Here is a 72089-nt window from a genome sequence, read left to right as displayed (position 1 = left end):
TGAAAAATCAGGGTTTCATAAAATGTTGCATAGGTTGTGTTTTCATCACAGTACCAAGTTTGCAGTAAAATATTTTGGCACAGCCTATCTTGATGAATTAATTCAATTAATTAGCTTGATGAATCAGCTGGACCTACAATTTCTATCTCTAATCAAGCAGTTAACCTGCAAGACAGACAAAATAATTTGAGAGTTCTTAACTCTGAACTGATGTCACATCTCCAACGGCAGCCAAACAAGGCTGTATGAAGTGGAGGTGTTAAACTCATTAATAGCGAAAAATTGTTGGGGAAGTGAGGATGCAGAGTCTTCTTTTAGCTCTCAGCAGCATGCAAGGGTGAATATGAGACATTTTTCAGTGTGATTCAGAAGGCACAGCCCCGGAGTCCACAGAAATCCAGGCTGGCAAAGTGCATCAGACCCTCAGGATGCTGCCTGGGAAGAGGCTGCTCCAGGGACTTCCAGGGCTTGAGCCAAAAGCAAAGATGTTACCTGAACTCCTCCTCTCTTATATGACACATGAGAAGGAGAAGGTAGATGTGAGAAGGACTGGTTATACCCTACTCCTCAAATATGGCATTTTATTTCCTTCCTAAAATGGGAAGTAAGGAAGTACGATATCAACTAACTGCAAAACAAATGACTCAAACAAAGCAACTTTAACTGGGGAAATAAAACCTAAACCCTCAGCAAACAAAATGTTTTACTGCTTAACCATCTTTCCTAGACTTGGTCTGTGGTTCAGGTGAACATCTGCCAATCCCAAATTAATCCACTCCCAACACTGCATGTTTGGGAATGGGGAAGAACAGCTCTGCCAGGCACAACCCTGACAACTGTGGTGACTGGACATAAGAATGGTGTCAAGGAATGCCCACAAACATAGTCAGTCTAACAAAAGTACTCACTAGAACTTTCTTTCTCATTTTCATCCCCCAGATAGTGCTAATAATTGTGGAGGTACAAAAATAAACTTGAGATGCTTTCCATCCATCAGGAGATCATAATTTAGAGGCTTTGGGCACATAATAAACAAATGGTGGCAGGACAAAAGTTGTCAGTTCTGTCACTTTTTCTGGGAAGAGAGGAATCATCCAGTGTGGGGGAAAAAACAATAAAGCTGTCAGAGATGGCTCTGTGCAGCCAGAAATCCTGCTGCACAGGTTTAACAGCCCTGATAGTCCTGGAAAAATCACAGAGCAATATTAACAGTAGCCCAAGGGGTAGCACTCAACAGTGTCATTCTGCCAGATGCAAGGACTTCTGCCAAGATAAAGTTTCAGAGAAGTGATATAAACAAAAAAAGACAGTTGTGATAACATCCACAATGCATAAATAAAAATAATTCCCTTTCCTTCTTGATATGAAGGGAACAAATCTTCATCTCACAGGAACTGATGTGGTTTGTCTACTCCAAAGCCACCCCAGCAGAGCAGAAATTGAGGTAAACAACCTTCCCAACAAGCACCTAACCATCAAATGGGCTTGTGAGGCTCAAATCTTCACTCTGGCCCCAGCAGTATCTTTGGCACACAACTAAGCATTGACTTGGATGGGAAAACAGTCTATTCTGACACCCTGTTTATTTGACAACCTGTTCTGCCTTATTCCAGGTCAGGAGATTTCTGTGTGCAAAAGACCAGATGGTACATCTAGAAACTGTCCTCCATAAGAATTTTCCTCCTCCAGAGAGAGGAAGAAAGAGTGATTACATCACCTCTGCTGTATCCCAAGCCCCAGAACAGCTTGATTGGTTTACCTTCTGTTTCCTGATTGGAGAGACAACATGCAGTAATAAGTTTTTAGTTGCAAATACCTGTAGGAAGCAATTAAAGCACTATAATTCATACATTTACCCAGAGAACAGAAAGGCTGACAAACAGACTCTCAGTAACACTATTAAGAAACCACAGGGAATGCCCTCATTGTGAGGACAGCCCATAGATCTGCCAGCTGAAGCTCTGCCTTGGTACCCAGAAATAATAATTCTGCTGGTCAGTACCACACACAAACCCAAGCATGTCAACAGTGTTTAATTGTGGTACACAGAGTGCAAGTAAATGAACAAACTCCCCTTTTAGAAGACCTAAAAAAAAAATCTTACAGCTTAGCTGCAAAGATAATCAATTTTTCAAATACTATCTGGTGAGCACTTTAGGTGCTGAATTGAAAAACAACATGTAATTAAGGACTTGCCTCGAAACACTGTGGCCACACACAGAGATTAGAAAAACACTAGCACACTCAAAGAATGCAACAGCTGAACTCACCCACCAAATTGACTGAAACCACCACTGTGAGAACACAGCTGGGGCAGGAAGAAAATTACATGAGGTCATCTCCTATCTGCTTTATGTTCAGGTCCAGTGGCCAGGCATGGATTCCTTGCACAGCCAGGCACGGACCCAAAAAAGCTGGCTGGACATGACAGAAAGCTGAGGAGCTGCTTCCCTAGCACTCAGCAGGCATGGATTCAGGGCTTTGCAGAGCCATCAGCTGGAACCATCTGTGACTGCCCTACTACTTCCAATTTCTGTAGGAAGCGAGCCTTGGAGAGCCTGGAAAGGAAAGATTCTCATACAGTCTCAGCTATTAGAGGTGCAATAGCACAGAAAATAACTGCTACCCTCTAAAGTTACCTGCTGAAAGACCCCATGTTCATACCAAATCCTGAATTCACATTTCCTGGGTCCTCTACCTCTCCCAGATAGAATAAGCACCAATGGCTGAGCTACTTGAAAGCAACTACTCTATTTAGGAACCAATTGTTTTGCTTGTGTGCCAAATACAGAGAGAAATATCACAGCTAATCTCAAAAAACAGAAGTTCCTTTGATGTTTCCAATCATATATAATGTGCAATAATATTTCCTTAATCCTCAGAAGATATTTTTAGCTGTGAAATTCCGTAGATGCTGGTGAAGTTTCACAAAGATGGATTCCAGCCGCTCTAGGAGATGAAAAGAAAACAAGGCAGTAATCTAAAAGCCATCAAAATCTGAAGTTATCCTGCCAATGAAGTAGCTGAATATGGGTGAAAAAACTTCACCAGAAACTTTAGGCTAGCATCATTATAAGGAAGCTTCATTTTGATATGTAGAACAAAACAAAACTCTAGTGCATTGAAAAAAAATTGATGCAGTGCTTTTCTGCAATTTATGAGTTTATAAAAGAGCTCTGTTCTGGGAACTTGGCTGAGTCCAAGGGCACAGCATTGATTTGCTTATAGTATGAGGAGAGTGTGCCTCAGGTAAACCCTTCTTGTCTATCATACAAAGGCTTGCATATAGATCTTTTGCAGACTCATTCTTAATAGATAACACACAAACACTTCTGGAACTGGAGGCAAGTCAAGAGGAATTTCATTCCCACAGCAATCCACACAAGTTGTTAGAAGAGACAGATGATACTTCAAAAAACTTTATTCTACAGGATTTAGCAGACATGAGTTTGAACTAATAACTGGTTAGCACCAGAGGAAAAGAACACATATAAAATAAGTTAAAAAAAAAAAAGGGCAGCTTCTTGACTGTAATATTTTTGCCTTCTCAAAACTTGAAAAAAAGCTTTTGAGATATTGCTTACTATTTCACAGGGCCTGAAATAGGAAGCATGCACCAAAACATCACAAGATTACAAGAAAAAGATATCTTCCATTTATGTTAATAGCAAATGTTTTTATTATAACAAAATGAAGGGACCTGCACTCCACATAATCAATTTTGAAATTGGAAGCTAAAAGGAAGCATCACAGAGGGAAGAAGGTGCATGAGGCGTTAAGGACCTGACACCTATTAATTAAAACCTTGCCTGAGTAACCAGTGCAGTATTAAGACCTCATTAGCTTCATTCAGGTAGACAAACAACATGACAGGGCTGTAGGAATCACTTTCCTTTTTGGCACTTTGAAGTGTAAGGCAAGCACAGTTCAACGACAGTGTAATTGTCACCGTTCAGCTTGAAACTCTCAGTTTCAAGCCCCACACTGTGTGTAGCCAGTTAAATTCAGTACTTCAAAATTCATACCCATCCATCAGGATTAGAGTCATTTTTTTTCCCCTGCTTGGACAGGAACCTTCCATCCCTTTGGCAGCAGATCAGCCTGTCTACCCCATGAGCATCCTAAGAAAACTGGTTAATCTCCCAGTAGATGGACACATTATTTCCTCTTTTTCTTCATACACTATCAGATGGCTAATATGGAAATAAGTCCTTTTTTTATCAAGTATAATGTTTTGATATTATGAGGCACTTGGGGGGCCTTGGGATGCTTCAATTCCATTTTCTTTTCTGATGATATTTAAAGTGATAATTGATTAAAATTCACTTCTTTTTACAATTGTCAGGGAGGTGGAGAGTCAGGAACTGCAAGAACAGAGTATGGGAAAAAAGCTACTCAGAAAACCCACAATGTTCCAGGCCAAGGTGCTTTATGCTACAGACAAAAGAAAGTGAAATTGTACCAGCTAGAGTATAATTCAACATTTCTGTGGATTCAGTAGCACATATATGCACCTCATTTTGCTATTTATAAATATCTTTCATAATTGAAGACCTTTATGTACCTATCAAAGGTCACATAATTACTAAAAGTTCATAAACTTAGACATTGCCTCTTTTTTTATACTTAGTGCCCCCTTTATTAATACACAACTTTCCTACATTAGCTGCTTTATAGCCCAAAATGTCTAAGAGACAGAAAGAATACAGAAAAAGAAGACAGAAGGAACATAAAACCCAGAAAACAGTGATGAGCAATATTCCTAACAAGTAGCTCAGTTTCTATTCACAAACCTGTCTTAAATGTTGAGCTGAAGGATATTCAGATTTAAGTTTCAGTGGCAGGTTGATGGCACATAGTGGTATTAGGATGAAAAGTGTTGCATAATTTCATTGCACCAAACCTCAAACTGACTTAAAAAAAAAAAGCCTGTGATGGTAATAAAATATTGCAAATGAACATCATTGGCACTTTTTTAACCAAAATATCAGCTAATAATTTTCTGTTTCTCAAGCTGCTAAAAATAGGAAGACCAATATCCAAGAAGCACATTTTTCTACTTACAATCATGAACAAGAAAGAAAAAAGCATTCACACTGAATGTGCCCTGGAACCAGCTCATGCTGTACTGGGAGTCCCCAAACACACCATATAAAAATCCTTGCTTTCAAAGCAAAAACACACAAAAATTTGGGGAAAAAAAGTCCATTCTGTACCATTCAAGACTCTGTAAGGCAGTCATGAGATAGCAAGAAACTACGGGAAGTGAGCCCAGAGGCACTGAATTTGGTAGGAGTTAAGACGATGACAAAAACTTTGTCATATCACATATACTTACAGTATTGTTGCTCAGACTGGAAAATCTTGGAGGATCTCAGATTGGATCTTGGAAAATCTCAGACTGGATCTTTTGGAGGATTGGCAGCTGAAGTAATATCAAGGATTTTTTTATAATTCAGAATTCCTGGGAATTTAACCCAAATATTCCCATATTTTCCCCACTAATCATACAGAAGACAGCTTCTTTTTTTTTTTTTTTTTTTTTTTTTTTTTTTGGTAATACTTCTAAAGGTTAGCAGTTTACAAAATAACTTTCTGTAGGTTTTCAGCTACACAGAATAAGGGTACATCAAAAGGCAGATTTGTGCATTGAAATTCTAAGCCTAGTTTTTCATAGTATAAAATAATATTCTTCTTTCTGGCTGCTATATTTCAATATATGACAGCACCTGACAGCCATAATGGTAATTGGTATCTGTGTCTTAGAATAGCCTGTTAATCTGGTAAGTGCTTTTGAAAATTTCCTGGCTTGTTAATGTTCTGACATCATAACATTTCGAGGTTAAACTACTCCTGCTTAAACTTAGATGAAATTACAGCTCTTGTACAAACACATAAATAAATACCTAACCAAAAGGATAATTAAATGCCACTGCTAATTAAATCAACAGCAATTTCTTCCCACTGTCCTGGCTCTTTCAGGAGCACTCTTAATGTAGGAGGACCTACCCTTCTAAGAGAGGAAAGAGACACTTTTGGTAAAATGTTTTCCTTTTGCTTCTTGTCAAGAACAGATATGAAGCTCCAAAGAGTAGAATGATATGGAAAAATACAAGTTTGGCTAGAAACAGCCTAAGGAACCTGTGTGAGCCACACCCTGCCCATGGCTTCTGTGGCATCTGACTGGAGACCGTGGAGGAAAACAGCCCAGCCTGATGAAACTGAGTCACCTGGAGTGGAATTCTGTGGAAAATGGATCACCTGCAGGAGACTCAGTGTGGGGGATTGGAAAGGTTGATGTCTGGAGACATTTTGGGTACATGAATGGTGGGGAGGGGGGAGTTTGGGCCTTGCTTTGGAGGAGCACACCACCCATCCCTAGAGCCTGTATCCCAGGCCAGCAGCAGTGCCAGTCCCTGCCACAGCAAAGGCAATGTTCCACACCTGCCTTTGGAGCCCCTAACCCAGCTCCTGAGTGGCCAAATGACCAGAAGTCCCAGCTGGTGGAATGGCCCACGAAGGCCAAGGGGTATTTAAGGCAAAATACATGGCAAGCACATCTTGACCCGACCTCCTCTTAGAGTTTCTTGGAGCTTAAAATCCTTGAAACCCAACTGTTGGTAGCTGTATGTGTCCTCTCTCTCTCCTTTGTTTTTCTTCTTCTTTTAATTCCCTCTTCTTGGAATTTTTGTGTAAATTAAAATTGAACTGATTGAGAGTTTGAAGGGGAATGGACCAAGCTAATGCTTTAAGAAGAGTTTTGTGTTGACTGAATGCTGCTCTTAACCTTCTGCCAAATTACTCTGATTTTCTAAACTTGCCAGTAAAGTTGTTTTCGTTGTTTTGACCTCTTGAAAAGATCTTGTCAATATTTCTCCCTGCCTTCTAACTGAGAGTACATGGACAACCATAAGCCCTTTTGAAAGCCTCATAGAGTGAGTTTGTTGGGGCCTTGCACTCAGCCAAGGAGAGATGAGGAAGGATTCAGAGACAGTTCCCCAACTGGCTGTGGCCATCACACCAGGGACCAGAACAGTCCCAAAACTGGTGCAAGCAGCCCACTTTTTTGGGAGGGAGATAAAAGAATAAAATGAGGTGATCCTGATTAAAATGGCGCAATGCTGTAGTCACTTTGAGGCAGTGGGAGTGACTGTGCTGGGAAGAGAAAAACCAGAAGGGTAAATCAGACATTAAATCTATAGTGGCTAACAATATAAGGAAAGAAAGAGGAAAAGACTAGGACAGTGTAAATACAGAAAAATGTGCCCATATTTTTAAGACTACAAGACAACTACTGGCAAGTGCTGCATAGTGTTTTGCTTTAAAGTAAAAAACACTTCATTTTAATTAAAATAAGTAGGCAATATTCATTGCCATCACCAAAGTAGATGCTACAGAGAGAATATTACACCGACATGTGGGGAACAAGGGAGTGATACAAGAGCCCAAACCCACCAAAATTGAGGGAGCACAATTAAGCTGTCTCTTGAGGATTACTGGCTAAAGATGGTGTGACTGAAGCTCTGCTCAAATAAGTTGGGTTTGATCCCTCCAGCTGCCTCTCTCTTGGGTCCCTTATCATCAGTAAAACTCAAAACTTGATCCATGTACAAAAGATAGGAATGTTATAGACAACAATGCTTAAGATTACTGAATAAAACAAGAGGGTGTGTTTTCTGTTTGTTGTGGGAGAAGAATACAATGTAAATTCAATTTAGCATTCAACAACAAGGGAGGAACAGACAAGCAGAAAAAACTAGAGCATTCATATTTATAAAAGCCTGACTGTAATGTAGGAGCATTAATAAGCCCTTCTGCTTCTTTTAACACTCAAAGCATGACCCTGTTCTTTAAATGAGGAGCTCACTGCAAAAGGGTCACAAATGTAACCAAATCCAAGGAGCTGGTCAGATACCAGGAAAATATGGCAGACATTTGCAGTATTAAAAAAAAGTATTAACAGAAGGTTTTGATAGCATCTTATTGTCAGACAATTGCTCTAAATTTGAGACATGCAAACCCATACAGAAAAGGATTTACTCAGGAATCCAGTGTAAGTAAACTCTCAAAGAAAGAAAACAATTTTTTCTCTTTCTTTGATGCATAATAATCATCTGACATCACTTAATCTGATTTGCTTCTTGGCTACCCAAAAATTTATCACTTCTCATTGTTCTTGATTTGTCCATGTCCACTTAAAATCTCCATACAACTCTGTTCAGCTTTATTTCTGTATCAAGCACTTTACCATCATTATGTGACATTACTCATCTTCATTTGCTTGGTAATACTTCCCTGATATTCTTGTTCAAGGATTCATCAGTTCTTTGAAATTTCCAATTTTTTCAATAGGTCAATATTCCTATCTATAAGCACTGTAAACTGATATTTTTTATTGTTCTGACACTGTTTGAAAACTGATTTTCAGTGCCAGTAAATCTCATGGAAAGCCTTTTCTCTCTGCTTCACAAGGATGAATACCAAACATTTTTACATATTTTGTCATGAGGTAAAAAGGGATATGTCTACATTTATTTAGTCATAAATATGTACATAGATATATGTACACAAGTATATAAATATATATAACACCATAATTTCCAGGATAAACAAGTACCACTTCAATAAATAATGTATTCTCTTGACCTCCCACCCTCAGAATAAAAATGTCAACCAGCAGTGTTGCATTTAGAAGTAGAACATATTTAGCTTTTCTTAAGATGAAGAGGAATATATTTCATAATTCATTATGCCCTTCTGCCTTAGTCTTTTGTGGGTAAAAAAACCTTAAATAAATAGTTAACAAATAGATCAGCAAATATGGCATCTCCTTTACTCATGAATTTTCTTCAAGTGTTTCACATTTTTAACATTAATCTCTTAAAAAATACTCAGTATTTTATCTGAAAATAACAAATAAGTTTCTCACACACTTGTAATTCCTCAGTCAAGGTGATCTAAATCTACTCAGTAAATAAAACAACCTTTTTATATTATGCAGAGTGTAGGTCTTAGCTACAAATATTTAGTGTACATCCAAAAATAAATGGAAGACTTCTCAATATGCTCTTCAATTATTTCTATGAATAGTCTGCAAATTAATTTGCTTGCTAGCATATCTGCAGAAGGTGACAATGGAAGACAAATAAATAATTTATACAATGTGAATGAAGGTATTAGAACTGCTTCATGAACTGCTCCAAACAGCACAAATCTGCCTTTCTAGCATCACTTAGTCTGGCCAAAGTACTGGTCAAAGGCTCCAGAAGTTTCACCTCAAGGTCTCCTGTGGCTATAGGTGACCCACTGTACTGAAATGAAGGAAAGCTGCAGAAGAGGGTACCATTAGGAATCTAACCTCACCTCACACACAGGGGGTTTAAGTCCTAAGAATGAGATCAACTGCAGAACCCACGACATTTTCAGCCAAATGACACCAGCCTTTAAGCAAAGATGGGCTAAACACAGGCCTCCCCCCTTGCCTGGCCTTCTGTTCTCTTCTCCTTGCAGGCAGATTTTGTCATTGCTTTTTCCTAAGTTTCCACTTGCTGTGCTGCTCAATGAGTTCAATCCTCCCACCTTGCTTCCCTGTTTTCCCCTATGCACACAATTTCCATGTTTCCTTTCCCACTTCCCATTGCAGCACAGGCCACATAAAACTCATCTTTCACCGACTATTTTGGCAGCTCTGCCTTTTATATCCCCCCTCTAGGGTACCTGTATTTCTGGTCTAATCTACAGTAAGTGTGTTGTAAAGCAAGCAAAATGATTTTTCCACTTCTGGCAGGTAAACCCAGTTGAAACATCACTTCAAGCCCTGTTTCTTTACTGTGCATTTCCCCAGTTCTTGCCCCTAATTCTTTAAAGCTGATGGGTTTGTGCCAAATACACACCAGCACAAACCTATAGAAGGTAAATGGGACACAGCTGGGGACATTGCAGCCTAAATGATACCACATTTTCAAATTTCTCATTTGAATTCAGCTCAGTCTCTTTCTTTCCAATTATGCCAACAACACATACAAACTGGCCACATAATAGCTATTAATTCATCACAGAATTAATGCTAAAAACTGTATTTTGTATAAAGCTCTTGAAAAATTATATCACTAGGGTATAATTTTGTGACCCTCTCGTGCTCTCAGCTGTCTCAGTACAATATCCCCAACATTATGAAAAGTAATGGATGAATGTGCATTTATATTTCTCTAGGGAAGGCTGGTTTTAAATAAGAATAGTCCTCTACCTCCTAAAAAAGTTAAAAGTTTCTTAAGCCAGCTCAAGCTAGCTTAAGGATGCAGAAGAATCCCCTGGAATAGCCTCAAATAACTATGTGCCTATTAGCATATATAATCTTATTAAATCCAAAGGATTTCATAAAGATTCATAGATCTCAAGAACTTGAAAGGAAGGTGTGGTTTGTTGTTTTTTTTTAAATGTGGCTAAATATCATAGCCAGTTCTGAGCAGATAAAGTATCCACTTTTAGTTGTGATCAAAAATAAGGGGAAGGTGGAGAGTATTTCTATGCCAGAAGCAGAAGTAAATTTTTCTGTCTTTTTTTTTCCCTTTAGTTGAATACATGGATAGATAATATGCATTATGTTCAGCCTTATCCTTCTATCTTCATTCGAATTTCTAAAATTACCTGTCCTCATCTTCCTGAAATTCATGCATTTCTTCTAGATGGGGCTTCATTATGGGTGCTTCAAGACAGTTATCAAAGAGTATAAATCTCACTAAAGCATTTGAAAGGTGATAAAGAGCTTTAGGAAATAAATAACAAAAAAATTCCACTCGCAAGGTCTGTTACCATGTGAAATAATCTTTCCTGCTAGGCAGTAGAAACCTCATTATTTGAGATGTTCAAAAGAAGCCTGGCACCAGCCCTAGAAAATACAGTATATTAAATAATCCTTTATAACGGAGAGAGGATCTGACCAGATGACCTTGAGGGATCCTCCCCTTGCCTGGTTTGTAACATGCAAGGGTTTAACAGATAAGAATGCAATTAAAACAGGCTGAGGTAATGTATGAAGTATTCAGATTGTGTGTGAAGATACAGCATTTATATAAATAAATATATATGTACCAGAAATGAGGCACAAAGCTCCCTGGGGAGCTTAGGTAAGCTTATGGCTGGGGCAGTAGACACGCTGTAGAAAATTAACATCAATAACTACTGGATGCTTAAAAAGGGTTCTCAAATAGCTCCCTCTATACCCACCCCCTAAAATATGGGTAGATGCTATGTTTTCATTTCTGGCTTTTTTGAAGGTGTTGGAAACATGAACAAAATGGATAATTTCATGTGTATGTGTAAATTATCCTATGGGGACTCAAAAGGAACACACACAGTTTGCTAATTTGTGCAGGACAGGATGGGTGTTTAGTGCATGCAAAAAGGGTCTGAGTTTTGGTTTTCAAATTAATTTCTCAGTAATTAGACAGTATCTCTGCCTCATATGAATTGAATCAAAGAGCTCATGGATCACAAGTGTCTCAGAGGATGAAACAACACTCTAAGAGGGATTTATCTTTCTTTTTTCTTTTTATATCAGTCTTATTTCAAGCAATAAACTTTGCATTTCAATTAAAACACCTCTGTGCTGAGGTTTTCTTTACATTTTCAGTTAGGTACCATAAATAACTTCCAGAACTACCAAAAACCCCACCTACATCCAAATTCATTGGAAAAGCTTTCCTCAAATCCAGCACAAAAACTCCATCCCTGTTCCCATTTCTTCTGGTGCTTGAGCCTTTACTTTTCAAAATGCTGTCTCCAAGGAAGTGACATAGCATGGAGAGCATCCAAAAAGCTGAGCTTCAAATTGAAGCTAACAGAGCTGCAGGTGCTGTGCACCTCCACCCACTGGGAACTTGTTAATCCAAGCTCAACTTCTTTCTAGCTCAACACCTCCCACAAGGAAATGCAAGATTCCTCCTTTCCCTCAAGCTTGCCTGCACATACATCTCTAGCAAGGGCAGTCTGCATCATCTCCCAACACTATTCCTGCACTGCTGATGTCCCACTGAAGGTTTCTGACCTGACAGTCCAGGTTTGGTATGGGTAACTCCAGATGGGGCTGGAGCAATTCAGGTTTCCTCTGCTCTTCCAGCCAGGTCTTCTCCCACGAGCTGCACCGTGAAGCTGATCAGGTACAATTGCATTTAGGCAAATTGCAGCTTATTACACATCATTGCCTCACTCACTGGAGGGCAGCTCTTTCATCTCACAGCCACCGTTCTGACACAGACTTCAAGCAGCTGAAGCAGGAGCTGAGTGCCCAGAGGGCTCCTGAAATCAGAGGGGCTGTTTAACTTGCACTGCAGGATAAGTGCACATGTAATGAGCAGCTATCCTGTAAATGCTGCTCTGTAGCAGGAAAAAAGCGTGTAAGGAAGGGACAACTGAATCCTTTTCACAGAGAACTGGAATTTTATTCAACCTTAGAAAGTGTCACTTTTCAATTTTTTATATCTCTGTAGTTGATAGAGGGTAAAATTTAATATCTGCTGTGGCAACATTCACCATAGCTTGCTGAGTCAGTTCTGGTTTAAATATTTAGCTTTGATTATACTTGAGGTAGGTGTTTGGTGGACAGATCCCTATTTAAATTGAATCCTTGAATTTTTTGCTGCAGATTTGCACCTATTTATTCCAAAACCAGCAAAAGGATGGGGTTGAGAGGGTCCCTGTAGTGGATTTCTGCTGACAAGCTGTGATTCTTTGTCCTCATCTGGCATTACCATGACTGGTGAAACCACAAGTCAGATTTGTAGAGCAGGCAGGGGACAATTTGTGAATTGCAGGGGACATCCAGAGATATCATGGACATCAAGAGGATATTCATGTTCCACCAGCATTCCTCATCTGGCCTCAACTAACCTTCACACTGACCAGGTATGATGAACCTGATGATCAGAGAGTGCATCTCTTCCAGCCCTGAAACAGGTTTTGGCCATGAGGATTGAGTTTTGACCCTCTCTCAAAAGCTATGCTTAAGATTTTTAGTTTTTTGATAATAGTCTTTTGTGAGAAAGAAGAAGACAGACATGATCCATGACTTACCAGCCTCGCTATCCCTGCAAATAGAGTGGCAAAAAGGTTTCCTCTGTCACCAAAACCCCACTGAATATGGATGCACAATTCCATATTTTCACCTTCTTCAGTCTCATGGCTCTGTTGGATTCAGACATTCATTTTGATCACTGCCTAACAGATTATTATTATTATTATTATTATTATTATTATTATTATTATTATTATTATTATTATTATTATTATTAATAATAATAATAATAATAATAATAATAATAATAGTCTACTGTGCATTTCTCAAGTAAAATTAGAGCACAGAATTTGAAAGTCTTTCAAGTAACACATTTTGTTTGCCTGTTTGTGAAGGGTTTTATTGATCACAATTAATTTGGTGGCACAGTTTGCGAGTCAGGCATAAGGGTGCTGAAGGGGAAATCAAATACATTCGTAGTTTTTATTTTGGGAAACCCTATGGAGAGCTTAGGAAAAAAAAATCACACTTGTCTCTGCATCTGTAGAGATGGAGTTGCTGCTGGAAGTAAAAGAAAAAACGTTATCTGGACATAAGAAGGAAGAATGTGTTATCCCATCATGCAGGTAAGCATGTGTTTAAATGCTATATTTTAAACAAAAACAAAGTAGCAGACTATGGAGAAGACCTTATACTACACAGAAAAAGAAAGCCACAGCCATGAGAATAAAAGGTTAAAGTTTGTTTAACATGCTGCTGCTCAGACTTTGACCATCAGCTTCCTCAATTTTCTTTTCTCCCTTGTTTAAATGCTGCTTTTACAGACTAGAGCTGCTGCAGTGAACATCAACCACCTCCTCACAACACGGCCCTCTCTGACCCCACATGGGCAGACAGCCCCTCAGCTGAATACAGCTAATTGGTATTTATCCTTTGTTATCAAGCCTCTGCCAACCAAAAGCACATTTGAAAAATGTCTGCTCACAAAATGACACTGCAGCAAAATTACATGTTGGACAGAAGGATGGATGCTACCTTTCCTGAAGGAGATCAGTGCATGCTGGCTTTAAGAGCTTTAGTTTCACATGAATTGAGCCTGATGTTGCATAAAAATTTTCCATGTTGCAGTCCAAGACAAGGCAGACTCTCATATACACCCATACCACTGCCTTAACACTTCCTAGGAAAAAATAATAAATAAATGCCGTAACCCAGGCTTTATCCATCTCCCAAGATCAGTAGTCTGCTCAGAGCATCTGCAAGAGCAGTAACTGTTGAGACATTAAAATATCCTGTGTTTGCATTGCCTACAACAACATGATGGTCATTATTAAATTTTATAGCTTGTAAACACAATAACATTTAAAGCCACAGAGCTTTTGAAAAAAAATGTTATTTTATAAAAATGACAGCTTTATGCTGCCTATTCATAGATGCAGCTTGTTTGTTCAATTTATGAATGAATAATTCTTTAGGAGGGTTAAGACTCAAGTTTTGGATATCTCTGTATATTCCCTGCATTTCATGCTACTTAGTCAGTCAGCAGCATTTTAGTCTGCCCAGAATTTTAAGCTACCTCAGGAACTGGCAGAAATCCAGCCTGTATTTTAGAAGGGCATTGATCACACTCACACCAGACATACTGGATCTGGAGGACTGGACCAGGCTCCTCTCACAACAATCTCTGCTACACCCTCAGGAGGGTCACACAGAGGGAGTCTTCAAAGCCTCACAGAACTTTTCTGGTAATGCCATCCTTGTAGGAAAAAGAAAAAAAAAGAATGTTCTTAACTTTATGAATTCATGTATTAAATTACTCAAGTGTTTTGTATTGGTTTATATTCTGTAGAATTACTGTTTCAGTAATTCCTGAGTTCACTGTTTTGGTGTCACATATCGTACAAGATGTATTTATTAACTTTAACATAAGAAAAAAAGAAATCGAGCTTTTCTTACACCAAGCAGAATAAATCCAGGATCCCTTACCCAATGTTAAAAAGTTCTGGAATCTTTACTATTGCCCTTCAGCTCATGCAGTCATTTTCACTAGATATTCAAGGAAAAAAAAACATTTGCAAAATGTCAAAGAAATGACAGTATCCCAGGTGAGAGTTTACGGGAGGCACAGTGGACTCAAACTCTTGGGTCTTATTTGCACAGGCATCAGAACACCAGCATGCCTTTGCTGTCAGCCTCCTGTGCCAACCTGGCTGTCACCTCCTTCTCTTGTCTCTCAGCTTCTCTTTTTTCTGAGGAAGTCCAAAATGTCAGGAGTTTGAATAAAAAGGCAGATGTGAATTTCACCATGTCCACCAGCTCCGCAGCCCTAATTGAGTCACAAACCCTCCCTTTAGCTGCATTTTTACACTGACAAAGGCATCCTGCACAAAGCGTGAAGCCAAGGTAGTGCAGCAATTTTTTCTCTTTTACCTCGCTTCTTTGTTTTGATACAGTGCCATGAATAATTCCCAAATGGGGAAAAAAAAATTCCTAGTTTGTAAATACTTTTAAATAGAAAATTAATGTTGATAACAGCAGGCTTCACAGAAGCTCACGGCCTCGAAAATCTTGAAAGCGTGGTGACATTTCCACCGTTCCACTTGGCTTTAGTTCGGTTTGATAGGGGCTATCTGATTCTTCCTCAGAAGCTAATGAGTGCCTGTAACAGCGAGTGAAAAAGAAACATGAAACAGGAAAAGAGCCTCTGTCTGGTTTCTTGTCCTGCCGTTGTCAGGGAAACAGCTTCCCCATCAATGGATGGCATGGGGTCGGACCAGCTGCTTCCTCCCAGGGCTGCACCGAACAGATTAGAAATAAAACTGAATAAATGCACATCTCTCTGAAAAAGACCGGTTGAAACAAAGCTCAGCAGAGTTACGGATCTTCTAATCATGTCTTTTGAGCACGAAGCCACAAGAACTGTCTCTGAGAGACATCATAAATCCGAGATACCGACAAAACATGGTCATTAAAGATCCCATGCCATCTTTTCATAAGATTAAACACATTGTTAGTCTCACTGCCTTGGCTGTGCTCCAAGCTGAATAATTGCATTCTGGATAACACACCTAAATTCCCCTGCCACTTAAACACGACAAGATAGTTTTTATCGCTTCCTTTTGTAAAGCACCAGGGGTCATTGCTGGTGCATTTTAGTGGCTTTATGCCACCAAATGCCCAGGAGAAGTGACACACTCATTCCCAGGATGACACAAACAAACAAACTCATAATTCCATGCATAGCAAATAATACAGTCTGCTACACAAAAGTCTGTTTCACATATGAACACACCAGGGTTTGCACAAAGATGATAATAATAAAGCCAGACATGATTAATGAAAGATTAAAAAATTATGGAGAAGCTGTAGGGAATATGTGCTCTCTACAATTTTTGATACACCCCAAGGATTTAGTTAGATTTCATTTCTGACATTTCTTCAGGTCTCTACATCACTCATTATTATTTGGAATATGAATTCAGTTTCTATTTCATGACAGTGTTCCAGGAACATGCGTCAAATTTTATATTAAAAAGTAATTAATTTTACATTTTGCCTTGGTCATCAAGCGTGGCCAGTGATACAAGACAAGTAAATTCCCTTCCTGACTCCCTGCTTGGGGGCTTAGGTATCACCAGAACCTGAACAAACTCCTTCTCCCATGGGAATCTCATGAGGTTTAGTAAGACCAAGAGTAGGTGCTGCACCTGGAATTGGGCAAACCCATTCCCTTCCAAGGTCCCTTCCAATCCAAAGCAATCTGTGATTCAATGAAAAGAAACCTTGACAAAGCCGAAAATTAAAATAAACTGCTACATTTTTGATTTGTTTGCAATATTTATGTTTACATATTTGCTTTTCTCCTAGTGCTTAAATCGTTTGAAATACAAGAACAGCTCTCTCATAAATTGTCCAATATGAGTATGAGAAGTTTGTTTGTTTGCTTTCTTCCCCAGTAGACCCCCTACCCTGCTTTCATTCATCCTGGGATAGGAAATGACAGTGAAGTAGTCTAGACTTCCATAATTGCCAACAGGATCACAATCTGTCCCTGGTTTTCCTTTTCTCTACTGTGACACATTCTGTTCTTTAACTAGGCTCATGATGAGATGTAATTTGAATTTACAGCATGGAAAAGAATCCCCAAGCACATTAGAAACTCATCTGCCAACTGCACACAGCGATTGTTCCTCTCATTTCTGAAACACAACCACTTCTGCTGCGAAGCAAACTGACTTTTAATGGCATTGCAACTGTTTAAGATGGAGAAGAAGATAGACACCATATCCACTGATAATTTCCAAGAGATTTTCAAGCTGATCCACACTCCTTCAGTGGCTCTCCTGGAGCTTTTCCTGATGGTCTGTGGAAAGCTGCCTCAGTGTAGTGTGCAGAATCCTTCTTCAGTTGTTTTAACCAGAATACCAGAAGGTCTTTAGAAAGTAGAAGCTGCCTGTTTTATGTTTGACCCCATGTGGAAATACTGCATCCAGACATAGGGGCAAAAAAAAAAAAAAATTTTTACAAGATGAGGAAGTAGAAAAAGTGCAAATAAAATGCATAAAGGAATATTAGAGAATGGCACAAGCTGGGGGATTATTAATGTCTGACTTTCTAGAACATGTCCATTAGGCATCCATGAAATCCTATAGTATTTTTCCCCACTTCAACAATTAACTGCAGGAAATAATTTTGAAGTCCCAAAGAAACCAATTAAAAGGTGCTCTTGAACTGAGGCTTGAGTCAAAATTAAGTTTTGTAAGACTTTCTCATACAGTAGACTGAGTTATTAAATAAAAAGAGTCACCAGGAAAGACATTTTACTCTCATTTTGGCAGCAACAAATCATTCTGGTATATGACTAGACCCAAGATCAGTGACCACAACATTTGCAGAAATTTTCTATAGCCAGAAGAGGATTTTTGCATATGTCTCACAGTGCTTTCTTTGCTTTGGTTGCATGCAGGGAGAACTTGGCTGCATGGAAGGGAGGGTTTTGCAGGCATATTTGAGAGGAATGCTAACAGAAATGCAAGATATATAATTGCACAGCAACTGAATTGTCTAGGATGCAGCTAGTTATAGAAGCAATTAAAAAAACCCAGAAAAATAAAGAGCTACATGTCACCCTTCCCCCAAGGAAGCCAAGGTTTGAATACGTGAGGATTAGCAATAAGCTGTGGAAGGAGCAATGAGGAGAAGCTACACACTGAAAAATCAGTCAAAAGAACAAATCCCTCTTTTGAAAACACAAAACCAACCACAGCTGGCAGGAAGCAGACTATCAAGGACTATGCACAAGACAACCTCTTAGTGCCAAGCAGCAAAAAGCATCCTTTCCCCATCACTGAGGACCTTTGTGCCACAAAGGGAACATCCCTGAGGGAAGCAGAGCCAACAACTTTTGGTTTCACTGAGTTGTGGCATCCAGGGAAACGCTGACTCAAAGCTAATCCCAGCCACTTGTAGGCCTGTGACTTGGCAATTGGTGATTTTGAGGGCATGCCACTCTTGACTAAGCAGAAACAAAGTCCGTCTAAAAAAAACATATCAGCTTAGGGTCCCTAACAGCTCCTCCTCACTCTGTATTCATTTTCTTAATGCTCAAAAGGACAAACATGAACTTATCCTCAGACCTGGAATCCCTTCCCAGTTGCAGCCCCCAGGGCTGCTCTCGGACCTGGCTTTCCCCCTGCACCAGAGGTGTGACAAGAGCAGCAGAGAGGTGACCAAGGCAGCAGGGTTCACTCTGTTGTTTGCTGCTGGCTCTGCCCTTTCTGTTCAGGGCTCAGGACCGGGTCTCAACCCATCAGTTTATATTTTACCATCTCTTCATAATAGTAGTGATAGAAAAAATTCAGATTTTACATTGCCCAGGGACTTAGAGCAAAATGTGATATTAGGAAATCTATCTCTCTACCCATATCTGAATCCTTCCCCATAGGGTTGGCTAATTAATTAAACAATAGGAGAAAAGGGTTATTTGGTACTTTTTAACTAAATTTGTAGCAAGATTTGACATGGAATCTGCTTGCTAGAAAAGCAAGGTTCTGCTGTGTCATCCCCCTTAAAAGAAATGAAGTCTGCAATGGTAATTTTTGTCAAGGTTTTAACAATCCATAAAGAACATTTTAGCAGTTTCAAAAATACAGCCATTGCCTTTTTACTAGGTAATTTGTGCAATTTGCAAAATTCTCATCCTTACAATCCAGAGGGAAAGTGTGCTACTCATTGACCACCTTCTAGGCCGGGAAAACAAATGGTGGAGAAAAAAAAAACTGCAATTTGTCACTTTCTTTAAAAAAAATTCTTTGATTGACTAATTATTTTAACATTCACTTTTCTACAGCTAAGTACACTGCAACAGGTATTACATATTTTCACTCGTGCTGTAAAGGTATTTATTAGCATACAGCCACATTGCTATCACAGTTAAAAACTGCACCACACATGGCCATGAAATTAACACCATAAAATAAATAATATAGTTCTAATATCACTGGGAAAACAACCTTTTTGAAAGACTTCTGAGAGAAAATATCTTCATCCTACTTTCGCTTTTACTACAAAAGTCAAATAATGAATATATGTCTGCTCATTTCTCTTCAAAGTCTAAAATGTAAAGGAAAACTGTCAGGGCCCTATTCTGACTTGTAGATTAATCCCCATTTTATGCAGCCACTTAAGAAAAAACTAAGTTTCAAACCTTCATTTTCTTAACTCCACACAAATCACCCCTGAGTAAATAAGAATGGCCATAATATACAAAATCATCTTGGGATCAAATCTGCACTGAATTTCTGCTGAGATTCAAAATATTTTTATTTCCACTTTATTTCCACTTTTCTTATGATGCGTCTCATTTTAGATTTTCCCCCAAAGGAATATGGGGGAATATATTGAATATATGCTATGAACTACCTATTCTTAGAACACATTCCACACTGGAGAAAATTAGGAAGACCCAAAAGAAATTGTGCTGGGATATTTTCACATGAATTTCCTGTAGCCTGGAGGCTGGAAGAGCTGAAGGGATGTAGTGTTAAGTGAATGGAGCTTCGAACTCCTTATCAGAGAACTGAAAGGAAAGCTGCAGATTCATGTCATTCAGATTGGGCAAGATTTGGCAAATCCTCAATTCCAGGAAGCTGACTGCAGAGTCTACCTATCAAGAGAGAACTATAAACCTTGCCCAGAAAGCCTGGTGCAGCTCTAAATTTAATTATTAAATTTAATTATTAAATTTAATTATTAAATTTAATTTAGTGTAATTTAAGTCTTGATGCAATGCTTAGGTCAGTGAGGTCAGTGAGGTTTAGAGGAGTTGTATCCCAGCACAGTGTCTACCTGGACTGCAGCGAAGGCTCAGATTCAGATTGACTTAAGCTGTGGCACATTTTTATCTCCTTTATCCTGTTCCTGAGTCTCATTGTGCCTCAGCATTGACATAAAGCAGTTATACCTTGGGGAATCTGCCTCCATCTGCTCTCCTGTACCCCTCCACATCCTTGTGCAGCTGGGTACCACAGCTACCACCCTTCCACGCTGCATCCATTTTCCATGGATAGATGATAATTTCTTTTTTTTAAATCATGGGCGTTCCCCCCCCCCCCCCCCCCCCCCATTTCTATATCTCTAGTTCTGTAATATCAGTTCTAGATTTCACATCTCAGAGGGCAGGAACCATACTAATCTCCTAAATCAAATTTTTTTCCTGATTCTCAAGAATTCCACTTGTGTTTACTCACTTTGAAAACTTGGCTCAACTGTCCAAAATCACGTGTTAGAGAGTTTCTGTTAAGAATGAGGGAAATCTTGATCAATATCTCCTTCTCAGTCTCTTCCTTGTCATGCAGGCACCTACCCACGTCCCCAGAATAATCCCATAATACAGAAATACAAAGACAATGAAACAAAGCCTATTTTACAGGACCATCACTAAATGAGAGAGATCTTTCTAGTGAAATTGAAAGTCCAAAGCTCTGATATAAATTGACCCATCCCACAATGAAAACAGGAATGAGAGGAGAGCGATGAAGACAAAAAAAAAAAGTAGAAAGTGCTAATGCAGCAATCAAAAGGCAGAGCACCATTTCCTTTTTCCCATTTGCTGTGGTGGAACAGAAATTTTAAGAATGAAAAGAATTGGTACCCACTGCAAGGGTGGTGTGGACACAGATGTTCTGAGCTTTGTTATTCAGCAAAACAAAACAAATATCAACATCTGGCTGCTGCTTTTTGCTGGGGAGCATTGCACCCACTCAGTTTCTATTGCAGAGGGGAGCTGGACTCATTTGCTTTCTCTTGCTTCACTCAAAAAAAAAAAAATCAGTTGAATAAAAGGTGATTTAAATTAAAAGTCAAGTGAGTCAGGCTGAAGCAAGAGGAGAGCTCTGGCAGCTCAGCACACAGTTTCTTAATCTGTGTGTGAGAAGCATCTCTCAGGGCAAGCACAACAGTTAACATTAATGTGTCTACATTGCAGACTGCAGTATGTTGTCAGACCAGAGCTGCCTTTAAACTTGCTTCCTAGGTGTTGTCATGATATTAGAGAGCTCTGGAAGAGTTACTTTACTATAGTTTTCTAAACAGACAGAGCCCAAGGACTGCAGGGTAAGATCAAGAGGCTGCAAGTCTGCTCAAATGCCAGGCAAGCAGGTCCTTTTTATGAACAGGGAAATTATTAACGTGCTTAATGCATGCAGCTGACAAATATATTATTGTTTCCTTTACAGTGGCATCTACAGAGGCCTTTGGCTGAGCTAAGGACTCCCAGCTGTGCTAAACATTATGTAGGCATAGAGAAAAAGACAGGCTCCATTCAGAGAAGCCTGCAATGTACAAAGGCACTGTGGCTTGGTTCTGCCTGTCAGCAACACTGCAGTTTAAAGCCTGAATTTCTCATCTGCATCTTGGAGCAACAACCTAAGGATTCCATGTAAAAACACTGGTTTGCCAACCTGATGTTCTATTGTACCCACCAGACCCCTAATAACTCACTTGGATGATACATTAGTTAAATATACCTAAGTCTAAATTCTGTTTGTTTCTTTATCATGGTGTTAAAAACTGTAATGCTAACTCAGGTGCTAGTTAGCCTGTTGTGCTTTACACAGCTCTGTGCCAGTCTCCTACAATAAACCATGTGATGACTCATAAACATCTCAAACATTTCCCTGGGTGCTCAGTATCTTATTACATGGATGCCAATTATGTTTGAGCAGCAGACTGCACAAGCCTGAAGAGTCATCTATTATATGAATGCTCCCATTGATTCCTTACTACAGAGGGTTATGCTTTCATATATCATACTGAATAGGATTTGTTTCCACAGGCAGTGGGGGTAAGCTGTTGGTGAAAGTGCTTTCACAGGTTACAGGCAGCACCACTGTGCTCAACCTCACTCAAAGATTTCTCAGGCTTGGAATAATACATATTCCCCTCACGCCAGCCCCATCACCTTTTTCTTTTATAGCAAACTCTGCCATAAGGAAAAAAAAATAACCAGTTTTACAGATATAAAGTGATAGCCATTGTGCTCAACACAATTTAACAGGATTGACTTAAAGAAAGGAGCTTGAAAAAACGAGCATGAGCAGCAGGTTGTCCTCTAAAAATATCCAGTTCATGGAGTACTCAGTAATGAAAAGCATCCAGCTCATGCAGATGTATACAATATAGGACCCTGAGGTACAAAACACACTAAAATCAGACAATAGTCTGGTTTTACAAAACACACTAAAATCAGACAATGGATATTATAGTGCTCTGCTTTTAGAAAGAAAATATTCAGAACTGACTTCTTCACCAATAAGAACATTTCTAAGTTGCATGTTAGTGCCACGTGGTCACAGTAACACTGAAACCACAAAAGTATTCAGACACCTGTTCTTGAAACACTGACATTTATCACTCACAAACATCACATGCCTGTTTTTAACAACTCAGGGGCTGTTGAAGTAGGAATGCCTGCTGGAGCATCAGGCTCCAGGCAGGAGCTAAGCCCCATGAGGCAAGTGTGAGAACAGAGCCCACACAGTCACAGCATTGCCACCATTAAAAACCTGCAGATACCTCCAAGACCCTGCAGAGAGGCCCAGCACATCTCCTGGACTGTCTGTGCCAAGCCAAGGGAGAGGCTTCTCTTCCTGCTCTGGCTACTGAGTGGGTGATTAAAGTATTCCTTCCTCCTCTTCCTCCTCCTCCTTTGAGCTGGGTCTCCAGCTGTCACTGTCACCTCAGCATCCTTCTAAGATATGTTAGCAATGCCAAAATGTGTTCATGGGCTGTGGTGGTGTTCGCAGGGGTCTGAGTATGAGGGAAGAGATGAGAATGTTGACTCCATGTTTCAGAAGGCTTGATTTATTATTTTATTATATATATTATATCAAAACCATACTAAAAGAATAGAAGAATGGATTTCATCAGAAGGCTAGCTAAGAATAGGAAAGGAATGATAACAAAGGCTTGTGACTGACTGAGACAGTCTGGACAGCTGGGCTGTGATTGGCCATTAATTAGAAACAACCACATGATTCCAATCACAGATGCACCTGTTGCATTCCACAGCAGTAGATAATCAATGTGTACATTTTGTTCCTGAGGCTTCTCAGGAGAAAAAATCGTAAGGAAAGGATTTTTCATAAAATATGTCTGTGACAATGGGCTACTCTTTTTAGGTCTTCAGCCTGGTGTAATGGATTGCTGCCTGGAATGTGCAGCAATTTTGGCTCCAGTAAACTAAAGATTCCCTGCCAAAGGGATTAGAAGGTTAGACAAACCCATATTGCCCCTCTAAAGTGAGCTGCTAAGGAGAAACAGGAGCATAAATACCACAAAGTTACTGGCAAATGGGGAATTTGAAGACCATGAAGAGCTCTCTTCCTTCACTTATGGGGAGATAGTGATGCTCAGTTCAGACTGGGATAAGAGTGGGCTAAATGAAAGTCAGAGAAAAGCACGAGATGGTAGATGGGAACTTCATTTTATATCTGGGAGACTGAAACAAAATTTATGCTTTATTTGCATGCATTTGTAGCCTGCAAGCCTGATGAGAGGCATACCATAAAAAAAAATTTAATCACTGTCATATTTTTGCCTGACTGATCTGTCTGACTTCACTAGAATGACATGGTTTGTTTTAAAATGTCATTTTAAAGAGGAAAAAAAATCTTTTTTTCTGTAGGTTGCTTTGAATGAACCAAGGCTTTGGGGGTGAAGTCTACTCCTAAATAACAATTATCATGTCTTGTCCAGGGTCTCCTACATTTCCATGCAGAATCTCTGTATGGCTGACACAATACACAAAGCTCTTGGAACTATCACTCATCTGTATGCCATAACCACCTTCCTGCTGGTTTTTTGGGATCTTAGCCTTCTTCAGCAAAAAATTCCCAAAGAATCTTATGTCCAACCCGCTTCCTTTTATATTTCTTAAACTGTACATTTTACCTTGCCTCCCCAATCCCAACACTTTCTTAACTTTTCCTCACAGAGTCAGTCTGAAGACCTAACAGGTGCTTCCCTGCTGTTTCTTCTCATTTTATCTCTGTATCTCCTGTGGCTGTCCTGCCACAAATTATTTTCTGTCTACCTTTATTCTGTCACAGTCCATCGTACCATTAACTCTATTGACACCTTTCTTTCTTTTTTCTTTTTTTTTTTTTTTTTGCTTCTAGAAATACCTTTGGGCTCGGCTGGTGTCTGCAAGCCCAGCATCCACAGCAGAGAAATTTTTTTTCATTTTTTCCCACTAAAGAGAGGCCGCTGTTGCTCAGCTTTGTCATGGCTTGTCTGGTCCATGCAAATGATAAAAACAATGTATGGCCACTGTGCCTTTTTTAGCATTTTGAAAGTAATACACAGAAGGCAAACACTAGTGAGACAGATTTCATGAGAAATAGTGAAAACTCAGGTTTTGTTGGTCATAAAGGCACTTTTAGAGGCTCCACTGGGCCAAGGTGCTGTCTGTCATGTTCTCCCCTGCTCCCAGTTATGTGGCAGCCAGTTTTACTGAAAGTCCCTGCACAGCAGTCTGCAGATACTTTATAAAGCCATAAAAGGCCAGGTTAGAAAATGCCAGATACACTTTACTCAGCTTGTTTCTCCTACCTGGTCAAGGCCAGGCTCAGTTCTACCTCCTCCAGACACAAAGACAGCATTGAAGGACACAGGGAGGCCAGCAGTCCCAGCATTTCCCTCCTAGAAACAGGGAGAGCTGCCCAAAGCATGGATCAGCAAATGAAGCGGTTGAAGATGCAACTCCTCATCACATCTGCACCACACAGGGAAAGCAAAGGACTGCAACAGTTAAGAGGAGAATCATTTATGTGAGAGGTCTGAGGTAAATGCTTCCATAAGGAGTCAGATTCTGTGCATGTTTCTGCTACAGCATTTATACCAAGACCAAGCAAATCACTTAAAATCAATTGTTTGCTGAGAAGTCACTGAGATCTACAAAGCACCTAAATATCTTTGCCTGCAGTGATTAAATGTGTAAAGAACTTGAGGAAAATATACTTATCTCTATGTCTAAGTAGTCACCTGAAAATTGCTGGGTCTAATTAGCAGAAATGCTGAGTACCCACAGACCCAACAGATAACAAAAAACGTTATCTCACTTTAATAAACAGATGGTGCGTTGCAGACATCTTTTTCACCAAAAATCCTTTCTTTAGGATTTTCCCTTCTGGGAAGCTGAGGCCCCAGAAAAAGAATGTAAACAATGGTTATCTGCTGCTGTGGAATGCAACTGGTGGATTTTTGATTGGGCCATCTTGAATGTTTATAATTAATGGTCAATCAAGGATGGAGCTATCTCGGACAGAGTCCGAGAGAGCTGGATTGTTATCATTCTTTTCTATTCTATTCTTAGCTTAGCTAACTTCTGAGCAAACCTTTTCCTTTTATTTCCTTTTAGTATAGTTATAATGCAATGTATATATAATAAAATAATAAATCAAACCTTCTGAACATGGAGTCAACATTCTCACCTCTTCCTTCACCTGAAAATCCCTGTGACCACGGTCACAATGGTGTTTCATATTTGTTGAATAAACAACCAACAACTGGTGAGCCCTTCTTGCCTTCAGCCTCCTATCTGAATTCCCAGTCTGTAAAACAGAAACTTTGTCATGACTTTACCCCCAAGGTTAATTTGAAGATAAAACTGACATCTATAAGGCATTCAGACACTGCACTGAGGATCATCATTGGAAAATCTATCCATGGGATTATTAATAGTTTTTCCAACGTAGTACGTGTCCTCATTAATAAGTAATCAAGCACTGTTCACCTTTTCTACCAGAACAGAAAGCATTCCTAGAGGAGGTGTGATTAAAGGCTGAATCATAATTCATACACACAAGAGGACCACATTGCAGCACTCAGGGCAATTTCTCCTTCACAGAAAACTGACAAATTTGGATAAAATTGTAGGGGGAAGAAAAAAATCACTTCTGGGAAAAACAGATGTTTTAAACTGCAGCTGCAGACTGCTCTAACTTGGGCCTCCTTTTTTTCTACTTTCTATATATCTAGATGCCCACAGGGAAGCTGCTGGTAGTTTAGCTTGTTCTGAAGATATAGTGAAACATGTAGAAAGTGCAGTAACTTTCTTGCCCTGTAATAGGTTGTGCTAACTAGTCCTTTGGTATCAGGAATTCTTTTAAGGGTAGCGTATAGTGTTGCTGTAATATAAAAAAGATTTCCATAAATTACCATGTTGTTAAAAATCTGCAAAAGTGTTTATTCTGCAAGAGCATGGGGTGGGGGTGGAAATTGTGTGGCCAAATGTTCTGAGTAACATGGCTCACTGCTGATGAGTGAGGAAACTTCTGTCAGGCACCTGTAATTGCATCAGACTTTGACAATGTCAGGATTTATGTTTTACAAATACAGTAAAATGGCAAAGAGAATGGAGAAAACAAAAATGAGCAACTCATCATGTCATGGAATGGACTTTTATGTTGACTTGGTCATGCAGCTGAGTATATTATTTATAGGGGTACTGGACTAGGCTTTCTGAAACTCTCAACCAAAAAACATGCCTTCAATAAATCCAGGTTGCTTCCTGCAACTGTAGTAAAATGTTGGATGCAGAGAACTGACAGTTTGTGGTATTTTTCCAACTATGGCTTACAAACCAGCACAAGTCCACACACAGCTGTTGAAAGCCAGCAATTCAACTGTTCTGTGACTAAAAATGCATCAAGAATGTTCATCTGACTTTAAAAGCCCATGAGCTCTCTCCCACTGCTTGTGAGTCAAATATGCCAGCAAAATAAAAAGGTAGGGGATGAACATCTGTAATTAGGATCTGCTTTTCAATAAAAGGAATCCCAGGTGTATGGGAATACACTGTGTGATCCAGGCACTGTCAGCAGTGCAGGTGCCTGGGCCTGGGCACAGTGGGCACGCTGTACCTGGGCAGGATGTGCCATGGCAATTACACAGCCAGCCCACACACTCTCTGCAGAGTATAGTGGTTCTGCTGACAGCAATATTAAAGTTATTGTTTGTTAACATAAAGAGACATTAGTGATGATCTCAGTCCCTTGAGAGGAAGAATACAACAAGGCAGGGCTCTTCAGCTGCTGCTACCAGGAATGACCCCTCTGGACCTGTCTAAAGAAGATGAGGAGTTGATGGGACAGACATATTGTCACAGAATCACAGAATAAGCTGGGTTGGAAGGGACCCACCAGGATCATCAAGTCCATCTACACAGCACTACCCCCAAGAAGCACACCAAGTGCCTGAGAATATTGTCCAAAGCCTTCCTGAGGCATGCCAGGCCCAGTGCTGTGACCACTGCCCTGGGGAGCCTGTTCCACCCACTCTCTGGTCGAAGAACCTTTTCCACATATCCAACCTAAATCTCCCCTGATTCAGCTTCAGGCTGCTCTCTCAGGTCCTCTCATGGGTCACCAGAGAGAAGAGATCAGTGTCTGCCCCTCCTCTTCCCCTCACAAGGAAGCTGTAACTGCACTGGGCTCTCCCCTCAGTCTCCTCCAGGCTGAACAGACCAAGTGCCCTCAGCTGCTCCTCACATGGCTTCCCCTCAATGCCCTTCATCATCCTCATCACCTTCCTTTGGTCAGTCCCTACAGATTTATATCTTTTTTATATTGTGGTTCCCAAAACTGCCCCCAGCACTGGAGGTGAGGCTGCCCCAGTGCAGAGCAGAGGGGACAATCCCCTCCCTTGCCCAGCTGGTGCTGTCCCTGATGTCCCCAGGACAGGGTTGTCCCTCCTGGCTGCCAGGGCCCTGCTGACCCATGTTCAGCTTGCCATGGACCAGGATCCCCAGGTCCTTTTCCATGGCACTGCTTTCCAGCCTCTCATTCCCCAGTCTGTGCACACAACCAGGGTTGTCCCATCCCAGATGCAGACTCTGGCACTTCCCCTTGTTGAACTTCCTGAGGTTGGTGATTGTCCAGTCCTCTCCTTTGTCCAGGTCTCTCTGCAGGCCTTCCCTGCCTTTGATGCAGTTTTAAACACATTTTCAAGCACTCAACAAGAGCCTATATTTTAGCTAAGAACCAACCAGCAAACCTGGATGGTACAGCTCTCAAGACTGAGGTCTTTGGAAGAGATAAGATCAAACGAGACCTACTTCTATTTCAGGTTTTAAGGAATAATTTCCACCCATCCTTCCTCATCCATAGCTTTTATCTACTTACATACTGACTGTATGACACACATGAGGAATCTGCAAAGAGCAGATTGAAATTAAATGCCAAACTTGATATGAAGGCACCACACGCATTTGAGGAAGGATGTGTTTAGTAGGATATGCTTAAAGAAGAATTCTATAACATGTGAATTACATAAAGGACTAATACCTGCCTCTGAAGATTAATAGACTCATAGTCTGTGAATGACCTCTACTCTCTCAGTGGTAGCTACAATATATTCTTGCCTCTCAGCTGACATGCTCCTTTTTGGAGTGTCAGTTTTCCTGCACATGCTGATTTTCTATCCTCCTAACTAGTCCTGATGGCTTGTCCCTCCTGCTACAGATCACAGTTTGTCATCTTGAAGCCCCTTGCTGTGAAGGGTCCTTGGCTAGGAAGGACACCACTGCTATAATGACATTTTGCTCTTTACTATCCTCACCTATAAAACAGAGACAGTTCAGCTCAGTGGCTCTATTTGTTAGGGTTAAAAAGGCACCTAAGAACATCCAAGATAGCAGATAGGTGCTGTGAATTAATATTTTTAGGTTTCACTTTATATATATATATATATCTACATTCATTTCCCTTGCCACACAAAACTGTTTTGGAGAGGAGCTGTTCTTTCCACAAGAGCAGTTTTCACTATTCACCACCTATTTTCCTCTTACTCAGAAGCTGATGAAGCTGGTGGAAGTAGACACAAAGACAGGTATCTTCCCAGTAAAACATCAAGAACAAGGAGTCAAGAACACTTCCCAAGAACCCACAGCTCAAAATTTATATGTATAAAATCTTCTAAACAGTAAAAAGCACTTTTTTTTTTTACAGAAGAGAAAGGTCTCTTAGTTGGAGACGATCTTCACAGTGTATAAGTCAACTTCTGTTTCAAAAATGAAAAGCAACATAAACACATTTTTTCGCTGTTCAAATTCTGTCATAGACCCCACAGAAAACAAATCTTCACAGTATCCAAGATCCAAATCTGGAAGAAGCCTTCATTCTCCATTAGCCAGAGAGACTGAATGTGGCAGTTTGTGCCTCACCTTTCAAACTCAGCTATTTATCTGTGCTGGCAAAAATAAAGAAGCTTGAATGCTGTCTCCTGCATCGAATAACCCTCTACACCTAGAAGCATTACCATGACAAAAAGAGTACTTATGATTCCTCCTACACAGGAGTAGAGGAAGAAAAACTTGTAAATTGGCAGTGACATCATCTGCTAGAAAGTGATTCACACTTCATGAAACAGCAGGGAAAATGAAATTTACTCCCAACCACCACAAAGCTCTTTCACTGAATCAGTGTGTGGCAGAAACGATAGTAGGAGACATAAATCCTTTCTCTATTTTCGAAAGACAAGGATTGTGTAATGAGCTAGAGTGCATAGAGCAAAATTACCATACACTGTCACTGAAATATATTTCCCCTGTGGTTTTGCCAAAAAAAGGTATGAAGCCAGGATAGAAAATAAACCAGGTGATGCTGGAGGCAGAAAGTGGATTAATATGCATCACCAGCGAGATGTGACTGGCTTACAGAGCAGTGCCTTGCATGACTGACAGCACTGGAAAATGAGCTGTTTAATATTCTCTCTGAAGTTGCCCTCTCCTCAGAACACAGCCACACCTGAATACACTGCAACCTCCACATCCCCTGCTCTGCTGATAACATGCTGAGGGAAGTGGAGAAAATCTTAACACGTGAAGGATAACGTTTCCCTACATCTCTCTGAGCCCTGCTGGACCCTGGCAAAAGGAGAAATGGAATAATTGCCTGTTTTTCCTACAGAATTCCTCAGATGTAGCTGCAACCACTGTTTCTATTACAGCAGTGCCCATGATGAGCAGATGTTTGCAGACAAATGTGAAGGATCTTGCCTTGCCACAGACTGTGGTTGATGGGATTACGTGACTTCCAGGCAGGGATCATTTTCTGTCCACAGGTCAAAGCTTTGCAATCTCCTAATAAATTAGGCATGAGCACCAAGCAATAGGAGAGCTGCTGTTTATGAAGATAAATAAAGTTGCCTCCACTCTTTCAAATCTACCTTCAGCAAGAACTACCACATGCTGAAAAGAGGAATATTTATCAGGCTCTGCAGAGAAGACAAGTCCAAAGCTCCATTTCTGTGTCGAAGAAAAGGAAAGAAAATATTAAAATAGCTGTAAATGGAGTAGCCTACATTTTTCCTTTTCCATTTTTCCTGCTCTGGTCCAACATAACAGAAGGACCCCAAACATAGAACATGTGACACTGCTTTGGGCCAAACCTCAGCAATCAGGTTCTGATGGCTACCATACAAAAGCAACCATGATTTCAGCAAACTATTAACCTGGACATTAGTCAAAAAGTTTCCAGAACTTTGAGAATCAAACTGGGCACTGATTCAAGTAAGTGAGACCTTGAATACAGTTTTGCCACAGCAACCATACGAATTTTATTATTTCACCCAATTTTTTAGGAAAATCCCAGCTGTACTGACAGCTTTTGTCATGATTCAGTGTCCTTTTTGGAGCACTGTGTTGACAAGCTGGAAACTGGCCACAAGCATAGGAAGAAAATAAATGAAATGTACCTTCCTGTTTCCATCCAATTTTGGAAAAGGCACTTGTATGGTGGAAAATGGAAGTCAGCCCACACCTGCTACAAGTTCCTTTCTTCCATTTTTAAATCAATAACCAATGTTAATAATGTGAGGCTTATAAATAATTGGTTCAGTATAACCTCCTACACAATTATAAGCTCCAACAGAAAAATTAAATGAAAGCACTATAAAAAACACACATTTGTGTAAAAGATGCCTAGGAGATATAGAAATTAATCTGAGCTTCTTATGATCTTAAACCAAGCTGTGGCTCTCTTGATGCTGGAAGTAGAAAAGGAATTATGTGAGCATGACTCTTCCTGGACTGGTCAGTCCTTGCAGGAAGGGTTCTCTGTTCATACAACACTTTTCTGGGATATAAACTTCTTCTGTGAGATATAAAATTCCACTTGTTCAAGGAGCACTACCCAGCATCTGACTGGTGCATTGTACTTCTGCAGGCCTTACTGTGTTTAGAGTCAGGCAAGACTCCCTTTATTTCTGTAACAGTTGTATTATGAGTAAAAGCTTATGTTTGTTTACACAGTTTTAGAAGTTTCTGTAATAGATATTCTCTGCCATTTCATAAGATTTTTTCAATTGTATTAAAAAACCAACCTAATAAATAATTATGAAACAGTCCCATAATCCTTATTTTACTATTATACAACTGTTAAAGTGGAGTCTCACAGATCAATAAATGAATAAAAGGAGAGGCAAACCAATTATTGCCTCTTCTGAAAAACAGCTTTTCCCTCCACATACCTCTCCCCCCAGTCTGAGAGTGAAGTGGAAGTATTTGCTCTATGTCACACTGCTCCTTCCCTTTGGTGACCCAGCAGAGGAAGGATCACCAGTGGCACTGTTGCCACTTTTACTGATGCTACCAAAGTGCAGTAAACCACTAACCCTGGTTTTAGAAGCAGTCAGATTTGTTGGATTTCTTTCTTTTTCCTTTTTTAACACCCTTTGTACCTCAGTATCAAAACCCACAAAAACCAAAACCTGTGCTTGAGTACTTAAGTGCACAGCAGGACAGTCTAAATTAAGTAATATTTTCCTTTGGTTTAGAAAACACAATATATATATCACTCTAATATTTACCACTAATGAATACTTAAATCTAAACTTCAATGTCAAAGTCAGCTTTTTTTGGAAATGTCAGGCCCTACAAGGAAATAACATAGCTGGAGGCAGAGGACTGTTTATCTAGAGATTCAAGAGGATGGCAAGTTATCTTTTAAACAAAGGGTTTATTTCAGGATTCTGGCTTAGGTCAAATTGTCACTAACATTTATTATTATTATTAGTAGTAGTATTAGTAATAGTATTATTAGTATTGCTATTGTTATTAAGTTTTATATATTTATATATTATTATATTTGTATATATTTATACATTTTGTTATTAACTATTAATTATTTTAGTTATTAATATATATTCTATATATATCTTAATTATATTTTAATAATAATAACAATGATAATATTAATAATGATGGTAATAATAATCATAATCATAATAATAACCTTTTAAAAGCAGGCTGATCCTTCAAAGGATAGTTTAATAAACCTGAACAACTTTCTTCTTTGTCTTCTTTGCTGGTTGACCACAGTGATCTAACACAGTCCTGACACTCCTGACCAAAAGTCCTGAGGGAACTGGGGAGACCCACAGGACAGGATGTCCAAGGGCAATTTGCACAGCAGTAACATTTCCAATTTCCACTTGGCACACAGTTGCAGCTCAACACATTGGCAAAACTGTTGCAAGCGCACAGATTTTCATTGTCTACTATACAGAGATGGATAAAATTTCCTTGTCATAACGTGGCTACCTTAATTTTTGACTAAAGGGTGGCTTTAACATCTACAGGATATTTTGCTGGAAAAGAAGATGTAAGTTTACTTATTTTTTTTTCCTCTAAGGAGCAAAATGTTTCACTGAGTCCATTCTAATTTTTAAGAAACTACAGCCCCTTTGAGCACGTGTGCTTTTAACTGTTGTTTCCCTTACACTCTGTAGGAGTGACACATTAAGATGATAACAACTGCAACCACTGGTTATCAACAAATCACTCTCTAGGAGAAACTCTCTTTTAAAAGCAGACATACCAATCAGCCTTGGGTGACACTTACAAGCAGACTGATCAAAAGAAAAATGTCCAGGATCCAGTGCAGCAGATATCAAAGCAAAATAAAAAGTTGTCTTTTTGCAAGGAGGAGGATTTACATGGTTTCCCAGCACTCTCCCTGGCAACAGACACCTGGAGACTCCCATCAATAACATGTCCCAGAGAAGGAGGAAACATCTTGGCCAATACAATATTTTCCTCTGACAGTGGTAATACATCATTTTATTTGCAATGGCAACTGTTCCTGCAGCACTTGTGTCGCAGGGAGCAGAGGTAAGACAGTTCACCTCTTTCAAAATTTTCAAGCATAAGAGGCAAATTAGTTCCAAAACAAACTGGAGTAAACAAACTGGAAAATCCCAACATGCAGTTTTGCCAAAAAATCTAAAAAGAGTATTTTTTCAATATTTTTTTTTACTATACAAAATATTTCAGCATTCTATTCAGCTTCTTATTCACATAAAAAATGAGTGGGTAGATTCAGTATGTTCTTTGACAGTTTATTCTGTTCCCAATCTGCACACAGCTCCTGTCCATCTTTCAGAAAGATGGATGAGACAAGAAAAACAAAAAAGAAAACAAAAAATATTCTTCAGATTTGCAAAAGTCTCCTTCCTATTTCAGCCCTTCTTCAGACCTATTTACCAATCCGCTTTCCTAGTGATATGAAAACCCTTCTTATCTGCTAAAGATGCACTTCCACTACCAGTGCCATCCTTCCATCCTTAGGGCAGGACTTCCCTTGGATTGCCAGTGTCAGGGATCATTCCTCTGGAAAGGATCACCTAACTCAGCATCAGAACAGCTGGCTGCAGCCTCTGCTCTCAGAAGCCACTGCACAATTATGATCTCCTTTCAACATAATTACCTTGATAAGTTATACATTCATCTTTGGGAGGATTAATACTAATGATTTCTTAATCCTTCTGTTTCATATTTCAAAACAAGAGTTGCCATCCCATGTATTTATTCATTTTCTGGTATTTCAAATGGCTGCTCCAAAGTTACTGTAGGCTAGAATCCCTAACAGGATTTCTCTGCAAAATAAAAGCTTTTTATATGCACAAATGACTACTCAGCGTAAAATATACATCAATACATGATTTTTAAAACACTAAGGAAGGCTTACAGGTTTTATAGGGACCAGTAAACATGGCTTTGCCATGCTGGTATCTTTTTTATGGGCCTTTTTATGGACACTCGAAAAAACCCATCCCAAAAACTCAAATCAAAACACAAATTCATATATATTTGCTCTTTGCCTTGTAAAAGGTCTTCCCCTATCCTAGCTCTCCTTGCTCTGAAACAGCAGCCAGTAAAATATAGTTTTTTCACTGATTTGCAGGAGCTATTTTTCCCAGTTGGGTTCTTAAGCTGCACACTGCACCCTGTAAAAAATATTTAGTCTGATTTACAAAATCTATTTCTCTCCTTGGGCCTTTAAGCTGCTGTTGCAAAAGTGATAAAGGTGTTCTCATTCAGGCTTTTATTGTTCCTGGGCCCCTTGCCACCTGTTTTTATTTTCTCCCTCTTCTACTTTCTTCCCAGTTTTTTTTTTTTTGCTCAGGCACCACACTTGTCCGTCAGAGCTGATGCTGGATAACAGAATCAAACAAGCTCTTTTCTGCCCAAAAGTGCAAATTGCTGCAACTGTGAATGAGAGTTTTGTCCTAGAGAATAAAATCCTAGTACTATCAAATTTAAGTATAATTAAATATATTCCTTTATGTACTTGCCAAACTTCTCTTCTGAAGCCATCATTGCTCTTTGATGGTCTGATCTTTGAGTTGTCCCCTTTGTCACTTGTCCCACTGCATCTCTGGCCTGGTGAACAAGGCAAACATGCCAGCACCCCAGCAGAGCACTCCAGTTCCTAAGGGAAGAAATGCAAACAGTTTGTTTCAGTCAGAGTCTGATCCACTGAGAAGTAAAACAACAATAAGAAGAGATGCCTAAACATTTTCACAAGAAGGCTTAGATTTAAAAGATTATAACTGCCTGTAAAGGCTCCATGAAGCATCCTTGCCCTATCAACCTACTAAAAGCATTTTGAATTTGTGTAATTGTGCATGTGGCTGTGTCTATAAAATTTATGTGTATCACCAAGTATGTAATGCAAAAGCAAAAATAGAGATAAAACAGGTTAAAAAAATCACAAAGCTAACACTAGACAATTAGCTGTTTGTCCATGTGTTTCAACTAAAAGTTTATTCAAAGCACACTCCATCTTTTGTCTGATAGATCTACCTCCACTATCACCTCAGATAAGATAATAAATGTGACTTGATATAAGGATCTTTTTTCTTAATGTCTGTCCTCATTAAAATATTCTACTTCAAAGGAATGAAGTAGTTCATACAAAGTTCAAATGAATATGGTTTGATTTTGTAAAAAGTATCCTTCTTTTGAGTGTTGCCACTTACTTCATCACTGCAGAGTGAATTAAACATGAATTCATGATAAAATCATCAAAATGCAAAAACAAAGTGACAGTAGAGGGATCAAAGGCACCTTCTTAGTTGCCAGAGAAATCAAAACAGCAAATGAATTTGAAGTACACAGTGCTCACACAATCTCCTAGGACAAGTGCACATGAAGTGTCTGAAGAAACTCTTCATCCTTGTGTTCCAGCAGCAGAACTGAAATGAACAGAGGATGAATTCATTATTATTATTTCACTCTGACGGGGTAACAGTCATCAGATTAGCTGCTGGCACTTGTGAAAGGCGCTGTGACAGGTCACCGAGAGTCTCTCACCATCACTGTGCGAGTCAAGTGGGCACAAGAAATCTACATCCAGCTTTTTCAGAGTGCTCTTAATCAGAAACACACACAAAATTGCATCAGTTTTGAGAGCACAGGAGAAACTGTGTTAAAGAGTTCAGGTTCACAGGCTGAGCATTCAAAATGAGTATGAAATGCAGCTTTCCAGGCTGGGCATTCAGAAGCAATACTGCACAAAAAAAATATGTGGTGTAGGACTGAATTTTTCTCAAGAGGTCTCACTTTCCCCATGCTGCTCTGTGCTGTCTTCAGCTAGGGCACAGAGGCTCTGGAGATGTCACTTGTAATATTATTTTATCTAATATGGAAGCTGTCCAGTCCACTTACTCATTTCACAAAGATGACAGATAAAATAGCATATGGTAATGATCTGCAGTCACAGCTGCCCTTGCTGGGATTTGAAAGGGGAAAGGCTCCATATCCATTACTGCCTCCCTGAAAACCTCATCCTCCAGGGTATAGGAATTGTCTCTTTTGTTAGTTATTGTAATTCTCTGATTAATAATGATAGTGTTGGTTTAAATATGGGTAAGAGAGGCAGCAAAGCGCTATCAGATCAGCACTGAGTACAAGGCTACTGGAGGTGCAGTGCTGCTCTGGGGGGACCCAAGTCTCATTCACTGCATGAACCACATGTCCCACCACCAGAGCCACTCCGCAGGTTTTATTAAGGTGGCTGCCGAGGTCTTTGGTGAGGGCAGAAAGAGGGATATGTCCCCCTGCTCCCCTCCCATGGGCAGCCTTGGCTGCCAGGATGGGGCTCAGTTTCTCACCCAGGTGCAGGCCCCATACCCCAGGAAAATCCCTTCTCAGTATTATGTGGTCTGTGAATGAACAGACAGCGCGACAGAGCTCTTCTTTTGCTTTTTAGTTAGTTTTAGCTGGCTGAGGCAAAGAAGTTCCCTGAACTGTTTTGTTTTTTTTTTTTCCCTTTTCTTTGGACCTCTTGAAAGTGCTCTGGACTGAACACCCAGCAGAGCACCAGCAGCTGCAGCTGTGGCCCACCGGGCCGGGCCTGGCCTGCGACAATTCCAGCACTGGAGGGACTGACCAGAGACTGCATGAGCTGAGCTTCAATGCAGGGTTTTCTCAGTTTGTCATCTCTTTCAGAGTGGCAAGGGGACTCATTGGGCTGCTGGACCTGGAGTACTTCAAGTAATGAGGAGAAAGTCAGAAAGACTTTGCATGGCCTGTTCTCCCCTAACTATGCGTCATGAGTCCAAATAAGATACTATAAATGGTTGAACCATGAATGTTATTTATTTTAATGCATGAAGGAGGGATGACATTCTAATGCTTTTCAGATGAGGTTTCAAGGAAGAGAAGAACCTAAGGCAAGCATTTCTAAAGTTCACCTTAATGAAGAGTGTGTAATACCCTTGAAGGATTAAGCAGTCCTGGCCTTGGCATATTCATCATTCTGCTCTTGTCACAGCACTTGATTGAATGTTTTTTCAGGAGGTAGAGATTAAATTGAACCAGAACTAATTGAAGGCATATTTAATAAAAGCATCATCATTGTAATGAGTATACAACTGCTACACTAATGCTGAATAATGTTTAAGCTACTGAACAAGTCCATATTGTTTCACCTAATAGGATTCACTGATTACCAAATAATTAATTCTACCCTAATTTTGCAACACCATGTGAAAATGTGAAACCTGCTCATAAATTAATTAATTCTCAAGTCAATAAAAGAGACAAGTGTCTGGGACTTACAACTGCTTCTTCTGAAATCAATCAAGGTATTATCACTTACTTGAGTCATACAGGATTGGTTTTGGTGCTTTGAGCACTTAGTGTAGTTATTACATTGTAATCATGTGTAATACAAGTCTGGCAGACATGGGTGAACACTGAGCAGCAAAACCTGCTCTGAACATTCTACTCATCTTCAATTACACTGACTTCCCTTTCCACAGCTTCAAAACCCTTACTGGCACTCTTACCTTTTTTCACACCCTGCCACACACTCTCTATGTAGATGTAATGCTCATCTGGTCAGGACATTGAATTGGAAGATGATGTTATGACTGTTACTTCCCATTTTCTAGTTCAGTTGCACAAGTTATTGGCACACTGGTTGTGAGCACTGCTTACAGAGCCAGGAAAGCAAACAGCATTAAGTATCAGCTCTTAAAAATCAAGTATTCTTGAAAACAACAACAACCAAATAAACAAACAACCCCATAAACAAACAAAGGAAATGAATAAATAAATAAATCTACAGCCACAAGTCACACTATACAACCTCATTCCTGGAAATAAATTTCTTTGTTCAGTCAGGGCTTGAATTACCATACACTAGATGTAATTTTAATTTCTTCTTCCATCCTTTTTACTCTCAGCAACAGGAATATCTACTGGGCTCTATCATGCAGGCCTGGCAAGTACAACCACAGAGATTTCTGCAGTCCTTCCAAAACCAACCCAACTAACAAATGTATGAGAAAACCAGGAAAGCAATATTATTCTTTAAATGGTAGAGGGTAAAAACTTTTAGCTCTCCCACTTAGGCAAAGACATTCTTACCCTGTTCTTGAGGATATGGAAAGGAACTGGCACCAGTCTTAACCTCAGCATTTATGATCAATAATTTGGCTTCTTCCATCACCACATCACCCTACAACATCTCCATCTCTGCTTCTATTTCCCATTTATGCTTAAGGGTTTCAAACAGCTTCGTCAAATACCTTTGTAAGATATTTGCCAGTATTTACTTACTTTACAGGAAGTAAATACTCAGCAGGTTTCAAAAATGATATGAAAACACCATTTCAGGGGCCAGCCAAGAGTTTTAACACGATAAAGGGTGTTGTCAAATGATGCTACTTTCATTCATTTTCTCTAACCATGCAAACCAAAATAGCTTTCAATACACCATTTAAACAAGCACTGGAGTTCCTCATTCAATCTCACAACTCCTGTAAAAACTCATTTTAGGGTCGCCTGTGACCCTGTTCACAGGGGTTCTTGGATGAGGGAAGAGATGAAGATCTGACTCCATGTTTCAGAAAGCTGATTTATTATTTTATGATATATATTACATTAAAACTATACTAAAAGAATAGAAGAAAAGGTTTCATCAGAAGACTAGCTAAGAATAGAATAGCAAAGAATCATAACAAAGGATTGTGGCTTGGACTCTCTGTCTGAGCCAGCTGGGCTGTGATTGGCCTTTAATTACAAACATCCAACATGTGCCAATCACAGATGCACCTGTTGCATTCCACAGCAGCAGATAATCAATGTTTACATTTTGTTCCTGAGGCCTCTCAGCATCTCAGGAGGAAAAATCCTAAAGAGAGGATTTTTCATAAAAGATGTCTGTGACAGTCACCAGCATTTAAAAAAATTAATATAGGAAAGTATTTGCTGGTGCTTTTTATTTCTCCCTCCAGAACTTTTAAAAGAAATTCCAGAAAACTTTCAAGTTGTCTTGGAAATATTATGGGTATCAGAGCAACTTTCCTGCAAATTTCCATGTTTCTGCCCTTCAATGCAAGCAAAAAGCCATTCAGCTCCCTTCTACAAGGCTGGCTTGCCTTAATTAAAGTGAGGAACAGTAACCTGGGAAATTAAATGGTGGTAAAAATGCCAGAGCCAAGGGAATGCAGCAATCACAGCTACACAAGTTGGACAACAGCTCTAACAACATGTCTGAACGCTGTAAAAACAATACAAGTACTTGTAAATTATTAAAAAAAAAGAGGAAATAAAAAGCAAAAAAAAAAAAAGCACTAAGCCCCAGAAAAGACTGCTATGAACAAGCCAAACTTTATTCAATGCATCTTAAAAGAAAAGTAAGGGAAGAGATATTTCCCAGAAGATGTAGAAAAACTACTCAGCTTTCTGCATGTCTCTCTCCTTCTGGTAGCTTGACACTTCTTTCTCATTTCTAACGTCACATCAGCCATAAATCAGAAACAGAAAAGCAGAGTAATAGGGGGCAAAAAACATCCAGAAGGTGAGATAACACCCAAGGAGTGGAGCTGGCTATGGCAAATAGCTGTTAAATTGGCAAAAGGAAGTGAAAATGGAAATAATCAACTCCAACCTGGCCCAGAGAGCAGACATAGAGCAAAGGCACATCCAGCCTCTTTGACTGCCCTGTTCTGCACTGACACCACAACAAAGGAGGAGGAAAATGCACCAGATTGTTTCCCTTTTTTCTTTTAAACAAGATACTTTGCAAATTCCCTTGATTTCTCCCTATTATACTGGCCATAGAAATTTTGAAACAATGTCTCTGCAAGGCCCACTAAATAGTTAGAGAGGAGGGAAATGAAAAAATCATCATGGGTTTCTTGTTGGGGTCCCAAAAGAGGTTTCAATTGTCTTGGGTTTTACAGGCATTTGCCCAAGACAAATGTGCCCTAAAACCCTTATAATCCAAATATCTGGAATATAGAGATTGCTACACCCACCTTAAATTGGGGTAAGTCAGTAGCAATCTGGAGTCTCAGCAGCAGAGCAGAAGTGGAACAGAGATTCCTGTCTCCATTAGAGCATCCTTCCTCACAAAATTGTTCTTAATTCCATTATTTCCCTTTTTTTCTTCTGTTCCCTCCACACTCTTAATTGTACTAATAAAGAGTAGGAGATAAGTGTATTAATTTACAGTTTAATTAATTAAATGTTTAAATGTATCTGCAAAAATATTGTCCTACAAGGCAAATACTTATAATTATCCTGCAGAAGTGAGTGGATTCGTGCTACCTAACAGAATTTTTCTCTTCTCACCCAACTTCTTTCCTAAACTGCTGTTTTATTTCCTCTCAGCCCATGAGATATAGAGCAGGGGTTTACAATGGCTAATGAATATATGGAGCCTGATTCTGTACAGGGGGAGCAAAGTGAAATATCTAATACACAGGTCAGGGACACGTAAAATGGAGTCCAGACTCTTCATCATTGTATCCATAATTCAGTTTAGTCCCTCCAGAGTTGCTCTGAAGGCCTGTGGAAATCACAGCCATAAAATATTTATTGTTATACGGAGGCACCAGAAAGGTCAGAGGCGTGTGTTTGGTTTAGCAGCCTTCATAATTAATACTGGGGTTCTTTTGGATAACTTGCCTCTAAGTTTGTGTTTGTTGAGGAAAAATGAGTTGCTGCATTTCCCATAACAGCTGTGTTCAAATTAATTGCAGGCCTCTCTCTTTCACCTCTTCTCTCACATCTCTTCATATGCACACACACACACATTCGCTCTCCCTCAAGCATGGAGAAGATTGGAATTATTTTGGGCTGGGAACAAGTTCCCCTTTTTGAGTTAAACCACACCTGTGGGGTTTCCTCTTAATGATGCCTGGTAAATGAGGTCCCATACAAAGTCAGGAGCCACCCCATGTATTTTAATGAGTTGCAGAGGAAGAAATCTACCTGTGCTTGAAGGGAGCAACATTCACTCCATACCAATTAGGTTACACATATGGGGCAGTATATCATGCCCATGCTGATACAAATTAGAAAAGCATCATTAATTACACAATATTCATAACTATAACGGATAATAAGGTATAAATTATTAAAGTAGGGAAGTAGCTTAGCTTTGTTTTAATTATCAATCCACTGGAATCATGCTGATTTACATGAAGTAGTTCTCAACTAACTCTTTCCAGAAAAAGAGAAAAAAATATCTTTGCAAATGTTAAGAGTTCAGCACACTTCAGTCTAGAGCTGATGAATTCTCATGCCAAAATTTGCATATTAAGAAGACACAAAAGCAAGGACTGTATCTTTAGTCTGATGATGTGAAGGCACAAGAAAATGCATTTGGTGGCATCCTTTGGATTCATTAGCAACTAATGCTGGGAACAGCCTCCATGAGACCTCCAGCACAGAACATTTCACCTCTGTGACACTGAAGTTCAGCAAAGGTTAAACAAGAAAGAGATTTACAACCTCTGCCATGTAAATTCAGTAACAGATGCTTCTCCCACCCCACTAAAACAGAAAGAAAAATATTTAGATTGTTTATACTAAGTGAAAGAAAATAAAACAACCTTCTACACACAATTGGTCAACTTTAAAGGACAAAATTCCTTTTTTTCTCTCTGTCATATGTGTCCTGCTGAATTATCCTTCAGAAATAGCATCTCACCAAATATTCCTCCCAAAAGCATATTGTAAATTAAAATCACGTGAGGGTTGGCAGAACAAATTATTTTACTTTGTTAGTTTATCCATCTTACTGGGTCTATTTTGAAAACTAATTACTAGAGCAAATTATGATTCAATACACAATGTATGCAGCAATTATTTTTTTCTCTCCCACTAAAATATTTTTCTGTAATACAATGTTTCCACTGGTTTGTGACCATTTTAAATAATCATGGTAAAAATACCCTACTAGCTGAAGCAATCTAGAAAACATGATTTATGACTCTATGGATTGTTTAGATTATTTCTGTAGAGAAATAAATTATTTTATTTTTTCCTTTTAAATCCATTTAAAAAAAAAGATTACTTCTTATTTGTAATTGTCCTTCAGTATGCTAAAAAAAAAGCAGCATATAAGCTACCACTATAAGGCAAAATGTAAAATTTAGGAAACAGAAAATAATACAAACACCATTGTGAAAATTCTTTCACACCATTGTGAAAAATACTTAGAAATCCTGTAGGAAAAAAAAATTTCTCTTATTAAATCCAGCAAAAGAAGAGTCAATATAATGGAGAAAACCTCTCTGAAATTCGGTGAGCTTTCAACATTTTCAGTAAAGTTAAAAACATTCACCAGAAATCAATAGAAATAGAGATATACAGAATAATGTGTGATAAAACTGCAGCATTGATTGCATTAGTTACTTCAGACATCTAAAGGCTTCTGTACAAAAAGATCTCCTTCTCAGTTTTGTATAGAACACACTGATTTGTGTCATCCACTTTCCTTCATTTCACAGATGAAAGTTTAATATTTTTTCATACCTTTGTTCGGTTAAGATGCTCCTCTTAGTCCTACCATTATAAAATGATGAGTGAAAATGCATTTATCACCTAGAACACAAAGTTTTATTAATTTAATTTTTCTTTTGAACTTTTATGAATTTCTACGTGCTAAGCTACACTATACTTTTAAATGAATTAAGGATCTGATTATCAGTAAGATGTAACAATATTTTGGGTACAGTATATCATTATCTTATTTCTACATATGCAGAAATTCAGATGCAGTTCTGCATATATTCCTATTTGTAGTTGCATGCACATTCTAAACCAACCAATGGAACCTCTTGTACATGTCAATTCAAACCTGTCTAGATAATCACTAAAACCCTAGAGATCAGATATTTTGTGCTATTTCTCCAGTGTACCCAGGATGGACTTGATGACTCCAACACTAGAGTGAAACTTCTGTTTCTTCTTGCCATTTCCTCCCTTTTACTTTCCATCTCAGCTGAAGTAAGTTATTTCTATGTTTACACAGAGATGTATCACTGAACACAAACTTTAGGTGTGGAAAATTTTATGACTTTCCATTTTATTTTTCTTTCAAAAAATATTTGTTCATTTAAACCAAAGCCAGCTGTTCTCTTTTCTGGGTCATCTTCAAATTGCACTGTATTTGATTTATTTTTCTTTGAGGTGCGACTCCTAGTCTAATTTCTCCTTTATATTTTCAAAGTTCATGCCTGTGTGACTCCAATCTAAATCAATATCTAAACCCTATGGAATTAAGTGCTTTTGCAAATGTAACCTTTTGTGACAGAGTATCTGCGTGTGCTCTGAAGCAGATTCTGCAAAAATAAAACCATCTTCGCAAAATCTGCAGTCGAATCCTTCTCACCTCCCTTTAGTCACTTAACTGGCACCGTGGGTTTCTGTTCATGGTCTGGATCATCTTGAGTCACAGGTGCTACAGACAGCAAGGCAGTAATTGAGGCACTGTGGCTCCAGCTAGCAGGGAACAGCCATGCTCTTCTCCAAGAACTCCTGGAATCCTCACGGCTTGGGTGCAGGGGGCATCCCATGAGATTAAACAGCTGCCCACAGTGCAAAGGCTCCTTCCTGCCAATGCACACAACCCAGAGGTGCTCCTGTCACCTGCTTCTGGAGATACATACATGGCTTTTTTTAGATCTGTCATCCCACAGTCCCAAAAATAAAAAGCAGTTGAAACCATCCTGTGTGGTCACCAATTGTTGCAGTGTTGTTGGGGTCCCCAGGATGAGGTGAGAGATGAGAATTGACTACAAGTTCTCAGAAGGCTGATTTCTATTGTATTGTATTGTATTCTATTCCATTCCATTCCACTGACGTACTAAAACTATACTAAAGAAAGAGAAAGGACATATCAGAAGGCTAGAAAGGAATGATAATAAAACCTCGTGACTGACCAGAGTCGTGACACAGCTGGGCTGGGATTGGTCATTAAGTTAAAACAATTCACATGCTGGGTAAGCAATTCCCCAAATCACATTCCGGAGGAGCTAAACATGGAGAAGCTTAGGATTCTCATCTTGCCAGGAGAAAAAATCCTGGCGGAGGGATTTTTTATAAAATATCACAGTGACAATCCTGTGTAAAGCATTTCAAGTCTATGTTTTCTTGGGCAGAAGCAGGCAAAATGAGCTCTTAAATTGGAAGATGTCATTGATACTAAAGGCCTTACTCCCCATGAGCCTCTACCCTACCCACAATGCTCCTTACTGAAACAATGCCTAACTAAAGACAGAGCAAGGAGCAAATATCAAGTATTGGCAAATTATTTCCTTAGAGACTCACTTGTTACTTTTTGTGAAAAATGCATATTATACAGCTCTATGCAGATATTTACTATATGTATTATGTTGTACTGATTAGTAGTGCTGTATTAACATTTTAATAGCATGGTAAATGTAGTTTTGTAGTTAAAAGGTAACTTTTGTAGTTAAACTAGGAACTACGTATGTGGGATATTTTTTTAAGGAAGGAATGTGGTACTTGCACCAGATAGCAGCCACAGGACACCTGAATCTTTCAGAGAAAGAGAATTTATTGCTCTCTTATCAGAAGTGAACTTCTCCCTGCCTTGCTCAGCCCTGAAGATGCTGTCAGGATTCAGAGGAAGAAGGTGACACTGACCAGACAGAATCCTATGTTTGAATGGAATTTATGCATCATGGATGAGGTGTATGAATATGCATCAGGTTGTTGCTTTTAAGGGTTAATCCTCTGTTAACGTGTGTCCTTTTTCAGGCTTATTTTGCCCAGAAAGAGGTACCCAGACTGTCCATTACTCTTTGCTTTTATTGTCTTATATTGTTCTAATCCAAATTGTCCAAATTATTATTACTCTAATTGTATTACTATTTTTATAACCACTTTATTCCTATTAAACCTTTAAAATTTTAAAAACAAGTGATTGGTGTTTTTCACGCTTTAAAAAAAAAATCATTTCCAAAAAGAAGCCTGTGGAAGTGAGGTCAGCACCCTTTCTGATCTGCCTGCTGGAGGGAGGCATTTGGGAGCAGCCCATGTTTTGTTCCAGCACATGGGGTGCCAGACACAGCAGCAGCCCTTCCAGAAGGACAAGGCACTTCCACCCAAAAAGCATGAGAGACACAGAGCACCCTGCCCACACGGAGCTCTCCTGAAATGCGGCTCCTTCCCCACCAGCAGCCTCAGACCTGCCCCCAGAGTCTGGTGGAAAAGCAGAACACGCACCTGGTGCTCAAGCCTGGAAGTCTGTCGCCTTGTCTGACCTCCAGATGGGTGACACACTCCTCCTTCTCTAGCCTGGAAGAGAAGGAAAATACTCATAAGATCTGCCTGTGATTTTAGGGCAACTTCTTGCCTGTGAAAAATGCCAATCACTTGTTGTTTTTTTTTTTTTAATTTTAAAAATTTGATGACAATAAAATGGTTCTAAAAGTAGCAATATAATTAGAGTAATAATAATTTGGACAACTTGGATTAGGACAACATGAGACAACAGAAACAAAATGTTATGGACAGTCTGGTACCTCTTTCTGGGCAAAATAAGCCTTGAAAAGGACACACAAACAGAGGATTAACCCTTAAAAACAATACCCTGTTGCATATTCATACACCTCATCCATGATGCATAAATTCCATTCAAACACAGGATTCTGTCTGGTCAGAGTCACCTTCTTCCTCTTAATCCTAAATGACGTCTTCATATTTGAGCGAGGCAGGAAAAAGTTCACTTCTTCTGATAAGAGAGCAATAAATTCTCTATCTCTGAAAGATTTAGGTGTTCTATGGCTGCTATCTGGTGTGAGTACCTCATTCCTTTCTTTAAAAAAAAAGTCACACATACAGTTCCTATTTTAACTGCAAAAGTTACCTTTTAACTACAAAACTACATTTACCATGCTATTAAAAGGTTAATACAGCTCTACTAATCAATACAACATAATACATACAGTAAATATCTGCATAGAGACATATAATCTGCACTTTTCACATTGCCAAAGCATGGCAGCGATGGCATGAGCGTGGTCACCTCCTGTGGCAACCATAAACAGGGAACAAGTGAGAACCTGATTCATTACTTCCACAAAGAGTGAACTTTTCCTGCTGACAACCAGCTCCTGCATTCAGCTGGCAAGCAAGCTTTTGTTATCACTTCTTCCAGCAAAGCAAGGAGAAGGAACAAGCTATTTCCTTCCCCCAGGAGGTCCATTGCCATCCCTTAGTGGGGAGTAGCAGGAGAGAAGGAGGAGGGGAGAGTAGGTAAACATCCCTTTCAACCCAGCACATCCTGTGATCTTCCTTCTTTCCTCTCTCACAAAGTGCAGATCATCACTGACAAATCAACAGTTACAGCGAATAAAATAAAAACCAAACCAAACATTGTCTTTTTTTCTTAATTACATTTTAGATTTCACTGCTGCTTGAGCTTCCAAAAGAGCAGCTACAGTCCTCTGGGGCACAGAGAAGATTCAAGCCTGCTTCAGACCAATACTCGCAGCCACCTTTAACCCAACGAGGCAACAGCTGTTTTCAGATGTACAAATGAGTTTAATAAGGGTCCCAGCAAGACTGTGAAATCATGGTTGACTTGTCACACCTCCAGCCCCACAGGCTACGTTCAGTTATTGATCTGTTTATTGCTTCCGCTGAGCAAACGCTGTCAATCCACCTCTGTCAGAACCCAGCCTGCAGCATGCAGCGGGCACTGTTATTACTATTTAAGTGATAAATGAGACATGCATTTCATTCAGCATGTTTGTGAAGCAGAAAATATTTACTTTTCTAAAAGCACAAATGCCTAGGAAAGTCAGCAAGTTGCTTCCTTTTTTGTTTCTTGCTGCAAGCAGTAATCATATTTACTGAGCTCCAGGTGGAATTGCCCATATGAAACAAAATGTTGCTATTAAACTTTGCTGTTTTGGTTGAGCATCCTTGGAATAAATATTACAGAATTTAAAAATAAATAAATAAAATAAAGAAGGGAAGTAAGGACTCGTTCCAAGACTCACTAAAGTCTGTGAGTGTCTTACTGTGGACTTTAGTGAACAGTTTTTATACAAAAGCTTGGAAAATTACAAACATTCAGCCCAGTTTTGGAGTTCATGTGTTGTTGGCAGCTCCTTCCTCACACATAGGCTCATTGCAGATAATATTCCTCTCCCTTGTGCCTGGAGAGGGAGAGACTCACTCCTGCCTGGGGATGCCAGATGATCCTAACCCTTTTTGGGGAAAGACACTTCTGAAGAGCTGGCATGGTGTCTGCATGGCTCATCCTGTAATTCTTCTCAAAATCTTTGTGGTGTGTGACAGTGTTCACAGGGGTCCGAGGATGAGGGAAGAGATGAGGATCTGACTCCATGTTTCAGAACGCTTGATTTATTATTTTATTATATATATTACATTAAAACTATACTAAAAGAATAGAAGAAAAGGTTTCATCAGAAGGCCAGCTAAGAATAGAATAGGAAGGAATGATAACAAAAGTTTGTGTCTCTGCTCTCTGTCCGAGCCAGCTGGGCTGTGATTGGCCATTAATTACAAACATCCAACATGGGCCAATCACAGATGCACCTGTTGCATTCCACAGCAGCAGATAATCAATGTTTGCATTTTGTACCTGAGGCCTCCCAGCTTCTCAGGAGGAAAAAATCCTAAGGAAAGGATTTTTCATAAAAGATGTCTGCCACAGTGTGAGCACCTCAGTCCTCCAGGACCCAAAGCAGTGAGTCCCTGGCTGGCCCACAGGGTTGACACCTCAGTGAGACAATCACGTTCCCAAAGCTGAATGCATTATGAGCCTTGCTGAAGTCACCTCATTTTGAGGGATGCACAGGGTGGATGTATTTATTATTGTTTCTCCAGTGGGCCAGCAGATGCTGCACATTCAATGCAGGTTCATGAACTTATTGGAGGTTTTAAAAAGTATTTGGTTATTTCATCTGTCTTGAATCAGATGGAAGAGGTGACAAAGCCTGCTGGCACCCAAGGAAAGTTCTGACTCATGATTACAGTCACAGCACATTTACATTCAACCTGTACTTTCTTGCTCTAAATCACTCTGAAGAATGTGGAGAGAATCCAGAGCAACAGCCAAACCCCTCGGTGGCTTTTCTACTTTCCAAAGGGGATAACAATGAAAGAAGAGCCTGTATTTCTTCCTGATCATAACATTCTTCCTTGTTCATTAAAGATTCTCTGCCCACCAAAAAAGGAATCATTTCCCAAGTAAATAATGCAAAAATGCCTGTTTTCATTTGCATCCATTGGTCTTCTAAAACACCACCACCTGTACCCTGCACTTTTTCCTTTCTTGAGGGCACAAGAGGATATTAAAACCCTCATGTCAACCAGGACTACATCCATCCTGCAACAAGACAAGAGCTTGTGTTTGTGCCCAGTGCCAGGCTTGATGTGCTGGAGAGAAGGGGCTCAGAGCTGGGCTCTGGAGCAGGAGAATTTCTCCAAAGGAGGAAGAGAAGTTGGGATCTGACCTTTCTGCCACAGTGCTTTCAAGAGCCTCCTTCACACACTGAGGAGCAGCTTATTGCCGGCTATTAGCCAGGATCACCAAGGTCAAATACACTTGATCAAGGATTTAGAAATTCTGCTAGTTGCACCAGCTGGACAATTTATTCCATACCTGTTCATTCACTCCTGTATCATGACTGACTGGTGCTCCCCTCACGTTTTATGCTGAAACTGTATAACAGGCTCAGTTTCCCCATTCCCTGGGAACTCCTCCTGCTCCTGATAAAACATGATAAACAGACTCTTACCTAACCTTGAGTTGACAAGGCCTTTAAAGCTTGCAATATATCATTCTTCTGGGGGCTGAAAATGTGGAGAGAACTCACCTTCTTAAGAAAACAATCTAAAAACAAACTCTGGAAATGTGTCTTCCGCTACTTAAAATTTATTTACTACAATTATTGGCAAGGCTGTTACACAATACATGTTATCTTACTGCATAAATCCAGAAACTATGAAGATTCAATGTTAAACATTATTAACATCCAATATGCCTTGGATATATCCTACTTAATAGAAAATCAGATTCAGAATGGCACTATTATTTTTTTTTCCCTTTCAGGAGTCCTAGCCTAGTTTGCTTGTTTTTAATATAAGATAAAAATCCCAACGATTCTGCTTCAAACTATAAGAGAATAGAACAAGAAAGGCTACACTGCATCTGCCCTCCAGCACCTCTGTTTCCTCCAGCAAACCTTTACAGGGAGGAAAGAGCAGATGGAGAAACTGCCTGGAGACAATTCCAGCACAAGGGAAGGAGCCTCAGGTGGAGATGGAAGAAGTGGCTATTGTCTGGGAGAAGCTGTCATGAGCAAAACAACTGTGTGAGTGGGAAATCTATTAGACTTGAGAAAGAAAATGAACACATCAATTTGGGAATGATTACCTTCAGGGATGGGCAACTGAGAGTAAAGGCTGGATCCAGTCTTTGCACTTTCAAGGTTCATTTCTTATATTCTCTGAATAGGTTGGTCCACAGATCTGCTAAAATGTGTTTCTGTCCTAAAATGTTCTGGACACACTGAAGCAAAGCAGCACTATGCACTGCATTAACAAGGATATCTCTTTCTCACACACTAAATTCACCGCTAGGAATTTCGCACAGCACACTCTAAAATTATATGTCATCTGTGATCTATTAAGCTTCCTATCTAGAGCAAGCTAATGAGATTTTCTGAAAAGTTACCAGTTACCAGTTGCAACCAGAACTGTGGTCAGACAGGATTACACCCTGAATTGCATTTACCTTTATAGCACAACAGGAAAAAGTTGCTGAGGCATCATGGTACCATGCCCAGATTATGGCATTTTCTATGACAGAATCAGGGAAGGAATTATCCCTTTCCTACAGGTGCAAAAGGAAAACAAATTAAAAACAAAATAGGATTGGCCTCAGGAATTTAGGAAGTTTTCAGTATGGAGGACAGGAAAATCTCCTGGTTTGCAAAATGAATGGGATAGGTGTCAGTCAGTGGCCATAAAAAGATCCAAATTAGACCTGAAAACTGGGGGATTTGCACCAGGGAAAGCAAAAAACAGGGAAATAGAGCAGGCAAGCCACAGACTCCCTACCAGCATCTGAAATCAAGATGTGCATCTAATGAGGCTGGAGAAAATGGCCTTTTGTCTGCCAAGTGCATGGACACAGCAGCAAGAAACCTCTGAAGCAAACTCCCATTAATTTTCCTGTGCTCCGAGGAAGGCTTGCAGCTCCACAGCTGGAGTTGCTGTGTGATGTACAGGGACAACACGGGAAGGGCAAGACAAATTGCCAGCTAAAGCCAGGAGCTGGAGGGCTAGAAACAAAACTTGCTGCAGAGGGAGGCATACACCATGGGCAGGATTGCCTGTGGAGTGGGCATGGAGCTCTGCAGGAAGGGGATGCCAACACAGACCAAGGTGATGCTAACACTCTCTTCTGAGACCTCACATCCTTCTGTCACTGCCACCACCAGACAGAGGGACAGCACTCAGAGAGTCACCAAGCCCTGAGGTACTGAGCAATACTTAATCCTATTTTCAGGGCAGGAAAACCAACCCATGAAATTATTCATTTTTTCTTCAATTCCTTTTAATTGTTTCATTCTAATAGTCTGAGGAGCTGGCAGTGCAGGAACCTGGCCACCAGGTTAAAATAGGTATTTAAGTCAAATTGCTGGCAGCAGAAGTGACTTTTTCACTCTTAGTAGAAAATAAGTACTTCTGATGTTGTTTTGGTTCCACTTACCAAAGATGTAGATTGCATCTGTTCTGCATAGCAAGCTCGGTTATCAATATTTCAGATGCATCTCTGTGGGGTATCAAGTAATACTTTGATACTAAAGTAATTTTAAAATCTAGTGTTCAATTTTATTCTTCCATTATGAATGATATTATCTTTTAATTACGCATCCACCCAGTCACCAGGTCCAGCGCTTTCTCATTTCCATTTGCAAAAAAAATAATTAAAAATTAAAATATCTTCTTTTGGGTATGGAGACTCCCCAGTAGCCACTGTCAGGATTTGCCTGGAAACTTCCACACTTTTGTTCAAATGCAACCTTTCTGCTTCACTTCTTGATTTACACTGGGAAATTTTCTTATTATCCTTCTATGTTGTATGAGCCTCTGAAATGTTTTATGTCCCCATAAAGATGAAGCAGAAGTTGGTCTTCTCTGGTTTACATTTGGGGGAAAGGCAGCAAGAAATCTTTACCTCTCTAGCACATGGCATATAAAAAGCATGGGAAGATTTGCAGCCTGCTTGATGTTTCCTGAATCCCCACTTCTCTGGAAGGATGGGCAGGGAAACGGCAGATGAAAACAGTCTGAAACAGACTGAGGCTTCTCTTGTCTGCTTGGTCTGTTACCTCTGGAGGAACTGGATGGTCACAGGCCAGCCTGACATCTGCTGATGCCTGCCAGGAGATGAATATTGTTGAGGAAAGAGCACAGATCTTCACCAAATTTATGACTCAGTTCATCCACTTCTACTATTCATCAGGATATTGTAATAACTTATGTGCTACCATGTTCCTAGAAATAGCATTTCCTTTCTTTCCCTATCTGCAGTGCGATTTCAACAGTGTTTTTCTTGATATTTAGGCAATCTCAGCTAACACAGCTATGCCCTAAAGTCATTAAAAATGCCATCAAACCATGAAGCAGTTACTTAACAACAAGATAGAACTTCCAGTCTTGCAGTGCAGCTTCACCCTCTTAATGTCCACAGGAATCCTAGAGCAGCCCAGGCCATTTTACTCTGATCATGGTGGGCACAAAGAGCCCACACACAGAGGGTGTTCACTATTAACTTGAGCTGCATCAAGAAATTCTGTGGATTTCAGTAAACATTTCCTTATGTCCTACACTTTGAGGAGTCAGACAAAGCTCTAGCAGCTTTTGGCAGGAGGTTGCAGTTCAGACAAAGGCTCCACATTGGAATTCCTTCACTGTCACAGACATCTTTTATGAAAAATCCTTTCTTTAGGATTTTTCCTGTTCCTGAGAGGCCTCAGGAACAAAATGTAAACATTGATTATCTGCTGCTGTGGAATGCAACAGGTGCATCTGTGATTGGTCTCATGTAGTTGATTCTAATTAATGGCCAATCACAGTCCAGCTGGCTCAGACTCTGTCCAAGACACAAGCCTTTGTTATTCATTCTTTCTTTGCTATTCTTAGCTAGCCTTCTGATGAAATCCTTTCTTCTATTCTTTTGGTATAGTTTTAATGTAATATATACCATAAAATAATAAATCAAGCCTTCTGAAACATGGAGTCAGATCCTCGTCTCTTCACTCATCCTCGGACCCCTGTGAACACGGTCACATTTCACCTCATAAAAATACTCTGCTGGAAACCTACAGGGTTTCCAAAGGAATAGGAAAGGAAGATCACAACAAACTATTTATGAAAAGGGCAAAAAAAAGACCTACAGAGAATACTGGTGGATGCTCACTAAGAGCTGAACAGGCAACTTCATTGCCATCATCAGGTCCCTGTGTTCCTGTGGTATCAAAGACTGGAGCTTTCTACTTTTAGAATATTATTAATATTTACCTAGAAATTAATCTAAGAACAGTCACACAGATTAGAATCCCAACTTTTAAACAATTTCTAATTCAAGATATTTTCCACGTGATCAGTAGTAGAAATTGCCACCTGAAATGTATTTACTCCATTTCAACATCTCATTTCTGTTCAGGATCTGAGTTCAGCCCAAGCTCTCCACTCAACACATACTAAAAGAAAAATTGGGCTAATTTGACCATAATCATGTACCAGCTGAAATTATTCTATATTAAATTTTGTAATACTCCTCATTCACATCAGCTTTCTTGTAACCCCTGTCCCCAGGGGGTGTAATGTCTCAGAATGCCTAAAAGAAGAAAAGCTTTTCAGAAACAGCAATATTCATCGGTGTACAAATGTATTTCCTATTTTAGCTATCTAAAAGTTTTTATCTATTATTCTTTTTCCCCAAACAAGCAGAAAATGTAAGAAAATATGAGTTAACTCATTAAATGGTAAAATAATAATAAAAAACTTGGTTTTACAAAAGTATAAAATTTTAGGACTGTAGAATTGGGCCCAGTGTATAAACTTATATTAATAGCATATTACATTTATTATCATTATAATCATCAAACCCAGGAGAAGAAACTGCCCGTGGAAAAACAGGGTTGTGTTGAAAAATCAACACAGTACAGCTCACAAATGCATTTATAGGAGTACTGAAAAGAATATTGGTAGATTTCGTCTTGATTTTAATTTGCACTAAAATTTGCCTGAGAAGCCATTACAGCCATAAAGGGTAGTAAAGCAGGCTAATAATCCTATTAAAAAATAAAAACTAAAAGCATTTTTAATAGCTAAGCTCTGGTTTGGCATTGAAACACATTGGTGTGATGTAACAACAAAGAGCCAAACACTGCAGAAAATACGGGGAGCAATATGCATTATTCTGTTCCCTTTCTAAGGTGGTCAATTAAAATACAAAAAAAAAATAAAAAAAATAAAAAATCACTGAATACCTAAGGAAGCAGTTCAGATTTCATGTTTGAAAGCTTCCTTATTTCTTTTGGCTGGTACATCTAAAATAACTTAGTTTAGTGGGAAAGAAACTTAGTGGACAATTCAGAAAACAGTTTTTCAATGGTTACAACACTGGAACCTGACTGAAGTCTCATTTTGATCCGTGATAAAATCATGGCCATCTTGGATAGGAAGTAGAGCTGATCAAAACTATTTCACAGACAGAAAGTTCATCAAAACCCACAGGTTTGGAGAAAATCAAAGTATGACTTGGGAGACATTGAACTGGTCATGTATTTGCTTGCAATTCATGAAATGGTTTGAAAAAAAAAGAGAAAGGGATTTTAGAAAAGTTTAAATGGGCTGTCATCTTTAAGAAGACACAGTGTTTTATGGCCATGTGTAAAAGGAATATTTCAATATATTATTCCAAAACACTCCCAGCTGTGGAACTACCTACAGTTTTAAATATATAAAATGTATTTTAAAATATAAGATAAATATATAAAACTGGACTTAAAGAGTCCAGTTTAAAATATATAAAACTGGACTTAAAGAGTCCAGTTTAAAATATATAAAACTGGACTTAAAGAGGAAAAAAATTTGTTTTCTTAATATATGCAAATATTAGTCAACAGCAAAAGTATTGTTTTCAGGCCTGTTTAAATTATTTTAAATTATTTTAGTTTACAGCTGAGCTATAATGTTCATGTTCTCTGTACAGTCATATATTTTGGGGGGCATATTTTTAAGAAAAATTTTTGTATTTACACTTTTTAAAAGCTTCCTAATGATGGAACAGCTTTCTTTCCATTACATGGCATTATATAAATGCCATGTAATGGACAAAACAACATTGAAAATAGATATAACTGATTAATAGTATCTGAACACTAAAACCAGAAAAATTGATAATCAATTAAAATGTCAAATTAACTCTTTGAGGGTTTATTATTTCAGACAGAATGCTTGCTTTTATTTTTATCTTGATCAGTTAACAGCATAGCCGAGCCTTGCATATCCACCCAGAGAGGCATAGTTGATTTTTTAGTTCTTAGCTTTGGCTCCCTAAAAGGTCAAAACACAAAGTTTCATACACACTCACCTGCCCCAAAATCAAATAATTTAGCAAGGACATAAGTTCCTTTCTTCCAAATTTTCTGCCAACTGACTCATCCAACTCCATGCTTTTTGTTTGTAAATATCTGTGACTTCTCTTACATATTTTTTATATTTTTTTTAGAATCTACATAAGAAAAAGACCAGTTTCACCCTAGGCTTTAGAGCTTTTACACTGAAAGCCTCTAATTCAATGCATCTTTGTCAGCACACAAACATTCCCCAGGGTACATGAGCCAGTGACTCACACCATCATGCTTCCTCAACAAATATCACTTCCTGTAGTGCCTTTCCCTATTCTGGAAATTTTAAAAAGAGCAGAGTCGTGCCCTGCTCCAAAACCTAAAAAGTACAGAAAAAAATATTTCAAAGCATAAAAATATATTTTGAAGTTCATGACTGAAAGCTCTGCGAGAGTTTTCATGCACCAAATTATTCTTCTGCCACTGGGAATCTGCCCAGCACCTCACCCAACAATAAAAACCTAAAAAGAAAAAAGAACAACATAAGTTTTAATTTAAAAACCATCATTTTATGCTGCACCTGACTGTCAGGAATTCATCAAAGAACTAAGCAGAATACTGAATCTATGCTCCAGCCAAGATACACCTCTAATTATTCTAACCCTTTTAAACAGCAACAGGCTTTTGTTGTAACAAAAATATGACAAAGAAATAGCTTGAGAGGGAAGGGGGAAACTTTTGATCTGTCCTCAAGTGTCTCAGCTTTCAGCAGAGAAGAAAATCTAGTTTAGACTTGGGGAAACCTCCCCTAAGAAAACCAAACTGTTATCTGTGATGCTTTCAAGTTCCCAAAGACCTTGAAAGTTTGTCTTCACGATAGGCTGACCCATGCATCTTTGAAAGCATTAACTGTTTATTCAAGGCATGAAATAAAGGAAAATACGCATTATATCAAAGCATTAGGCTTTAGAAAGGTTAGAGGAAAATGACACGGAGGGTTAGGCAAGTAGGGGGAGAAGATGTTATCAACATGAAGCAAGATTGGAAAGGAACTCACAAAATTATCAACTATTTTCAGCTAAGAAGTTTGGGAAACATTAGCTGTGTTATGTACTCCAATGTGCATGAGGAGGATGCTATGGGCTGCCTGATGGTGCCAAGGACACTGAAGAAAATGCAAGTCCCTGGTGAAGATTCTCCCCAAACAGATGACCAACTCTTATAGCAAAAAAGACTAAATTTTAACCACATTTTAGGTGAAGATGTACACTGAAGACAGCCTGGTGAAGAGCAGTGAAGTGAGGCTTGTTGCAAGCTCTGGGTAGAGAGTGAGAAGCTCTGCTTTGCCAGGTTGGGGTAACACCTTTCAGGGAGTTCTGGCCTTTGCCTCAAAGGCAGAGGTAGACACTTCAAGCAACAGCTGGAGTTTTATGCAGTGTGTGATGTGAACTACCATGGTTTCAAAGTGGGAGATCCCCATTGAGATTTTGAACAGGAAAAGGGAGAACTTCCTGAATTCCAGTCACTGCAGTGCCTCAGACAACTCAAACAAAGGGCTGCCAACCTGTCCTTAGTTTACCATTACCAAGTTTACTGTGAAATATTTCCTGTATCTAACATTGCAACTAGTAACTTTTCTTCTAAGGAAAACATTTATTTTCTAGCATTTGTATTTTTACAACACTTCATAATTGCAAAAAAAATTTCTGATGGTTTTTTTGCTCATCTCATAACACTGATGAAAGCTCTTTCTCTCTGTGACCCTCAGAGACTTTGAGTTCCTACACTCCACTCTGATTCCTATCTTGCTTTTTCCTTTAATCCTACCTGGAGTCACTCAAAATGGTGCAGTGTTTACAATAACGTGCTGAAGCTTTTCAAGTCCATCTGATGAAATATTATTAATAATTCATACTAATATAATAAATAATTTATGTCTCTCCAGAAGAATTTATCACACTGTCTTGCCTGAAACTCTTCTCTTTCAATGTCCTATTTGTCATACACAAACAGCACTGGCAGAACTCAATCAGAAAACATGTTTCTGCCAGTCAGACCTTAGGAGGTAGGAAGGAGTGCTCCCTGATGACAGGATTGCTTTTGGAGGGTAAATTCTGCATGACTGCAAAACTTCTTGAGTAATACTTCTTAAAGTTAAAAAACCCCACAAAGATTGGGGTAACAGAAATGCATGGGAATAAAATGGGCTTCTAACTATGGATGGAAGGGCACATGCAGGGGATGGTAACTGAGCATCAATAAAAATTAGAAAATTAAACCCTTTTGCTAACATTGCAATTAGTTATAAACAAGATTTCATGACTTCCTGTGAGTGGTCAGGATGGACCCCAACCTTTTTAATGTGCTAGATGGGGAAGTGGTTTATTACTGATGAACATTTTAACTATTATTAGAATCAAATAATCTAGAGCATGTCTTCAACTACATCATATTCATTGTAGTTATATAAACAATTAATATTGCATATGTATTCATTATATACAATGATATATACTGTCTTTGATATATAGTGTATATAATTATATATACAAAGACAGTATATATCATTGTATATAATGAATATATATACAATATTCCTTTTATCAGACACAAAGACAGAAAACCCAAGCAACGCCAGGCCTTACCTACCTTTCACAAGGAGTTGTGGCTCTCTGCTTCTGACAGTAAGACAATCAAGAATTTTATTTAGTTTTTTTTCTATCAAACATAGTCCATAGAAAATGGAGTTCATGGTCAAGCAAGGTTTTTTTCTCTTTCCACCTTCTTAATATTTTTAATTAGTCCCTGGTTCTGCTGTAATGGTGACTGCCTAACCTTGACCTGCGTGCTCTTGTGAGCTCAATGTAGATTCCCATTAAGTCCACAGCAGCTGCTTCACTGGCAGCAGCACTCGAGCCAATTACTGCACTCAGAAAGGGGACAGAAAAAACTCCCATGGCTGTTCAACTAACACAGAAATACCAAAATTCTCTCACCAGTCCTCCTCAGCTGAATGGGATCCAACAAAGCAAGACCTCAGTGCAAGTCGCTCTTAACTTTAAGCTGATAGCCAGAACTCAGTTGTTATTGTTACTACTCTGCAAAGACCTTGGTTGCTTCACAATGATGTTTCTTATTTCACCTCAGCTTTTGTAAACTCATATTCTTCAGTCTCCATTTGTCCCTGAGGCCTCACTTTCCTATTGTGGGAAAAATCAATCATTGTCTGTGTTTTGCCAGGACACAGGGGCAATTTCTCCCCAGTAAACTCACAGTAAATTGAGTATTCCTGCCTTCCCTACAGAAGTGATTGCAAAACGTATGCGGAAAGTCCGCTGGAATCTCCAGGCTCAGTATTTTAAGGTTGAAGGTCTTTCCTGGGTATGGTCTGAATTAACATCTAAAGAAATATTTCTTTACTTTGTTCTCATACTAGGTAACCTTGTCTGCCTCTTTGGTCCCACATCTTGCCTTTGAGAGCCTCCTTTCATTTAGCAGCATGCTCACAGGAACTTAAGCAACTCCACAAAAAGAGCTGAGCCCTGGAAGACAGCTCTGGCAGGTAAGAGGAATGAAGGGCTGAAAATTTCAGCAAATCTCCAGGAGGTGCAATAACAATGCTCAGCACATTGTCCTCTTTCCTGTCATTCCTAGGTCAGTAATAGAAATCAATTTCTATATGAAACCAGCAGAACCTGGAGATAGAATATTGCTGCAGGTGCTGGACGTCCTTTTATTTGAAAGCCTTCTCATGTCAATTCTTAAAAATCACTGGAGTTCTCGGCTCTGCACATAAGGTATGCCTTCTTTTTGTGCACAAGATGAGAATTCAATTACTGTGGGACCTATTCAAAGAATAGAACTTGAAAGCTTCAGCATAAATTCAAGTGGTGTTCAAGATGGATAAAACACTTCAGTTGGCAACATCTGCATATCCAAAATACTGCACTACCCAGCAGAGCAATCAAACCCTCTCCACAAACTCAGCAGGGCAGCTCTCCAGTCTGCTGGCTAAAAGGTCAGATGTTAAACTGGTTTCACAGGAAAGCTTGGAATCTAACAGGAGAAAATAAGCCCCACAGCAGCCTGTGACAAGGGTTAGATTAGTAGATTGGTTTGAAAAGTAGTGACAGCAGCTTTAGGGTAATAAAATACATAAACACTTTTGCTGTCTATTACACTATTGACAAGTAAAATTATACTAAGTCCATTATTCCAGTTTATGGAATAAGCACAAGTGGGTTTGCATTTTAGCTAGTCCCTTAGCTTGAAAACATAAATGGAAAGTGCTGATTGTGATGGATTTTTTATTACATATTTATTTCAATGAACTGAGAAATATAAGAAAACTACCATTTCTGGCTGATGCACAATCTTGCTTCCCCCTGCCTCTGATGTAAAAATGAGAATGCTGAAGCACTTAAATGCCTTAAGAACATATATTGAAATCCCAGAAGTGCTTTGGCCATTCTGCACTGCTGCAGAGGTGAGCGTTGAATTGCCTTTTGACTTTAAGCCAATTAACCCAACCATACATGAAGAATGAACTCCCAGCAATATAATGTGGTCCATTTTAAAGAGCTATAAAAACAGAACACAGACCCTGAAACAGATTTAGCTACATCCTTGTGCACATATCACAACAGCAGCTGAAATTCACTTTGTTCCACTCTCTGAACATGTTAAACAAAACTAAGGGTGATTTAGCCCCATCCCAGGAGTAGTAAACCAAGCCCCAAACAAATCATAGCTCAATTTTGCTTTCCAAACCTCACTTTTCAATGGGCTGTCTATGTGTCCACAGATGCCACAGCATGTTTTATTCCAGGTTTGCATCTTAAATATCACCTCCAAGACAGCAGATTAATATCATCCAGCCTTTACTTTCTAGTAGTATTTCTAGTACTTTTAGCTTGGAATTATTGAAACACTACCCTTTATTTGGTAAATTAAATTATGGTTTGAAAAACAATTCACAACTTCTGGTCAGCTGAAAATGGGAATGCTTTTCCCTCCTGGTATTTCTACCTCTCTTTCTCCTGAGAATACTTTTACTCAAATGGAACGGTTTATAACGATTTGCTTTGTAATTTATTTGAGGTCAGTTAATTTTTTTTTTTCAAATGCATGTAATGTTTTAAAAAATACTTCCTTTTTAGCATGATTTTTTTCATTTCACTTGCATTTTTTAATCTTTGTGTTTGTTCTCTCTCCTTTCTTTTTGACAGCTTGTGTGTATGTGACACAAAAATGGCCACTAAGCTCAGCTTAATTTGCAGATAGCTTCATACAATCTAATAGCTATAAATAATTTACCAGGAAAAAAAAAAAAGCTTTATGAAGCTCTTTCAATAGCCTTTTAATTACAACAGACCAAAGCACAGGAGAGGTGAGAAAATTGAAACATGATTATTTTATAAACAAAACAACAACTGTGCTCAAGTTCTAACAAGGAGCTTTCACTTGTTTTTCAATTCATTTGGGTCCTCTTGTCTTTGTAAGGGATACCACCCCAAATTCAATAAAGGTTTCTTCACAGAAAATGACCTTTATGCCAGGACACATAATTTGCAGGAACAGCAGTTTAGGTGCATTTTACCAATCCCTCGGCAGCCCAAGTGGGCTGTCTGCAGTTTAAAGCAATTTTCAGAATTCATATAATTAACTTAAAGGTATAGCTCCTGAGCAGACACACTTTTTGCACAGTGGCAGTAGACCATACATTACGAATTCACACATGAGCAGAATATGAGACTTGGGGTGGCGTGGTGGTATTCCTGACCTGCTGTAGGGTTGCTGGACTAAATATTTGTTGGAAGCATCTTTACTCTCTCCTGTTTGACAAGTGCCACTGGCCATTCAGCAGGGCACTGGAGTGTAAGAGGATGTTTGGGCAGCATGACATGCTATGGTCAAGGGAAATGTGCCATTAAGCAACTATATTAATTATAAATTGCCTCTGAGAGGCATAGACTTGCACAGCAGATTATGTTCTTCTCAGAAAATACAGCACAGCCAGAGGAAAAGGCTGTTCCTTACAAAATTTTTGTTGGATAGGCTTATCAAATTCAGGTGTTTTCTCTTAATGAGAAAATTTCTATACAGCAATTAAATTTGAACAGAATAAACCATTTCTGCCTTGACAGCTGTCAATTAACACCATGAGGGCTTACATTAAAGAACCTACGATGTTTTAAGACAGGATTTATTACAACAAAAGAAGACTCAGTTGAATTGTTGATATTACACAGCGTTACTGACACGTTGTTGTGATGCTTTTATTTAACTCAATAACAGATGGCTCCATACATTCCTTGGGTGCAATATATGCTGTTTGAGTGAATTCCCAGCATGCCTGCCTATTTCTCAGCTCTGACTGACTGGGGTGCCTTTCCCAAAGGTGCCAAACTGATTTGGAAATTAAGGAGTTCAAGCAACAATCAGTTAAATGGTCTCTCAGACTGACCTGTTTACAGAAGGGTACTGGCATCCCTGGGCCCAGCTGGCTGCTTAGTAGAGGGGTTTGGTTCTGCAAATTAGGCCCTGGATATAGTTCAATACCTTGCAATTTGCAAATGATAGATGAGCTTGGTTTTCTGTCTGAAAAGCTGATCAAGTGACATTCACAAAAATAAACAAGCATTTGCTACTTAGAGAGCGTGTCCTGGAATATATTTCTAAGTGTTGCCAAAGAGACAAGAAAACTGATAATGAGGACGATTTTCTTGCTGTTATTCATCATAAATGCCAGAAATTATAAAAGTTTAAAAATAAATAAAAAAGCTGATGATCTGATGACTTAGTTGTGGGTGATAATAACAGAAAGTGCGATTCCTTGAAAAAGCAGCCTATCTTGGTACTTGGGATATTTCAAGCAGGAAACAGAAAAATATCTACTTCATGGCAAGTATGGCCTGGCAATATACTTTATTTTTCCCAGTTCATGGCTTTAGGTGTATAAGTAGTACCAGATGCAGGGATATTTACAGTCATGAACACACAGACACAGAGCAGCTCCAGAGGAAGGTATTCTCTGGCCCTGGCACAACAACCAAACTATGAGGAAGTTTTTTGAGGAGCTGAATTTCAGTTCCTTTCTTTTAGGGAATATTGGCCCTTGGGCCCTGTGGCACTGCTGCAGGCAGAAGGTAAACAGGTAGACAGGAAGGATGGGGAATCTTGGACTTTGTGCCAAATGACTGAGTGTACGAAGAACCATTATTTCATGACAAAGAAAGTTAGCAGAGATATCAGCAAACTGGCACTGGCATGTCTTAACTTTAAGCTTAGTCAGTCTATGCATTGATGCCAATCATAAGGACACACAAAATCACAGGATCAGATAAACTGGAAAAGACCTTTGAGATTATCAAGTCCAAACACCACTTTGACAACCAGACCATGGCACTGAGTGCAGCATTCAGGGTTTCCTTAAACACCTCCAGGGATGGTGACTCCACCATCTCCCTGGGCAGCCATTCCAATGCCCAGTCACTCTTTCTGTGAACAATTCCTTCCTAATGTCCAACCTCAAACTACCTTGGTGCAGCTTAAGATGTGTCCTCTCATCCTGTCACTGGCTGCCTGGGACAAGAGGCCGAACTCGCCCATGGCTCAGTTTCCCAACCCAAAAACTGCTCCAGAATTCAGCAGGGCCTTCTCTCTCTGCATGGGAGTTTCTTTTAGTGACACACAGATTTAACTTGCTGCTGTGTCATCCACTGTGACACCATTCTCAGAAGAACAGAGCCATCCCTTGTGTCTCTCACAGCGCAGCAAACAGCTGACTTGCACATCAGTTCTTGCAAGCAATATTCTGTGCAGCTCTTAAGTGCATTTGCATTCATGCAGAGTGCATATATAATTACACATGGGCCATATTCCTGATCATATTATTCTTCAAAGATTGTTTTGTTTCTGTAAATTTATCTGCCACAGCCAAGAAAAAACTTGGAGATCTCACTTTTTAATTTTGTTACTGTAAACAGTGTGTCAGCATCACATTTCCATAATCACTGCTGTTATGAAACATAAGAACACTACTACAAGAAATACTTGTGTTGCTTTACAATATTTTAATCACAAATTGGCGCCTCAAACTACCTAAGGGATGCCAGTATAAGTAATTCCTATAAGTACATAACATACCAAAGTAGCTCCTCTCCTTACCACTGACTATGGGATCAAATACTCAAATAAAGGATATGTGTGTTTCTCTTAAATGTCATTTAAAGTTATGCCATTGTTTTGGGGAAGCACAAGATATAAATTTAGTCATCATCATCTGGGAGGAAGGCTGAGGGGATATGTGACTGTGTTCACAGGGGTCTTAGGATGAGGGAAGAGATGAGGATCTGACTCCATGTTTCAGAAGGCTTGACTTATTATTTTATTATATATATCACATTAAAACTATACTAAAAGAATAGAAGAAAAGGTTTCATCTCAGAAGGCTAGCTAAACTAAGAAGAGAAAAGAAAAGAATGATAACAAAGGCAGCTGTCCCAGACTCTCTGTCTGAGCCAGCTGGGCTGTGATTGGCCATTAATTAGAAACAACCGCATGAGACCAATCCCAGATGCACCTGTTGCATTCCAGAGCAGCAGATAATCAATGTTTGAATTTTGTTCCTGAGGCCTCTTAGCTTCTCAGGAAGAAAAAATCCCAAAGAAAGGATTTCCATGAAAAGATGTCTGCAACAGGGATACCCTCAAATGTTCAAAATAGGGTGCAAGCTCAGAGTGAAATACCATCAAATATAGTTCTGTAAAGAAAGCAGCTCCTGACGGTTTTCTGGTGAGGCTGTTGAGAGCTGATACAAGAGAGCTGATTGTGAATGATTCAAAATAACCAAGAGTTGTAAATAATATTGCACAGATGGTATAAAAACCTCCAAACCACAGAAAGCTGTGGTTGCAAATCCATGGAAAGCCATGCCTCTTCAGCCCACATGTGAGAATACCCAACAGTGGCTGATCAGTAGTGAAAATGTTGCAAATCATATACAAATAAGTATGAATATTTATCAAATGTTCTAATTAAAATTATCAAGCCATAAGATTATGTGCCAAAAAAATCAAAAGAGACAACAAGCATGAAGCAGAAACAGTGTAGCAGAACAAAAACTCAGCTGGAACCTCCAACAGCAGCCAAGGAAAAAACACATCATGTGAGCATCCCACAGCCTTAATTCAATGACATTCAGAAAGCCTGAACATCCCAGAGGGTGCATGTTGCTTGAAAATGGAATTCATTAATGTTCAAGCTGAAAAATCAATACGAGAAACCCACTGAACTAAAAACCATATTGCATGAGTCAAATTATCATCATTTTACAGTAACTGTTTTCATATTTGTGCTCTCTTTTGTCAAATCCAAATAAGCTATCTTAGGGTAAACAGCTTTTGTTCTGGGGGAGTTCGACATTATATTATGTATAATAAGCCATAAATCGGATCAACACCCACCTTGCACCCTGATGCTGCAATGTGCTGAACTCTTCCTCCCAGGCAGCTGGAAGGCAGGAGAGCCACTCACCTTCTTGTACAGCCTGACCCTCCTTGCCCTGGCTGACAATTTGGCACCACACCTCCCTTCCAGAGGAAGGCCATTACATTTGCTTGTAGTATTAATGCAATTCCACTCAGTTATTAAACAAAGCCAAGGGAAAAACTGAACCATGGGTTACAATTACTGCTGTACAAAATAACCCCATAAAGTAAATGGTTGAATAGAAGCCATTAGGGCAAAGGAATTATTTAATAATTTTCTTGCATGTTTGCATGTATTTGGGAAGTGGAAAACCTCCAGAACTAGCACTATGTGTTTAATGCCAATCCTTTAACTTAAGAAACTATACTTACCCTCAAACTCAGATGAAAACAGAATCTAAATATTTGCTCATGAGATTACAGCAGCTGCCTCTATTCAAGCATGAGACGACACATGATTGCCACAGAGGGCACATTAGAATGCTAGCAAGACCCTCATTCAGAGATTTCATATGTAAATTTCCACCTTAGAATTATAATTCATAACTTGAAAAACTTTATAAATCATATCAACTCATACAAAAATAAAAATGTCTATTGTGACAAATACCAAACTATCAAATCAGCTCTAATGTAGCGTATTAGGAAAAACAGCATTGCTCCATCCTGCTAACAGTGGCCAGAAGAAACACTCCCTTCATGGTGAATACAGGGTGTGCGGCACCAACCCACTGGTTTTTCATGGATGCTGTAACTTCTCAGCACCTCCAACACAGCCTTGACTCTGTGTGTCAATTTTGGCACTGGGAAAAATGCTTAAATGCTCTCTTCTGTTACTGTAAACAGAAGGATTTCCTGATGAGTTCAGCTTGATGGGCAGTCTGTTTGCAAATGTGTCCTGCCTAAATTATAGATGCAGGAACCACAATTAATCAGCTTCTACAGTTCTCATTAAAAAGTAACTACACTTCAAGGTAAAAATAAATTTGCACACAGCTACCTACTGCACTTGCTTTACATTTTATTTCACAGGCAAAAAATAGGGCATCATTATTAAAGAGAGTCTCCATATGGAAAAGATCCTTGGAATGAAAAGCTGTAACAGAAATGGAAATGTAGGAATCCCCACAATTGCAGTTTCATTTCCTCTCCAACTGCTACAGATAACCAACTGTTTTGGTTTGTTTGTTTTCTTTATACATCAGATTAAATACACTTCCAGATTCATAAACACAATTCACAGATCATTTAAGGCCAAATCTGCAATAAGCCTGACTCTGTAGCAAGTCTCAACATCTTCAGCTTCCTTCTTCCTCTGGGTTTTGTTAAGCTTTTCATTTTGCAATTATTGTCCTTTAGACAGTGTTCCAGCCTAAGCATTTTATTTGCCATTTGATTGTCTCACTGCTTTTGCCATGACCACAAACACTGGAATCCTGGCTCACAAACCCCAAGGCTTTCAAGAGACTGGACAACTGATATCTGACAGCAAAGTTCACTTTCCCCCCTAGAGGCTAATGTGTTTTAGCCCTAAACCCTAAGGGGCTGCACCTACAGACTACAGATTTATAACATGCATCCTATGTGAATTTTCAACAACACATGGGAATTCTAAAATTATGTCTCAAAGTCTGAACAGATCTGTATAATACAAGAGCAAAGTGAGCACTAATGACACCAAAGCATTATTTTCTTCTTGTTTCCAGTAATACTTGGCAGATATGTGTGAGTTTTAAGTTAGATCTGCTTGATAATGAGCTATTAAAATTGCTTGCACCTCTCAGTTGACTGAAGTCTTTGTTGTTTCCATGTATTGCCTCAAAAGAGACCTACATAGACTTTTAGAGTGTTCAAAGACTGGTATCATTAAACATTATAACAAAACTTTTTGTCATCATCAAATTTATTAATGAAACTACCTCTGATTTACTGGTATTTTCCTGGGCTTTAAACAAACACCACCTCCCATCTCTTTGTATCTAAATTGCAGATAAAACCTCAGAGGAAGTAATTTATGCCAGATCCCCTAGGGCCAGCAATGGAGACAGAAATAGTACCCAGGCCCCAGGGCTTTGGGAAAGTGTTTAAGCCAGTGGACCTCACAGATTTTAAATGTAAATGGGCATCCATAACACCTCGTAGAGTTATCTCTTCCATAGAGAAGCAAAGATGGAATGTTAATAGAACAGAATTCTTGGTAATGTAAGTCCAGAACAAATTAGTATTTTGCTATGACCAAATGACTATTTTACCACTGTCATTTAGTAAAATGCTAACATGTATCAGAATATTTGCTTCATTACCATTGATTTTCTTTCCCATCATTCCTAACTTAATTTTGATGGCTGCCTCATAATAGCTAGATAAGGAAAGGCACATCTCTGTCTGTCAGGCAAACCCGTATGTGGCTTTTTGCTCCATCACTATGAAATAAAAGCCATGGTGTGAGTGCTATGGGCAAACTGGGAAAATGTGTTTATTTCCCCTGGGAAAATACATCAGCAGAAAAGTGAACACATATTTCTAATATGCACACATATTAGAAGGCATTAATATGGCTTGCAATTCTAGACCTGTTTCAAATCTGCCTTTTTGTTCATGGACTACTTGCACCTAAATCTATCTGAATATACAGTTATTTTTCTCTCTTTCCTAATGACAACAATAAATCTAGATGTATGAAGGAAATGTATTTTATAAACAAATTACAAGGCTGTCCACTGCATTTCTATACCATTTAAAAGGAAATTGCTCCATGAAAAATAAATGATGTGATTGTTTCCTGAATTTGAAGATCCTGCATGGGTCATATGTAAGATAGGACAGTTGCCCACATATCCCATTACCACAGGACAGCCATGGATTCTACAAGCATGAAGGGAAAAAGAAAACCTGCTGGTTTTGGCAGAAACAATCCACTTAGCAAGACTGGGAGTCTCAGGGGACAGGGAGTGTTTAAATGCCAGCACAGGCACCACCTTCCCTGGGGTTGGGAATTTGGGCATCTCGGTCAGTCCAGACTTGAGCCTATGGTAGAGAATTACACCAGGCCCAGTGACACAGAAAGGTAAATTATCAGGCAGGAGCCAAACCATCAGTTAATAAAAGTGAAGGTTGCTGTAAATCTATGGAGAATTAATTTCACAGGAATATTTCCATCCCTGATGGTCATGCACTCAGTCACAATTCCACCTCTGAGTGTGCTCCCAGGTATCCCTCAATTCTGGGTTTGCAGGCACCTAGATAGATAGATAGATAGATAGATAGATAGATAGATAGATAGATAGATAGATAGATAGATAGATATAGGAAGCACCTCGACTACAGTTAGCCCTACAAAAATTCCCAAAACTAGCTGCAATCACCTTTTTATGGAAGCTGACCCTTAGTGTATACTGCCAATATATACTCATATTGCACACTGATGTTTATTCAGATTTCCTGCAGTATTTTCCAGGCATGCAAAACAAAGGGCATTAATTAGATATTATCATCACCTATGATGAATAACAGGGGATGGCAGAACCTTGCTCAGAGAGAAAAAGCAGAGTACAAAACCACACAGGTTTTTTATACTCATAACAGTCATAATGCTACAAAAGAACTTTGACACAGCAGCTGTGCATTTCTACAAGGCAAATTCACTACTATAAATACTGGGTCTCTCCTGAATCTACTAAAAAACCAAAACTTTTGAAAGCACTTCAACACTTTCTCAATTAACAATGCTCTAAAATGTGCTTGCAGCTAAGTGCACCTTTATGAGTTATTTTTAAGGCAGTATTTATGTGAATTTCAAAACAATCCCAGGTGCTGTCAGCACTGTTTTTTCCAAACTGATGACTAAGATGTTTTGTGTGCTGAAGACATTTGCAAACAGTGCAGTTCAAAGACATAAGGCTCTGCTTTCCTTGAAGGAAGGAAGAACCTTCTAATTGATCTTAATGGGACTTGAATTTTGTCCACAGAGAGACACCAAGGAAGGCTTTTTAGCACTATTACTGAAAGCATCAACCTCTATATTTCCTATGAAAAGAAAGGCTATGCAATACCTATGAGACATCCAGAAGAAAAGCTGTCAACGTATGAGCTTTCAGCCCCTACTGGAATATTGTTTGTAATCTCAAAGTCAAACCCAGTAGCATATGCAAACTGGAATTGAATGCAGTGGTACATATTGAAGACATTTAACACTAGATGTCAAAATAAGCATGTACCCCTTAAAATTCCCATTACAAATAGATCCACTCAAAGTCAGATGCTGGAAGATAAATGAAAAGTGTGCCTGGAATGTATTCAATGCCAGGAAGGGTAAACTGAAATGTGAGAATGCTGTTTTCTTTTCCCAGACAAAAGCTGTGTTTATCTTATCACCAGATTTGGGATAAAAATGATGTAATATTAAATCAAAAACAAAAAAGCACCATGGATATGGCACTGATAGTCTAATCACAATCCACATGAGCTCAGATTAGGCACGTACCATTTATTTGTCAGAGCTTTACCCCACTAATTATTTACAGAATTTGTTCTAACCCACAGGCATGACATGTCTCTCTGGATATCACATTTACCCCAATACCGGCTTATAAAGCCTATCAAAGCACGTCTCTTTCATGTCTGACTTTTCACAAATTGCATTTGTTTTAGGATTAAAGGAGGGAATTATTCTGTCTTGGGATAAAAGGGTTTATTTGACACTTGTCTTTGCTTGCCATAATGCTCCACAACATTTAGGCAGTAATGACTTCCATTTATACAGTCTGCTCAACACCTATTAAGCTGCAATTGAGTCAATTTTAAGTCAAGTTGTGGAATACACAACAGCAGCGTTCAGCTGTACAGCACATCAGTACCTGCTCCCTAAACTTCTAAAGGAACAACTTATTGCCTGTGACAGCTTTGAGTGAACATCACAAAAACCCATTTTTGGAGTCTTGCAGATTACAGAAATACAGCTCAGCTGTGAGAGAATAAAGGACATCCACAGGAGCACAGAGAGACCTCCTGTCTAGAAGGGTACAAATGGACAATGCATCAGTCTGCTTCATAGAATCACATAATAATTTGGTTTGGAAGAAACCTCTGAAGATCATCTAGTCCACCCCCCAGAAGTGCTCCCCTAACTTCCACAATTAGGATGAAGACACAGTGGGTGGACAGAGAGGTTCACTTATTTAATAATAAGTGTTACAGGCGGATAGGGGCAAAGTCTAAGAAACTCCTGCAGCTATGGGTAGCTCACCATGCAGTGAAGTTTCAGCTTGGCACAATTGGCAAGATCTGCCTTTCCCTGCAGCTTATTCCCTCCTCTCTCCCCCGGCAGCAGTATTCATACTTGGAAACAATTTCACAGTATCACAGAATATGCAGAGCTAGAAGGGACCCACAAGGATCATTGAGCCCAACTCCAGGCCCAACTTGGTCCTGGCCCTGCACAGGACCATCCTCAATGGTCACAGCGTGTGCCTGAGATTGTTGTTCAAATGCTTCTTGGACTCTGCCAGGCTTGGTGCTGTGACCACTGCCCTGAGGAGCCTGTTCCACTGCCCAACCACCCTCTGGGGGAAGAACATTTTCCTGATATCCAAACTAAACTTCCCCTGACAAAACTTCAGGCTATTCCCTTGGGTCCTGTCACGGGTCACCAGAGAGAAGAGATCAGTTCGCACACGACTTCCCCTCAAGGCCCTTCACCATCATCATCGCCTTCCTTTGGACACTTTCTTGTTTCCCATACACCCTCACATATTCCTGAACCTGACTTTTGCTCTGAATTGAGGCAAATGTGTATTTCACTTTTAGTTTTAACCTCATTGGGCTCAATGATCCTTGGAGGTCCCTTCTGACTCGAAATATCCTGCAATTTTGTGATTCTGATCTTATCTCTTGTAAAATGCAATTCTCCTTTTGTCACATGTGCATGAATGTCACATGCTCTTCAGGTTTCCAAAGGACACAGAGCCAAAAATAAAGGCCAACAGGAAGATTTTGAATGGGTAAGATAGTTTGTCTCCAGTTGGCCTTCAGTAGGAATCAATGCTATTGCAATATTAGGCCCTCTCTCATCTCTAAAATGAAGTTAATTTGGGTTTCACCACCAAAGGCTGTCACTACATGCAAAAGACAGTATTTTTGAAATAAGGATTTTTTGTTGTTGTTTGACAGGAAGTTCTGCAAAGAACACAGCAGAAAGACAAAGCTTTGGCTGCCACAACATCAGCAAACAGGGAAAAGGATGCATTACAGGAACAGCCATGGGATTTGGAGTGTATAATACTTTAAGCTATGCACAGAAATATGGAGCTGGGATGAGAAATTGAAAACATAATTAATCTTATAAAAAATAAAAACTAGGGCAGCAATGTGCACATTCATTTCCATATCAGCTGCATGAAGAAATATTTACATTGGGATCTTCCTGTGCATTCCTATACAATCTTTTCTACAAATGACTCTTGGATTTCAAAAGATGGAACTATTTGGTTAAAAAAACTGAATGGACAGCCAGGCCCAGAGTGTGTTGGTGAGTGAAGTTTAATCCAGCTGGAGGCCAGCCATTAGTGGGGCTCCTCAGGGTTTAGTATTGGGACCAGTAGCATTTAATATTTTTATTAATTACCTGGAAAAGGGAATCGAGTGCACTCTCAGCAGACAACAGCAAGTTGGGTGAGAGTCTTGACCTGCTGTAGGGTAGAAGGTTTTCACAGAAAGGGCTGTAAAGCATTGAATTGGGCTGACCAGGGAAGTGGCAGAGCCACCATCCCTGGAAGCATTTAAAAGATTTGTAAGATGTGTTTCTAATCTAGGTGATTCTTTGACTTCTAATTTTATAAACCCATTCTGTATTTCGATAAAACATTTTGACTCATCTTTTTTTTTTTTCACTAAATGAGTAAATACATAGGTGCAGAACTGCTCACATTCAAGTCATTTTCTGTGCAGTGATAGAAGAGCTACTGCTAAAAGCCTCTGCCTCTTAGTTTTTGTGGTTACCAAAACCAGTTCCAATGCCCAGCAAAGGCAATGGAAAGATTCCCACTGTTTTCAATGTTTACCATTGGCTACTGTTTTTTGGTTTGGGCTGCTATCCCTCCTTTAGGGAATATAAATCTCATTCAAATCAGACTGGCAGTACATCAGCTGTAGAATGAAACTCCCCAGCTCTTACACACATGATATAGCTTTGGAAATATGTTTCCTCTGCTTGTGAGTCATTGTGCCAGACTGCCAGAGACAGGAACACTTCTTTTCCCTGTGTTGAAACAGGGAAGCAAGAAGTTTCCCCATGAGTTAACCCTATGCTCAAGATGGGTGAAAACTACCCCTTCCCCCCTGCACACGTGAACAGC

Source organism: Melospiza georgiana, chromosome 3 (assembly GCF_028018845.1).
Source record: "Melospiza georgiana isolate bMelGeo1 chromosome 3, bMelGeo1.pri, whole genome shotgun sequence".
In the NCBI taxonomy this organism is placed as follows: Eukaryota; Metazoa; Chordata; class Aves; order Passeriformes; family Passerellidae; genus Melospiza; species Melospiza georgiana.
The sequence above is the reverse complement of the archived record's forward strand: the minus strand, read 5'-3'. Positions refer to the sequence as shown.